This window comes from Pelobates fuscus, chromosome 8 (assembly GCF_036172605.1).
Source record: "Pelobates fuscus isolate aPelFus1 chromosome 8, aPelFus1.pri, whole genome shotgun sequence".
Taxonomy (NCBI): Eukaryota; Metazoa; Chordata; class Amphibia; order Anura; family Pelobatidae; genus Pelobates; species Pelobates fuscus.
Window position 1 is genome coordinate 162,885,655 of NC_086324.1, and position 72,089 is coordinate 162,957,743.

A 72,089-nucleotide genomic window follows, 5' to 3' on the forward strand; every position below is an offset into this window, starting at 1 on the left:
GCGTCTGTATCAAAGTGTCACAACTCTGTAGCCTTTTGAATATTAATAAGCTTTATTGACCATTGTTTTGTAATATATTGTATATTTAAGTTATTTACTTCTTTTTTTTTTTTTTTTTTTTTTTGGGTTGGCTTTTGTTTTCCGCAGAGGCATATGGAGTTATTTAATAAGAATGGATGCTATTTAACTCTTTGCTGTGTTAAGCTTAAAATCTAAATTGTTTTTTTTTTTTTTCGTTTTTTTTTTTTTCAAGTTAAATTTGTAAAAAAAAAAAAAATAATAAAATATTTTTTGTTCCCATCCCCCCACCCCCCCCCACCCAATTTTATTGTGTATTAACACATGTAGACCAAACAGTGCTTCCAGATTTTTGAATAGCACAAGCTTGTATTTATTTAGGTGTTCAAAGTAGATTTAGGCGCAAGTTGAAGGTGTAGAACGGAGTTCAGTGATTTTAAAGAAGAAATCATATCTGGTCAAACGGGAGCCTATGATTTAGTTTTATAAAGCATCAAATGAAATGTAGTTGTACAGTAATTGAGGTAGGTGTCACTACTATTTGGCCACCCTGGAATAAAATATTCCACTGTCAAGACTTCAAAGCAGGGGGTCAGCAACCTATGGTCCCTGCACCGTATAAGGCCCGCCTCATGCAATTTTCTGGCCTACAAATAAATTGTAGGCATCCATCCCTGCAGAGGGCCGGCATAAACTTATGACTTGCTGGGAGCTGGTGTAAATAATGAACTGTGCTCTGGCACAGCAGGTGCCTACAATGCCCAAGTATATAGATCAGGAATGGATACGGTTGGTAAGGGAGCAGTGTGCTTATTGGGCACTTCCTGCACTTTTCTATCATGTGCCTTGTGACATTGCCCTGGCCTTAGCATGACTGCAAAGCATAATGGGAGCTGTGCAGAAAGAGGAAGAGCACCGTGACTCAAGGAAACCCACTGGAATGCAGGAAGAGGATCCACTCCATCCGTCAAAAGCACAGAACCGTACCGGACTTGGAGAATTTATTCCAGCTTGGCTCGTTTTAACCTTCAATTTGAAATTCACGTAGAATTACTGACAATTCTCACAACTTTACTGTGCTTCCTAAACAGTTCAAAATCACAGACTCTATGCTTTAATGGTTTGAAGTGATTTAGGGAAAGGTATTTTCTGGTGACACTTTAAAGAGATTCTCTACTTTTCAGAATCAGAAACCCAGTAACCCCCACAAGTGCTGAATGTTTTGATTGCTTTACATAAGACCAGTTTAATGTGGGCCAGGGGAAAGTCTGTTAACATTTAGAAGTGCAGCAAGATAAAAACATGCAATTGTATTTTCAGTAGTAGATGCTTGTTGTAGATAGGGGGAATTCACAAACACGGAGTGCGTAACGAGTCCTGGCACAAAAGTGCGAATATATTTGTGCAGCGTTTGAAGCAGAAGCACTGCAGATACAGATTCATTTTAAAAGTAGAAATAGTAATGGTGGGTATAGGACCCTGCTCAAGTCCGCTTACAGTTGAAGGGAAGTGTGGTATAATTACAGGAAATTTCTTTGGTTTTTACTTTAAGGTAAAATGTATTTTATACAAAGCACCAAAAAATGGTTGCACGGAGAGTTTACAATAAAATGAGATCTTGAATGTTACATTACGCAGTTGGGGAAGTGGAAGTGAAATTGGTTACTGATGTGTCAGGAGGGATTTTTTTCAGTGATCTCATTTTTGCTTGTTACTAAAGGAATGAAGGCTTTGGTAAAGTCTAGTGTAGGGGGAAACAAAGCTCCAGCCTTAGAAGTCTTAAAGGTGAATGTATGAGGTGCAAATTCAAGCAGAGGACCGACACAGGTCTATTGCACAGCAGGGGGGGCTGGATGGGGCAGGTGCCTCGGAAAAGGAGGCAACAAAAGAGTTCTGGAACAAATAAGACAATCATGAAAGATTAGAGTCGTTTTGACTGACAAAGTGTCAAAAGGAGGAGTTGAAAACAAATAAGTCCATGATCACATTAGTCCGAACTGTTTCAAAAGTATTAAGAGACTAGAAACTAAATGAAATTAGTCAAACTGTTATATCTGCTGTTCACAACCTTTCAAGATACTAGGAGGCGAACAGTTATAGGGAAATGGGGAGTTTGGATCATGTTTGGTGTAACGGATCCCCTGTTCTCCGACTGAGTATATCCGCTGTAGTTCTACTAAATCCCAAGTGAAGCAGTGATAAAAGCTCTGAGCACCCAAACATCGGCCTAGACTTGATGAAGGGTACAACAGGAATTATTTATTCTGGCCAGATGGCCTGCTTTTAAACCCCTTAAGGACCAAACTTCTGAAATAAAAGGGAATAATGACATTTCACACATGTCATGTGTCCTTAAGGGGTTAAACACATCAGGGTTACAGTCAAACATGCCCATGAATTTTTGAGTCAGGATGACTAAGCATAAAACATAAAAATGCCCCAAAACATCATAAAAATATATAATAACCCCTCAAAAATGACAAATAGCCCTAAACTGACTGGCCAAGTTCTCCAAATAGAGCTCAGATCCATGCAGTGTACGGGAAACGCCATTGTGTCAAAATTCTGACCGCACACATGGTCCTATGTCCAAAACAGTTCCAGGGCATTTGGTGCTTTGGCCGGTCAACTTCTGGCAGCTCCTGTGGTCGCAATACAGATAGCATTTGTTCCCCTTAGTTTCAGGCACCTTCCCTCCAAAAAGCGCTGTCCTGGCGTTTTTTTAAAGTTGTTTAAAAACGCAAACCAAGTTGTCCGGGAACCGCACGGTCACCTCATGCCGTAAACAGTTCCATAATATTCGCAGTTAAGTCCCGCTGAGGAGACTGAGAACCCACAAAGTCCTCATGCCGAAATGAGTTCCATAGCGGTCGCGGCTAAGTACCGCTGGGACTATCCATGGGTTTGGTTCACACGAACGGCCGCCAGAGTGCCAGCTTTCGATTCAATTCGCATGAAGGGAAGCCAGGGGGCTCAGAGGGCAAGCTACTAATGGCACTTGGGGAGATTTAACTTCCAAACACGGCCTTTATATATGGCCTATAGTCGGTGGGCAGGAGGCCAGCTTCTACACTCCTCCATGAATTTGTGACAAACGTCCAGGGCAAGGAGCGTTTGTCACAGTTGGGCTTTTTTTTTTTTTTTGTATTGTATTGTACGGATTGATTGGTTGTTCTGTAAAACCATGTGGGCTGTAATATGTTTGTGGATTGGGAATAAAAGAGGCTGTATGTGCCAGTACAGTCAGATTCTACTTAACCCTCAAAACGAAGTGTCGTCTCGTTATTGGGGGAATTGGATTGTAAGCTGACTGTCAGGAGTGTAACCTTTTCGTATGGTTTTCCTGTTCGGCTGTTTCCAGGAGATTTTGCAGTTCGGGAGATTGGTGCTTACAGTTGCTGCCTGTGCATCTGGAAAGGGGAATATCGCCTAAACGGTTTTTAACCTCTGGTGAGCAAAACGGTCCGTTACACTGTCCTGCCTCCTTGCCTATTTCAGCCAATACATAGGATTGGCTAAAAATCTTAAATTTTGACGATGTCAGTAAGAAGGCAGATCAGGGACGGGCCATTGCCGATGGACCCGTGTGGTGCTGGAAATAAGGTTAGTTGTTTATTATTTTATAATGGACCTAAGAGGGGGCAAGCCACCTAAATGGGGGTTTTAAAACTATACGGTGTCAGTTTACTAGTTGATCCAGCACGCAGAACTGTGTCACACCTAGGACTAAAGGTAACGTCTTACCGGGCGTTAGAATGGCCGGACTTAACGTACCATAGAATAGTCAGGATACTTGCCGAGGTCGGGGACACAGAGGAAGACACAACGATGAGGGAAAAGTCGAAGGTCAAGGATACCAGAATACAGCTAAGTCGAAATGAAGCCAAAGTAAAAAAACAGAAATAAACGCTCAGGAACACTCTCTCGTATAACCTACTAAGGGAAACCACGACAGGGCAATGAGGAAAAGGAAAAAGGAGTTTAAATAAGCCTCCCTCAGATCCGATTGGCCGTATCCGGCCTTTGACCCCAGAACGTGCGTGTGCGTCCTTTGCGTGATGTCACGCACATTGATGTCGTCAATACCGTGGGTGGACATGGGGTTACAAATAGGAATGGATCTGCAGTGGCCGGCGTCCTTCAACATGCTGCAGGAGTCAGATACACCGGTACAGGGCTGCAGAGTGGCACCTCCATCCATGCCAGAAAGACATTTGTTATTACAGACACCACGAGGTGAGGATAAACATGTGACATAGGGTCAGGAATACACGTTTGTGTTCCTGCCCCTATAGTGTTCCGTTAATTAACCAGCCCTAACTCTTGTTCTGGTCTGCATATTGTAAACTGCCATAGGTGGAGGTACACCAACGGCGGCAACATGAAATATCGAAGTATGGCCAGCAATTCATACTGAAACTCTGCTTGCACATGGTTCCTACACCATGACCACTTACAAACACAAAAGTGCTTATGGTGCTGGAGTAACCCTTAAAGTCTTATGAGTGCCCACCTCAGTAAATATAGTATAGGGAGATTGACAGCAGGGCAGCACTAGTAAGAATGGGAGATGTGTGAGATTATTTCTTAAATGATCTAGATCTAAAGTGCAAAATTTAGGCTAAACTGCTATTCTGTTGTAGATTTGTTTCCTGATTAACCATTTTGACCTAAATATTGCTAATTGAATTTTAATTTGCTTCAGTGAATAAGCCTGTGTGGAGTATGAAGGCCATGCTGCTTCTTATTAATACATTAATACGTGTTTATTATATTCATTTTTGGTACATAATGGTATATAAAAATTAAGCTTACTTTATACACATATATAAATACACAAAATGCATGCATTAATATGTAAATATGCATATGACTCTGAGAAATCTAAAAAAAATATTAATTACATTTTGAATATTTTTTATAATAAACTTTGTCCCTTTCATTGACCCATATTTGTGCACACATTCACACTGACCCATGCAGCTACACATACTCACTCACACTGACCCATACACACAAACACACTCACAGACACATATACACACACTCAGTGAACACCCCCAAATCCCCTTACAATCAGTGATCTATACACACACTCAGTGACTCACACAGACACGGATGCATGCAGACACTCACACAGTGACCCATACAGAAAGACACACAACCCACTCAGTTACCCATACAGAAACACCCACACACACACTTAGTGAACAAACACATGCACTCAGGATCTATACACATACTGACCAATGAAGGCACTGACACACATTGAACCAAGCTGAAACTTACATACAAACAATTGCAGCATATCCCCTTCACTTTACCAGAGTCTTTCAGATAGCATCGGCCGACAGGATGTTTCTCAGCTCTCTGTAGAGCGAGGAGCAACTATCTGCTCTCAATCCTAGATCCCACTGCGGTTCCATTGCTTTTAAGCAGCCTGCTGGCCGGTTACCTGTTGGACCAGTCGGGCACTGACAGCTAGGGAGATGCTCCATGCAGTCCTTAGCCGTGCACAGTGGCAAAGAGAGGGGCAGTCTGTCAATCTGATGAATAGGCACTGGCTAACAGTGTTGGCCGGTCTGGGCACTCATATCCTTTCCCTGTTGCCCCCAATCTGGATCCTCCACTGCCTCCCAGCAGTGCACAGCGGAGGGACTGATTGGGGAAGGCGAAGACCTTTCTCTTACTGCTGTTAGCTAATGACAGGGGTGGCGAAATTTGGTTTGAATATGCTGTCCTGGATCTCCTTGATGTATACAAACCCTAGGGCACGTATCCACATTAATGGCGTTCTGTCTGAACCCTTCCACATCCGAAATTGTACTTTTCGCAAACTCCCCTTTATACCCGAGTTTGCCACAAGCTCCTGGAGGCGCCTGCTTGCCAGCCTCCTGCCCACAGATTATGGGCCCTGCAGGGAAACCTGTAAAAGACTACCGAACTTGACCGACTGTTAGCACTGATTTCCCTGGAACTGTTTTGGGCATAGGACCATGTACACGGTCGGTCAAAACTATGACTTCCAGGAAATTCCTGAACCGATCTGGAGGATTTTTGGATATGTTGTTCACCCAGATCGGGGCTATCAGGGGATGTAACTATGGGGTTTTATGTGTTTTTAAGGTACTTTTTGGGGTTTCATAAAATTGTATGTTTTTTTTGTGCTTGGAGATAATTGGGTTTAATTAGTACCGTTCCTGATTCAATTATCTCCCATGCAGGAGGGATTCTATTGTTTGTGTATGGGAGTGTCTCACTGTATGACTCTTGTTTTTATTGGTTTGTTCACTTTGTGTCCCTGTGCCCAACAAGATCCACCTGGGTGTCGTCCTTGTTGGGAAACTTGCATAAAAGGCCAGTGTGCCTCCATTAAAATATATTCCAGCTTACACTCCAAATCTGTGTGTCGTCCTGTTGTTGGAGGGAAAGAAGATTTACTCCTGTGTCTGCTGTGTGTATTCCAGCACGAGAAGTGTGGCGCCCTTCCTCCCCAGCGGCAGAGTGTGTTACAGGGAGTGGGGACAACAGGTCTCACTCCCCAGCGACAGTGTGTATTCCAGGGAGAGAAGTGTGTCGTCCAACTCCCCAGCAGCAGGGTGTGTTACTGGGAGTGGAGACAGCCGGTCTCACTCCCCAGCGGTAGTGTATCCTACAGGGAGTGGAGACAATCTGTCTCACTCCTCAGCAGCAGTGTGTATTCCAGTGAGAGAAGTGTGTCACCCTTCCTCCTCAGCGGCAGAGTGTATTATTGGGATAGGAGACGGTCGGTCTCTCTCCCCAGCGGCAGAGTGTTATACAGGGAGCAGAGTGTGTCGTCCTTCCTCCCCAGCGGCAGAGTGCATTATTGGGAGAGGAGACAGTCAGTCTCTCCTCCCAGCGGCAGAGTGTGTTACAGGGAGCGGAGTGTGTCGTCCTTCCTCCCCAGCGGCAGTAGGAGGTCCAGGGAACAGAGACTCGCAGTTTTGTTCCCCAGTGGCAGTGTATTTTACAGGGAGTGGAGACAATCGGTCTCACTCCCCAGCAGAATGTGTTACAGGGAGGGGAGACAACCGGTCTCACTCCCTAGCGGCACTATGCATCACGAGGAGAGGAGCGTATCGTCCTTCCTCCCCAGCAGCAGAGTATATTATTGGGAGAGGAGACGGTCAGTCTTTCTCCCCAGTGGCAGAGTGTGTTGCAGAGAGCGGAGACAGCCGGTCTCACTCCCCAGCGGCAGAGTGTATTATTGGGAGAGGATACGGGCGGTCCCTCTCCCCTGCGAAGGTGTGTGTTACAGGGAGTGGAGACAGTCGGTCTTCCTCCCCAGCGGCCGCCAGAGACACCTTGGGAGGGGACGGTCGATCCCCCTCCCCAGCAGCTGGGGCTGTCATCCAGGAACAAGCCCCATAGCATGGATAGTGCAGATGGGACCGAGGTCTCTGCACCAGCCCTACAGGGATGCTGGGCAGCCTACCCAGATCCCCAACTGCCCATTCCCAACCATGGTCCAGGTGTAGAAGAGGGAACTACGGCCTCTACTGACCTCCTTCCAGCAGCAGAGCTGGCATCAGTGCAGAGCTCAGCTGGCTTCTGCCCTACCTACCCCTTTGTTCTGGGGCCTGACCACCCACCAACCAACCCATCTGAACCACTGGCTACAGGGCAGGGCGCCGCTGGCTTCTGCCCAACAGGCACTGATGAGGGAAACTGCACCTGCCACCCCCAGCGACAACTTTATCTAACCAGGGGGGAGTGCGTCCAGGTTGTTTCCCCGCAGGACACTGGATCTACAAATGGGCACTTGTGGCAGGAGGCCGTCTGGACAACTACGCCTTTTGGGAAAGGCCACCAGACTATCACAGACCCAGACCGATTGGAGGTCTGGGGTCTGGATAGTCTCCCGGGAGGGGGAAGATATGTGGGAAACTCCCCTTTTTACCCGAGTTTACCACGAGCTCCTGGAGAAGCCTGCTTGCCAGCCTCCTGCCCACAGACTATGGGCCCTATCCACTCCTACTCACCCATACATTACCTCATATAATATTCGACTTTTCTGAAATGGAATGCATGGTGGAATGCACACGTCACCATGCAAACATGACAGATACTCGGATGAAGCTGGGACACACATGTGGAACGCATAAACGCTGCTCTGCACGGAACGTGATAACGTAGAACATCTCAAAGCAGGAAGTAATTAAGACCTGATCGCGGCCAGCCGGAACATCACAGACGGAGCCTTTGGAAAGGAATTGTGAACTGATTGTGGGGTGTATTTAGGAGGGAGGGAAGGGAGGGGAGGGATATTTTTTTATGTATTTTGTACCTGTCTTTTAAAGAGAAACAGTCCCTGAGTGGGATGAAACGCGTTGGATTGATTTTACCTGTATTTGATGCAAGCTGTTTTTTTTTTACTTCTGTATAAGTAAATACATTTTTATACTATATATTAGATCTTCAGTTATCTCATTTTGGATGCACTTTATTTTTCATGTTATTGAGACCTGCAATATCAAGAATCAAGAAAGAGATACAACTTAAGATCTCCAAAGATTGCTTTTTTCAGTACAAAGTGTGAGTGACCCATTGGCACAAAATATTATTTTATTTGGGTTCCACAGAGTTGCACTATGTTTTATTCTTATCTCCTCCAGGTGGATTCACCCTATATATTGTATGCATACTAGTTAAAGATTTGAGGAGATCTTCGGGTTATATCCAATACTAGAAGGGAAGTTTAATATATATATTTCTTATATGCACCTTCAACTCACTTAAGCACTTTACAATTTTAATTGGTGCTACCATAAGTAAAAACACTATATTGTATTTAAATTATTTACTGTCTATTTTTGTGATATAGTGAAAGAATCTGCACTTTTTTCTATAAATACAGAAATCGTCTGCATGAAGAGAGCTGCTACATTTGGAGCGGTAAGGTTAATTGAATGGCAGTGGGGTAAAGCAATGAGTGATATTAATTAAATATCAAATTCTAATGAATTAAATCCAAACATCAAAATTGAGGCTTACAATAGCCAAGCCATGAAAAACATGGGATTTTTTTTTTTCAGTGCAAGCATTTTAGCCTAAATGTTCCTATTCAGATTTAATCATCTAAACTTCTGATTTTACTGTATAATCTTGAATGAGTTGAAATTTTGAAAGAGGCGTTTGCGTTCATAAGAATGTGTGGTTATAACGGAAGTACTCGAATAATATACGATGCCAAAGTTGTCGTCGTGATTGTTTTCGAAATCCTAACGTTGAAGGCGTTATATATTCTAGTCAAGGATAAAAGCTTAAAAATATCCCAATACTGTCAGAGACCAAGAAAATAGGAAGAGTGGCTGTGGCGAAACCAACTTCGCCACTGTGAACTGGAGAAGCCTGGTTGCTAGCCTCCTGCCCTGCGACTATGGCCCTGGACATATTGCACTGAAAAAACTATATTTTGGCGTGTAATAGTTTATATTACTGCTACTGGGCCTTTAAGGGCCATCCGTGTACCTATTGGGACTTTTGGGATACTGTACCTTTAAGACTGTGGAGCATATTACAGTAATACTGCCTTTAATCCTTTAATATCATGTATGCATTTAGGTGTTCAGTTAACCTGAGTTATATGTATGCAGCATTCAACTGATTGTTCGGTAGAATCACTCCATTCAGTATATTGAGTGAAACTACCGAACAACCAGACCACCCAGGAATAAGTGTGCCTCCAATTACCGTTTGCAACAATGTTGCAAACGGGTAATTGGCAATCAGTGTAATGTATTCTTTGTCCTCTGGGTGGCCGCCATTCGGGAAACGAACACGTGGCGGCGGCCATCTTAAACTCCCGAATAGCGGTGTTTTGCCGTCGAGTGTCTGGAACTAAAATCGGACACTCGACTAGGCGAACACCCGCCGTTCGGTAGAAAGAACCCCACAAACAAGGGAATTCATTCAAACCCTCTCCAGGCTCTATAACACAGGCAATTCGCCTGTTTTCATTCCCTTGTCTGTGACCGACCGCAGGGCCAAGATGCATGGAACTGTTTTCGGATACTTTACCCATGCGGTCGGTCAAATCTTTGGAACCCTATATCTCCCGAACCGTTTATCCGAATGAACTAATTTTTGGATATGTTGTCCCCCTGAATAAGGGCTATCCAGTGATGCTAGATTTAAAGGTGTACCCCCTGTTTTTGGGGTACATACAGAACTTGGTTAAAAATGTGTACCGTATAATTGGGTTTACTGTTATCTGAGGGGAGGGGATGTGTGGGTTGAACCATGTATGTGATTGGTTATTTTATGCCTCCCCCTGGGTGTGGCCTGTAAGTGTACCAGTGTAATAAAAGCCAGGCTGGATGAGCCAGTCGAGAGTTCCTGCTTAACCCTCAAAATGAAGTGTCATCTCGTTCTTGGGGGGAATTGGATTGTATGCTGACTGCCAGGAGTGTAAGCGGATTGTATGCTTTTCTTGTTCAGCTGTTCCAGTTCGGAGTGTTATCTTGTATCCAGTTCGGTAGTTTGGTGTTCTGCAGTAGCTGTGCCTGTCTCTCAAAAAGGGGATTATCGCCTAAACGGATTTTCCCCCTTTTATGCTGAAACGGTCCGTTACAGTGGCTATCCCATTATTATCTCTTTCACCATGACCTATGATATGAAGGAAAAAATATGTCTGTCACCATGGAAACCAGTTCAGCCAGCAGGCGCCTTGCATTGTTGACTCCACCTATTCTCCATGTTTGTGCCACATCTAAGAACAGACACTTTTTATACTCATAGCAGGTGTCTCAGGTCCTTCCTTAACTATTTGGCTGCTTCAAATTGGCCTCATACCAAAACAGATAGAAACGAATCCCTCAGATTTGCCTTTTGTGAATTTCAGAATCTCAAATCTGGTGGAAATCTCTGAATTTTGCTGATTTGAGCTGTATTCAGACTTTAGTAAATATAAAGGAAAATGTATTCCTACTTACCGTAATTTTCTTTTTCTGGTCATAGGCCATAGCAGCACAACTCCTCCGTATCCCTAATTAGACAATAACCTAATTAAAACAAAAGATATAAGTAACCCCTCCCACCCTCAGTCTTTAGTAACCACAGCCGGTTCTCCTATTTACCACTATAACGTCTTAAAGCATAGAACTTAGCAGCGCTAACCGTACAGATATCTTATTCATAATATTATATAATGGAAACAGAAAAGTGGAAAATTGGCGCTAAAAATCAAATCAAATGTACAATGTAAAAAATCCCAGTACGTCTAAAAACACCCAAGTGTTATGTCACAAAAAACACTTACCGGTATATCAACAAATGAACACAAAGAAAAAGGTAGTTTGCGCACACAATCGTTTATAGTTGCCTCTGGTTTTATATCTTTTTATATTTTTTGTTGTTGTTTTTTTATCCTTGATAGTCAGACTTGTCTTGTTCCAGGTACTTTGATGTTTACTTCATCCATTGTACATAACTGCTGGAAAAGTCTTATTTTAAATGATGATAATAATAATAATAATGAAATTTAGTTGCTGATTTACTTATTTGATATGTCGTACTACACTTTCTGAAGAGAACTTTACCATGCTTTGGACTGTGTCAAACCTTTCTCCCAGCTATACCCTGAACTGGAAGGGAGCAAGGTGACTTCAGACATTTATATTTCACCATGAAGTTGGAAAAATGAAAGTGTCCTTCCACTGCAATCTGAGAAACCTCTGGTCATGTGGGAAATGGGTACATGAAAATAGGCATCTTGTAAATCTATAGACATCATCCAATGTATTAGGGATACTGCCTTTATGATGAATATTCAAGAATCCGGTAACTTACGAAGATCTAGAATGGATCTCCAACCACGTTTTTAAAAAAAACTGATTCTTTGTGTTCTATTTGCAAATGAAACTTCTCACTATAGCTACCTCTAATTGAAGAGAAGTCATTACATTTACAAAGTGTCTCTTTTTCCCTTTCCCTTCCTCTGGCAGAAGAATGGCCACTGATCGAGGTTGAGATGTACCACACTCTCTTCAGGTGTGAAATACCTTGGTCCTGGAAGGAAGGGAATGAGAGCCCCTGGATGGAAGGTTCTCCTCAACCTTACGTCTTGCAGTAGACAAGCTTTCCTGCACTCCATCTATCTCTTGAAACATTCATCAAAGAGGATATGATATTTACGCGCCTATCCAGCCTGCTACCCTTTGGGTCACTGCAGGAAATAGGGTGACGGCATGATCTTGCTAGCCCTAGGGTCACAGCAACTAAACCCCTGGTCACTAGAGGGGTATCTTCAGGGGGTCACCTTTGTGCAGGGTCGTATATTGACTCTTCCCAAGAAAAAGAGGAGGAATTCCCTTGAGGCAGAAGGTAACAACCTTCAAGTAAGCCAAAAATAAAAATACTCGAGTCTTAGAATGACTACGTCTGTCCTCGGGATAGGGCAGGAACAAAAAATACTGAGGGTGAGAGGGGTCGGAGGGGATACTTATACCTTTTGTTTTAATTAGGTTCCTGTCTAATTGGGGATAGCGAGGAGCTACCCATTGTTGTGTTGCCATGGATACCAGGAAATATAAATATCCACATTTTTTTAATTTATTTTTTAATTAAAACATTTATTTTAAGGGAATTGAATTGTACTGAGAAATCCCTTATCCCCAGGAATGGGCTGCTGTGTGAGAGAAAATCCCATGAATGCTGGGGTGGAAGGCATGCCACCATTACATCACCATTTAAAAGTTCAGCAATTTGCATATGTCCTAACGCTAGCCAATCAAATCCAATCGTCAGGGCAAGGGCGTGGACTAATGTGCATTAAACCCGCCCCCTCTCTCATTGTAGCCAATAGAACATGTCGGGTTGGAGGTGACTGACAGCTCTCTGCCAGCCTGTAAGCGGGCGGGATGTGAGAGGCGTCGTTTCTTTGCTCGTGCCGCGCGGTGATTGGCTGAGGAGCCGTGACGGACAGGCGCCGTGGCGAATGGGCGAGCAGCCCGCGCTGCCCCAGTTTTCCCCTGCAGTAAGGCGGACAGGGTTGGCCACACTGTTGTCAGTCGGAGAGAAACAGCCATGACGTCCACACACACCTTTCAAGGGCTGGACAGCGACAACAAGAACAGTTCCCGGTGAGTGAAGGCCTCAGGGGCTCGCTGTGAGGCGGGTTTTATTATTACTCCGGCCCGGCTGTGGCCCCCGAGGGTGAGGGAGGGACCGGCTCCTCAGACAGGAAGCTCTGAGACACAGGGCCCATCCACGCACCGTCCGCACCGGCACTCAGGAGCTCGCTCTGGGCAACACAGCCCTCTGTGGACTACATCTCCCATGAGGCCCAGGTAGCCTCTTGCCTGACTGAGCATCATGGGAGTTGTAGTTCACAGCAGCTGTAACAGGGAAGAGGCACCAGGCAGGCTCTGCTGTCACTCAGAGGGTTAATTTATGATCTCTGTAGTTAATCTATATCAGGGATAGGCAACCTGGCACTCCAGATGTTGTGGACTACATCCCCCATAATGCTCTTACACCCATAATGCTGGCAAAGCTTCATGGGAGGTGTAGTCCAAAACATCTGGAGTGCCAAAGGTTGCCTATGCCTGATCTGTATCACTGTCAGCTTTACAAAGTCCTTCTAATAGGGTTTATTATAGGAAATGTGCAGGGAGATCACACAGCTCTTGCCAGGACTGGGCTTCCCTCAACCCACATCACTTTGATCTGGTGTGTGGTGTCTGGTGAATGAAAAGTGCTGCCCTGCAGTTAGTGGAATGGATTATAGGGCATTATGGGAAATTTAGTTCCTCGCAGGCGTATCCGCAAAATGTGTGAGTTGGTTCAGTCCACCTCAAATTTTTACGCCAAAATAAATTTCCACATGAAAGAAATAACATTCTCCAAGTCGGCTGTGTTCAGTCAGTCATTTTGGCAAAAAATGTAAAATTAAATTTACTTTGAATTCTCAACAATTTACCCTTTCGGGAATTTAACTGATAACCTGATGTCTAGTGATGTCAGCTTGCTTAGGTGTGCAGGGCCAAAAAAATCTCTTGGAGTGTGTTTTCAGGACAGGAGTAGTCATACTGTAGGTACATGGTGGTATCCAGGGCTGTGGATTCAGATTTTCAGACAAGGCCTTCTCACAGAAAATTTGCTTTATATATTTTCAGAAATTTCAAAATGAACAAGGTGTACGTATAAAGACGGCGATTTACATGTAAAACTGTACTGGGAATTATTTCATGTACACCGTATTATACTGCACTGAAAACAATTCCAAAATGTAGGCGGCAACAGACAAGCTGTGACTTTATCTAAATTCTATCACAAGACTTCTTGTGACAAAGGGAGATAAACCGACACAGTAGGTTCTAGGGGCCTGGCCTATGAGCTTACACTTGTCTTATTTAGAAAATACCGTATCACCATGTTTTATCAAGTAGATGTGGTTGCATGTTTCTGCCAAGTGCCTTGTGTACAAAGCATTGTCTTGATGTGGCTTTGCACGGGAGGTAACCTGCTCTCTGTGCTTTGTTCTGCATTCTGGGCAATTGCTTATGTTTCCCCTTTTTTCTTTTTCTTCTTTTTTTTTTTTTTTAACGCTGTTGATGGTTCTTAAATACATTATATGTATTACTTCACCAAGATTAGTGCAGCATGTTAATGTGTGTATTTATTTACAATAAAACATGGCCACACCTAAAATTATAATTCATATATTTGGCTTTTAGAAGAAGATGAGATGGAGTAGAATGTGCTAATAGACCGATGAAAGAGTCTTGTTTGGACACAATAGAAAGATCCTTTTTAGATGTGCTCCATCCGGACATGCAAGTGAAAAGGAAGTATTTAATAGCTTGGAGGAGCTTGACATTAAATGTGACTAACTCATTAATGCAGAACTAATACCAGCAAGCAGACCCCTCCCTGGCTAGATGCATGAAGTGTAGGTTTATGTGAGTCTGGACATGTGCTAAATTCTCTCTTGTAGATGCATGGTATTTGCTTCTAGCCATAACTATCTTCATAAATAAAGACAGTGCTTTATATGCAGGAATAAAGCTTTCGTATTCTCATAAAATGGGCAGAGGACAGGGGTTCCAGACATAATTCTTCTTGTCTGTGGTAATTCTATTTAATTTCGAAGACTGGAACAAACCAATGACTCTCATCACAGACACAAAAGAGGATAGCAAACCAAGTTGGTGGATTTTACATTGTACAATGGTACATATTGATTCCATATGCTGGGATCACAATAATCTAGTCAGACATTGGGTAATCTATGGTTCTCCAGCCCCTATTCTATCAAAATGAATGCTGTCCTTGCATCCTTACAGCAATAAAACATTAAAAGGGGTCCGTCAACCTTGATTTAAATGAGTGCAGTGTTTATGGTTCTGCCTGTTAATGGCACCCCTTTGCAGTATTTGATATGAACATGTGGTATGTATCTTGTCTGTGCACTACACCCATTTTAACATTAAACTGTTCTGGGCAGACTAGATGGGCGGAATGGTTCTTATCTGCAGTCACATTCTATGTTAATCTGTACTGATTAACCCCATAAGGTATTGGTTTCCCATAATATTCTCACAATGGGTTTATTCACCATGTCAGTTATGGTGGGGAATTAACAACGTAGTTGAGAAACATAGGTTGACATAACTGAGCATGAAAACTATGTGGTGGTTTTCCAGGTTGCTTGTTTTGTCATAAAACCTTTCCTTTTGTCAATTCTCAAATTGTTGGTTTAGTGAATTATATCCTAAAGGGACACTATGAGCACCATAACTACTAGCCCTGTTGTTGTTGTAGCCTATCCTTACCTCCCAAGGTTGGACAGATAGTATCTCTTCAGATGACATGTGATATATCAAGGTTATAAGCCGCGCTGTGCCACGTTATGATAAAAGTGTGGCTTGTTTATAAGACAAAGTAGTTTTGATAAGTTGTCTCATAAAGGCTTCTTATTGTATTTGCATTGTAAAAAAGTTCCAATTGGAGCTTTTTGTAAAGTCTGTTTCTTCAATCTCTGAAAGCCTGGTTTCTTCTCCAACAAATGAACCAACTAATGCACGTAACATCTATTACTATGTCCATGTAACACAAGACCGGTCCTTCCTCCACTTTGAGGACACTTGTAACATCTTGCTAGAAAGAATATAATGGATACAAGTAGTCCTGCATGATTGTGCTGGAAGCAGTCATCTGAGACTGACCGTTACCATTGTAGGTGTTCTGTAACTTGACACATTCTATATATCATCTTGGCAAGTTTGTATGGACAGTTAGAGTTACCATCTTTCAAACAAGAGCAGTAGAGTGTTTCATTATTAACAATGGTTTTTATACAGTACAGGGGGGTCTATAATCCCTCTTTGCTACAAATTCCAAATCCAACCAGTTTTGCCTTCTTTAAATTGGTCTTATTTAAACCACTTTAAGCCCTTAAGGACCAAACTTCTGGAATAAAAGGGAATCATGACCTGTCACACATGTCATGTATCCCCTTAAGGAGTTAAAGAGGTTTTTTTTCCACAACTGATGAGCCAACGAAAAGATTTTGGTTGTGATTTTATTTAAAATGTGCTAGTTTAACTTTTTTAAATGCCATTCCAGGCGACCATTTAAATGTAAATTAATTGAACCCTTGCAGCACATGCTTCTGGGCAGAGTTGCAGAAGGAATGCTGGATTGCGCATGGACTCATGGCAATTCTGTATAGCTTACTGATCATGCCGAAGCATCATGGATTGGTGAACTTTTGGAAACTGGAATTACATTTACAGAGGTGCGGAAACAAGAGATTGTCACTTCCAGAGAAATCTTATAAAAATGTCTTGAAGCACACGCTGGCAAACTTTGAGAGACAAAACTCCTCCATTACCCTCAGTATGACAATAAAAACATTGCCATGACATGTGTGGACTTCAGTATTTATTTCATAATGTCTGGAGAAGTGACTGCTCCTCTTTTAATATAAAATATACATAATTTCCTAGAAACTAAGCCACCCCACCCTCTCCCCCGTGTATTAATATCACTGAAATATTCCTTAGTAACATGTTACATTTATGAACTATTGACATCCATGAGATGAATATCCCATAGTCACTATAGTATTTTCCCAATGTTAAAATTGCTGGAGGCCTACCTTAGATTTCAGATTTATACCATGCTCACCCTTCTGGCATATAAAGTTATTTTATTTACATATATTTGAAATTAGTAGAGTGAATTTATTTTTCTGTAACATGGCTGGTTTTGCTAACCTAATGATTTAGAAAATGTCCTTGTGTATTCAAGACTAGGAGAACAATAACTCAAATTTTTTTTTTTTTTTGTCCTTGTCTTTTGACTAATCGCCTCTTTGTGTGTAAAGTAATTTAACACTTCACAAGGCTTGGACATCTCAGCAGGAGGCCCTGGGTGTGCTCAGTCAGTCTGTGCTGACACAATGTAGGCACAACCCTAAAGGGTGGCATTATTGGAGCGTGGTAGTTTTTTATTAATAAAGTGTCAAAATGGAATTTGTACATAAACTCAATTAGCTGAGACCTGCAGTTCTTATTTTAATATTTTTAAAAATAGGATTATGTTGGGATTTTTTTTTTTTTTTTTTTAATGTTGCGTGAATATTTTTCTTCTGCTATAAGGGGTATATTCACTAAATATAGGCTTACAATAGCTAAGCTGTGACTAGTATTAAGTTTTCCATGTTATTATTGAATACATATCGCAGGCTTGTAAATAAACACATTGCTTTGCTTATTTATATAAAGGAAATTACAAATTTACTTTATTTTTAATTTTAGAAGAATACATTAAGATTTCCTATGTTTTCAAGCACATCCTGGAGTAGATGACCGTTGTGTATTTAGCAACGTACAACAAATAAGGATAGCTGATTTAGGCTGGAGATGTTGTACTCTTGGGGTCCCTAGGTCCTGACCTAATACAAGATAGTTAATTTTACTGGAAAACCTTGTAAATAGCATTGCATGAACAAAATCCATTTAGTATATGAGGCAACCTTGTTTTTTTTTTTTTTTTTTTAAATGTTAAAGTCTTTGTGATTAGATGCTTTCAATTTAGCCACATCTGTGGTTCTCCTGAAGCTTTATTTATTAATGGCTGTTGTGTACCCTGGTGAGGCCTAAATATTTAATTATATTAAACGTTTAAGGGCTGTAATTGGTATTCATGCTGTTACAAACCACAGTGTTTAGAAAAGGGTCTTTTAAAAAAGTATGGGGTCTATTCCCTAAATATTGAAAACTACGGGGACAACCTAGTACCACCCCAAAAAACGTTTTTCAAAAATCACTATTTAGTACATATGCCCCAATTAAAATCCCAGACTTTCTGTGGCTGTCCAATAACAGACTTCCCAATGCAGCTCAATAAGTCTTTGCAAGGCAGGTGTTCTGGGCAATTGCTGCCTCTTGAGTTTAGTTTCACTGAACAGAACATACCAGAAAGTAGAGCCGATGCTGGTATTTGGTTTTATAGTTTTGAAAAAAGAAACACAATTTCTACACAAATCTGCCATTAACTGAACATATTTATTACTTAAAGGAGCACTATAGTGCCAGGAAAACAAACTTGTTTTCCTGGTACTTTAGGGTTATTAGGTCCTCCCCCTCCCGCTGGGATGAAGGGGTTAAAACCCCTTCAGCCAATTACCTTAATCCAGCGCTGGGCTCCCTTGGCACTGGTGACCTCTTCTCCCCCTGCCGACTTCCGCTCCAAATGCGCATGCGCGGCCAGAGCCGCGCGCGTATTCAAACCGCCCAAAGGAAAACATTACTCAATGCTTTCCTATGGACGTCAGCGTGTCTCAATGCGATTTTCGCATTGAGGATCGCGGAAGCGGCTGTCAGGGAGACAGCCACTAGAGGCTAGATTAATCCTTAAAGGACCACTCTAGTGCCAGGAAAACATACTAGTTTTCCTGGCACTAGAGTGCCCTGAGGGTGCCCCCACCCTCAGGGTCCCCCTCCCGCCCGGCTCTGGAAAGGGGAAAAGGGGTAAAACGTACCTTTTTCCAGCGCTGGGCGGGGAGCTCTCCTTCTCTCCGCCCCGTCGGCTGAATGTGCACGCGAGGCAAGAGCTGCGCGCATTCAGCCGGTCGCATAGGAAAGCCTATGGACGCTTGCGTGCTCTCACTTTGATTTTCACAGTGAGAATCACGCAAGCACCTCTAGTGGCTGTCAATGAGACAGCCACTAGAGGATTTGGGGGAAGGCTTAACCAATTTATAAACATAGCAGTTTCTCTGAAACTGCTATGTTTATAAAAAATTGGGTTAACCCTAGCTGGACCTGGCACCCAGACCACTTCATTAAGCTGAAGTGGTCTGGGTGCCTAGAGTGGTCCTTTAATGTAAACATAGCAGTTTCTATGAAACTGCTATGTTTACAGCTGCAGGGTTAAAACTAGGGGGACCTGGCAGCCAGACCACTTCATTGAGCTGAAGTGGTCTGGGTGCCTTTAGTGGTCCTTTAATGGTTTGTGGGCATTTTGTTTTGTTTTTTGTAAATCTTTCTTTCATTGAGTGGTAAGTGCATAAAATATACATGCCAGTCAGATGTTTAATATTATCAAGAATATTTCTGTGTCTAGTGAACAGATTGTTCAGATTCTCTTATTGTTCAATTAAATTTTCTGGTGGTCCAGTAACTTGGTGCACGCTGCCAGGAGCTTGTATATTGAAGAGGGGGCAGATGAGACCCAGCACATGCTATCTTCTGTTTCCAGCAGCTCCTCTTTACAACTTTCGCAAGCTTGGTATGTCACGCAGAGAGTTGCCTTGGAAACCACAGCAACGCTTTATTTTTAAGCAATGCAAAAGAATCATAAGTGAGCACCATGTTTGACAAAATCTCATGCAACAAGGAAGTGACTAAGCCAGAGATTTGGTGAGGTCATTGCAGATCTTGCCCAGGGCTTTGCAGGATATACAGGAACTTCAAATATGATTTATGTTTTACTTTATCCATTACATTTGCAATTTTCTTTTATGTACCGTCTATATAGGAGTAAAATCCAAAGTGGGGTGTTCCTTTAACAAACGGTATTCACTTACAAAATCCGTAGGATTGAATGTCCCTAAGCATGCTTGGTTGGAGAGATTGCCTTGATTCTATTTCCAGTATGTGCATGACGATGTATTTAGCAGTCTCACCAGATTCCAGATGTTCTACTGCAAATGTAGTAATGTGTATTGGAACTGTAACTGTGTATCAGGAGTTTAACACAAGTGAAATCATTCATTAAAGGGACACTAAATTCACCAGAACCATTTCAACTTAATGTAGTGGTTTTGGTGCCTGTAGCCTATCCCTGCAGTCTTGGCTCAGTTAACACTACATTTTTATTGAAAATATAGTGTTTTTAGATTGCTGGCTAGTAACACCTCTAGTGGCAGTCACTCATATAGCCACTAGAGCTGCTTCCTAGCCCAGTGCTGCACAGTGTGCACCTACATTTAATGTCTCCACACTCTGCATGAAGGTGCTGAACGCTCCCCATAGAGGTGCATTGATTCAATGCATTTTTGAGGAAATGCTGATTTGGCGCATGCTCAATAGCCTCCCAATGCTTTTCTATAGGGAAAGCATTATATTGCCTGAGATCATCAAGATTAGTGATCTCCACCATGGAGGCCAGCCGCAGCAGTGGAGAAGGGGGCTGGGGACCTAAATATGTATTCAAGCACTATAGAGTTATGAATGCATATTTAATCTGCATCTTTTCATGGCCACTAATACGCTAATATTTTAGGGTCTAATCAAAACCTTTATATGAAATTCACCATCCCCTCCCAATTGTAGTAATGAAATTTCATCTGGGTTTCAAAGGGCAATGCCAGCATGCAATGTAAAAAAAAAAAATCCTTTCTGCCCTTTAATTGTAGTGTACGCTTATGTCCTTCAGCGTGTAGATTGATACAAAAAATTCATATTATCAAGGTTTTATTGTTTTTGTAACAATTAAATCTATTTTTCAGCTTGTGAAATGTATCTGCTGCCATTTCTTCAGTCTTTGTTATGCAGCTCTTCTTCTCTTACTCCGAAGATGTTGGTAATTATGGAGGGCCTTTTGTGTTTTTTGTTTTTTTTATATCCGAGGAAGCCCATATATCCAATATGTTTCCTGTTCATGGGTCACATCTGCCTTATAAATGCTTCTGTGTTTGCTTCACTCCAGAGAAAAAGTTGGACAAACACATACGAATGACGGTACAAGACTTTCTTTATTGTGAACTTTGCTTGTGCAAATAACTGTCAGAGAAGGTCAAATCTCAGGGGCCGGATTGTGATTGGCCTGGATTTTCACGTTAAATTCCACCTTTCCTCACATCATAACACTTTTGACATTTTCTAATGGTTTGTGAGCTATAATTTTAGGCACCCAAGCCATATTATGCATACATTTAAAGTTTTATTTATGCATCCCAAGCTATCTGTAACCATAATTTTCTAGTCAACTCTCTCGTGTTAAGAAACAAACTGGTGATATTAAACCATATTTTCCCATGTGCTAGTTTTATAAAGTATATTCCTATGAATAATGCACATTTAATGCAGATTTCTTTAGTTATACAGGTATGTCTTCAGGTGCGTGCTCAGTACATCTTGCTATGACATCCAATGTTATTGATTTTCAATGGTGCCATTTGACCCATTACATCCTTACTGTACATGGCTAAAGAGCACACCAACAAAGAGGGTGTGGTTAAATTGGTTGTCCATCAAACCAGGCCCGTGGTGAATTGTCATGGACTGTATAAATTGGCTCTTGATTTGATAATCCAAGTCACCTAGGGGCACTGAGCTTTATCAAAAATTATTTTCCATATCGAATTCCACACCCGGTTCATGTTTATGGCTTGTAGAATGCCAGTATCTTGTTTCATTAATCAATTTGGCTATTAGCCCTGCTGAGGTCAAATGTCGTCCCCCCCCCCCCCCCAATATATTGGCAAAAACAAAACTGGCCACCCACCAATCAAATACTGTGCATTTATATAGGACATATTTAATATAAAAAAAATAGCGTTTTGTTTTGCGGTAGAACAGCGGAGTAGAACAGCGGAGTGCTATACTGTGAGCCAAGCCCACTATTGCAAATTGCTGTTTGGCCATATATGACCCACCTATCTGAATGTAGGTGAAGTATTATTAGTGCACTTGCTGTGAACTTGCCAACGATGTAGAGTAGAATTGTGCTCCTATCAATGAGTTATTGCACAAATCCTCAGTGTTTGGCATCCAGGTACTATGTGCATCCGTCCGCTTCCTACAGGTGTCCAGGTACAAATACACAGCATGACAAATAGAGTGCATTTTCTTTTTAGAAAGTCACGTGGTCAGACCAGACGTATTTATCCAATTGCTCGCTGGATATATGCCTTTTGTACCTGGTATAAGTGTGTGTGTGTGTGTGTGTGTGTATATATATATATATATATATATATATATATATATATATATATATATATATATATATAAATTACTGATTTTGTTTTTAGTTACACTCTTTGCATAAACTTGCAAGCGATGGTATTTCTGTGCATTTTGGTTCAAGGCTAAAGGAAAAAGAAAACTGACCCAAAATTACATCTGTATTCTCGCTGGCTAAGTGGAACTAATCAGCCAATCGGAATACAACTGGGATTCATATCTTATTTAGTGACCAGAAAAATCCACAGATGTGGATAAACAAATGACTGCTCCTCCTCTGCTTGCTGTAAATTGCAAGCTCCAGGGACTAGAGTGGTAAAGATGTGCATGATGTGGAAATTTTGTTTTAGGGTGGGGGTTAAGGCACTTGGTTACACATGCCTCTGGAATGTATGGTCTTATTGTCCTGTAATTATGGGGGACTCCCTCCCCCACTTAGAGTAATTTTCATTACACTATTTCTGTAGTGTAATGTTGTCTTCCACTGAGTCTTCATCTGTTTATAAAGCGTTTCCTTTTGTTAAGAATTCTCTATAATCCTGTTAAACAGTACTTATTCTTGTTTTGTTTCTTGTGCAGCTAGTTCTCTCTAGGTTCTCGACACTTTTGTATCTAAAACTTTTATAACCGTAAGGAATTGGGAGGAACCTTGAATTTCAGCATTACTGTTGAATGGTGCTCTGAAGCCCAGCCGCTAGAGGCTTATGGCTGTAGGCCTATCTTCGACTTGTCCTGTAACAGGGACACGCTTATCTCTTTTTCCAGTCAGCAAGTAAAAATAAACACTTTTGTAACACTGGGTTTTAAAACATGAATTCCATAGAGATAAACGTGTCCCAAGTTGCAGATGTCATATTTAAAACCATGTATTCTGTAATTGCAGCAGACTTGGTGTCTTGTCTGCTGCTGAGAAATCTAGTCACCTGGGTGCGAAAAGTCCCATAAGAGAGATGGCATACAGCAATAACTGGCATTGTTAACCTATTCATGGCCTTAATAGTGGCAGACCATTACCTAGCATACTGTAGCTACGCCACGCTTAAAAGAAGAATGGTATGAACCTTTTTAAGATGCTGATTAAGACCTTGTGACTGAGTCATTGGTAAAATATTTATGTACCACACAGTGCAATGTCAAAATCTCATCACATTTGTTCCTTTAAACTGGTGCTATTGTGATATGTTCTGCTAATCAGTAGTTTTAAGTAGACCTGTCACTCACAAAAGGTGTGAATGAAACGTTCACTAAATTCATCTGTCTGTGTCGAGATGTCAAAATTACTATCACACCTGTACCTTTATAGGAGACACTTCTTGTATAGAAAAAAACAAAATAGAAAGCACTACCTGTGCTTGCTTTTAGTAATATTGGTGATAATTTTAAGTTATAAAAAATAATTGCTAATACAATTATTTGTTAGTGCCACTGTCTGTAGTTGCACAATGCTAGACTAGAGTGCTTTTTTTTTTTTTTTAATTCTTTATTTTTCTTTTCAATGCCGCAACGGCAAAATAGAAAGATATGAACACATTAGATGAACATTGATGGCATAAGAGTATCGGCACATTTTTACATTTTATGTTAGAAGCAAGCTATTCTAAAAGATAAAACAGGCTAGTAACATGTTAGTTTTTAAACATACTGAGTACAGACTAGTTTTGCTTGTCTAGTGTGTGGGTCACGGTAGGGTCATCCTGCTTGTTACGCTAAACATGCTATGGTTCCAACATATATAGTATTTACTAGAGACGTCTAAACATTGCTTAACTGGCTGAAAATATTATCGCGTTGTCTACAAGCATAGCATTAAACCAGTGGCATAATGTACTTTGCTGGGCTAGCAATATGTACAGGCTTATTTAGTTACTTTACTGGGCCAACTACTTGCATTATGTGTTATTGCAGGCTATGGGCAGCTCAGTTAGTCACCGCCAGCAAGTTAGGTACTATAATGCCTGTCCGATAGGAACGTGTCAAGATTGCAGCTTGAGTATGGTCCCGGATTTTAACAGTCTGTTCAGCCGATGCCCTGCAGGGGCCAAGCAGGTTGAGACCCTTTGATTCCGGTCAGGTTTGGCTTTGCTTTCTGGGTAAGTCCCTTGGGCAGTGCCCTGTTAGGCATTGGTGCAGCATGCCTCTGTTCACGGTAGGTGCCGTTGGGAGCAAGGCTGAGATCGGAGCAGGCGGCTCGTTGGGAACAGGGTAAGTCCACCCTCCTGCCCCAGGCCAATAGCGAAGCTGCCATCTTGAGTCCACAGCCCCGGCTTGCACGAGGGGCCGGGTCTCTCTCTCCTTTTGAGAGTGGTGGGGGTACCTGGTGGTCGGCCACTGGGTACGGCGGCGAGCCCTCCTCCAGCGTGTGCGATGTCTTGGGGTTGCGCCCCAGTTGGCCTTCGGCACCGGTAGGCCACTAGTGGGAAGAACAAGCTTTTGTAAGGTCGCTGGGCCCGAGGGGGTCCTCCGGCTCTCACCTCTCCAGGCTGCCCTCCGAGGTTGCGCCAGTTTGATTGCGCTACTAGGCTGCTGGGCTTCCCTGCGCTGTGGTGATGCCTGTGGGTATGTTTTGCTTAGTAGTAGCTGCCAAAATGCTTGAAAGTGGCTGTCTATTTGGGTGAGGATGTTGCTGGAGCCCTGTGGATCGCAGGGTTGAGTTGCATGCTTCCGCCATTCTAGAGGCCCCCACCCCCGTATTGCTTGAGGAGGCTGCAGGCTTATTAAGGGGATGCGGGTGCGGGTTTCTCCAGCTGGCGGAGACCGGGATGTCCCCCATTGGTCCATGGGGGTGGGGGGGAGGGGGTGGGAGAGCGTGGTCCCAGCTTACTGTTGGGTGTGTGTGTGTGTGTGTGTGTGTGTCTGTCGGGAAAGCTTCCGCCTTTCTCCTCTGCCTCCCTTGGTAGGCCTCAGTCTTCTTATGCGGGGCACGGTTGTCCCGGACATCGGGTTTCGTGTCTCTGGGTTCAGGTCTGCCTCTCCAGTCGGGTGAGCGCATTTTTTCTCGCTTTATCAGTCTTTTTGTGCTGGTTGTTAAGGAGCTGTTGCAGAGCACGTCTGCTCTGCTTGCTTGTCAGGCTCCGCCCCCGGGGGGTGGGTTATTTTTAATTGGCTTTGAAGGTAGGCTTGCAAAGACTTGACTGCCTTGATGTTGGCTGACTCTTCCTGTATAAAAGCCATATAATGGGTATATTCGCCACAATGTTGTTTTTTTTTTTTTTTTTTTTTTTGGCCAGTCAGACTTACTCTGCCTTGCCATGTTCCATGTGGGATATCTCCCATCCCCAATGGAATTAGCTGAACTGCTTCAGCTGACAGCTATCCAATATAGCAGCTTGCTTTTAATATCGAATGGTACTTTTAGATCATGACCTAACTGCCAACACATCATTCTGCAGTCACATTGAAAACACATGTTCTCTGCAGCAAACCCTTAATGCCTTTGCTTCCTATGTAAACTCTAAACATTCCTGAAATAAAACATGCAGATTAATTCAGAAATTAAGTTAAAATTAGAACTTGTTTAAGAGCTTTCAAAAATAGGGTTAAATGATATTTATATACATATGCTAAGTTTACTTGAAAACCTGGGATTTTTGTGCAGGGTGTTTTATTTATTTATTTTTTGTTTAATGTGCCATCTTGTCTGAATAAAAATTCTAATCTGGAAGTCACTGGATGGAAGATCTAGATTTTTGGGCATCAAAATAATCCTATTTTTAAGTACTGACCAGACTGCAAATCGCATGTATCCTGGAAAGATTTCCCTACGTCAAAAGGTCGGTAACACTAATAACCTTGTTCTTCCTCCCCTTTACTAGGGTATTGAAGCCACCCGGAGGAGGATCAAGTTGCATTTTTGGAAGCCCTGATGATGCCCCCGCTCCAACAAGGTCACACAAAATGTCTTCCAACATCTTTGGGTCACAAGCAGAGCCTGAAAATGTACCAAAAAGGTCCAACCCTCCAGGTTAGTTAAACAGCTGTATAATGGAAAATTAACTCGTACTTGCCATTAACCCCTTAAGGACCAAACTTCTGGAATAAAAGGGAATCATGACGTGTCAGGCACGTCATGTGTCCTTAAGGGGTTAATTTTATTTTTCGGTAATTGGCTACTGCAGCACTAACAGAGGTGGCTCCTCCCACCACTCACAATCGACTAAAATAAGCAATTAAACATTTTTTTTTTGTCAATCTTTATTTTATTGAGGCATATATGGAGGGTACAGAAGAGAAAAAGGGAAATGCAAGGGTATTCCGCACAAGATAAGGGTTATTACAGCTGTAACAATGCTATTTACATTTCCGAAATAAAACGTGCCTCATTTTTTATTTTTATAGGTCTTTTAACATAAGCATATATCAAGCAGGTTATGTTAAGATGTGATCTAAAACAATGGTTACGTGAATCATGTTAAATAGGCTAAACATCGCTAACGGTACAGTCGTGCCATTTAAATTTAGGATTAGGTTACATGCTGGGAGCTAGAACTGAATAGGTTAATTCAAAGTAAAAGGTACGAGTTTAAACTATAGGTACAGATGCTTAAGGGAAACAGGCTTAATCTAGTAGTGAGGTTCATGCTTTAGAGATACATTTTAGTACAAGCTTAAGTTGTTGGGCATGTTCCTTTAACACATTAGTTATTTATATGGTAGCTTGGTCTAACCAGTGTGTGTCTGCACAAGGACTATAGGTAAGCATCATTGCATGGTATTACAACTGGTATAAGTATAGGGTTGCAAAGTCAAGTTAAATCAGTAGTCAAGTCATGCAGGTAACAGCACCAATAGTTAGATCGTTTAGGCATTAACATTGACATTGCGTTGAGACTAGAAACAGGCTTGGTGATAGGAAATGCTGTGTCTGCTGGTGTGGCATACATTGGTTTTCGATATAGTAAAACAAAAGAGCACTAGAAGTGCAGGCTGGGGTGTTTTAATGTGGTTACTGGCGGTGTGTGAAGCGGAAGTCGGGAAGTTATTGCGGGTACCACTGTATATTATTGCTTAGGGGTTGGGGTGTTACATGCCATGTAGGTCTGGGTTGTTACCTGCTCTGATTAGTCGCCTGAGTGGGCCTCCTCTTTTGAGGCAGCTGGGCAGGCGGTCAAGCCAAGCAGGCACTCAACTTTGTCCGTTCTGTTTGTCAGGGTACTCGTTATTAATGTGAGTCAGTAGCAAAACATAAGTAAAACAATATAACATATTAGGGAACAAAAGAGGAAAAAAAAAAAAAAATTGGGAAAAGCGCACGAGAGACAGTGTCAACGGACAGTTTGGATTACTCTCTCTGCGTTTGAATGTTCTCAGCCGTAGGGTGGCGGGCTATGTTGTTGCCCGGTAAAAGGGGAGTTCGGGGAAACGTCCCGGTAGGCCCTGTTGACGTGGCACAAAGATCGGTGCTCCTGCTGCATTCTTCCCCAGGCTGCTTGTGCTGCTGACCGGTAGAATTGTGGCAGTCATTGCCCGCTGTGGTGGTCTCAGGTTCTCCAGTGTCCTTGTGGCCTCCTGCAGGTTCCGCACCACCAGAGGGCCGCTTGCGCCTTCTATATGTAGGGCGCGGCCTGGGCCCCAACGGTACCTGGTTTTTTGTTGCAACAAGAAGGTCGTGAGCTGCGAGAGATCTTCTCCAGTTCAGTGTGCCACTTGACAGGTCCGCATAAAAGGACAGTCATGTCCTCAAACAAGTAAGTTGTTAGGCCTTTGGTGGCGTCAAGAACGGCCCTCTTGTCCCTCATGTTTTGAAAACGGAGGATTATGTCCCCTGTGGCTGCTGGAGGTGCAGTAGTTGGCCGCGGCAAGCGGAAGATGCCGTCTAATATTATGGATTTGGCCACCTTCGGGGTCAGGAGAGCGGTTAGCAACCGTCTGATATAGTGTGGAAGTTCAGCCTCCGGTACAGAGTCAGCGACCCCCCTGAGCTTCAGATTAGTTTGGCGGCGTTTGTCTTCTTGAGTAGCCAGTTGCTGTTCATGCAGTGAGGTTAGTTGTTTTAGGTCGTGGACTGCCGCTTTTAGCTCCTCTATCTGGCGTGCGTGTCCGGTAGAGGTGCATTCTACCGTCCCGAGCCGTGCTGAGAGGCCTTTCAGGTCATCCCTTATCGTGGCCACTTCTGCAGAGATTTTGCTATGGTGGGCGGCCATGAGCTCTTTGATTGCCTCCATGGTCACCGGTGTGGTAGCTGGTGCGGGCACCCGCGGCCTGTCTGGTGGTGGTGGGGCTCTTGCCGGTGTGTAGCCCCCGTCCCCCTCATCGGACGAGCCGTCTGTAAAGTCGGAGCATCCCCCATGCAGAGACGCAATTGTTGCTCCGGCTGTCTCCTGGGCCTGCTTCCACATGTCCCCGATGTTCATGCCCAGACGGGGCTTGTCGGGTTTTTGTTTTTTCATTTTCCTGCCCATGTGGATCAGGTAAGTAGTGGGGCACTTTGGAGAGCGTTTGGGTCGCAGGTGGGTCCTGTGTGTCTGTTTAACACGCTTGGAGTCAGGAGCTCCGCGGCCATGCGACTGTCTCCGTCCGTTGCTAGACCGGAAGCCAGCAATTAAACATTTAAGTAGATACTAGACGTTTTAACCATGTGACCCTCAGTTCATTATAAAGCCACCCACATAAGAAAATATCATCAGTACAAGTTAATTTTACGTTTTCCTGGCCATGGCCACGGTAGCACCTAACAGGGCAATGCCCAAGCATAAAAATAAGGTTGGGGGGAGATAAAAATATAACACATAAGTACTAATAGAAACGTATAAATATATTAAACAGAAATAAACAAAACTGAGGCCTGAAGGGCCGCTTTGCCAAAGGAGGCTTCCTCTGCCAACCTCACATCCATTTGATAATGCTTAATGTAGGTATTAGCTGAGGACCATGCAGAAAAAAATCTCTTCTTTTAGTCTGATAAGAAATAAATATTGGTTGTGCTAACAAATGTATAGATTGACGCTTTTGCTCTACATCTATATGATATTAGCATAGTGTTCTACTTCCCATACATGCACAAAATACTGTGAGAAACTGCATAGTTTTCCTCAACATCTTGTGAAATTTCACCTGTCTATACTTCTATTTATTTTCCCATTATCAGGTGGAAAACCTAGCGGCATCTTTGCTGGTCCTGCACCAGCGCCAGTCTCTCAACGAGCGCACCCTCAATCAGGTGGGAAAAGCAACGTTATGTTTGGAGAAGGACCCATCCCAACAAGCCCCAAAGCACATCCCAACAAACCAAAGGTACCAGATCATGATTTGTAGACATCTTAAACAATTTATACTTAAGGCTCAGACTGTCAAATCATAACCTACTAACCAGGTCTAAAAAGGTACCTGACTACATAAATGCTAGTAAATGGTTTCTGATCTAAATTTTGTGCTCAAAGTGTGGAAAGTCCATGTGTATGGAATGTGATGAATTGGCCCCGATGGGTAGAAATTTACCCCCAGTGAGTCTGACATGGACAATCATGGCTTGCAGTAGTGAATAATTTATGGTCTCATTAGGTGTAAAGTATTTTCTATTTCAGGGCTTGACAAATTTGCTTGGAATCTAGGAGCCGGCAAATAAAGTTAGGAGCCAGGCTTTTCAATGTAAAACATGCAATTCTTAAAGGGACGCTATAGTCACCAGAACCACTATAGCTTAATGTATAGTATACAGCTTAATGTAGTTGTACTTGTTTATAACATGTCCCTGCACACTTTTCAATGTAAACCCTGCCTTTTTAGGGGAAATGCAGTATTTACGTTGTTGCTTAGTAACACTTCTAGTGACATTCTAGTGACATTCGGCCTCTAGAGTGCATCCCGGGTAAGTGCTGTACAGTGCGCAGCACCTACATTTAGCGAGGCGCTGAACGTTCCCCATAGAAATGCATTGATTCAATTCATCTCTGAGGAGATGCTGATTGGCGCAGGGTGGCGTTTTGCCACACATGCGCAATAGCCTTTCCTGTTGGGAAGCATTGGATTGGCTGAGATCATAAAGATTGATAATCAGTCATGGAGGCAGGGCCAGGTGCTGCGAGACCAGCACAGCGTGGGGGAAAAAGGTGAGCAAAAAACCCTTTCCTTTGCGATTGTAGTGGTACTGGTCACCTACAGACAGACATTATTGTGACCACCCAGCCTCCCTACCTTTTGGGAGCGTTTGAGTGGTTCAGCTTTCCCTGTGGTCCAGTGGGGCTTAAGTCATTAACCTGCTCTGCTCCATAAAACGCTGTTTACTGATGCCGGGGCCGGAATGATGTCATATTCCGGCTCCCGACATCACTAGGGGGCGCGCAAGGGAGGTTACAGCTTTGGCTCAATCTTCCAGGAGCCTCAGTCTGTGCGCACGCCCACCCACCCTCTCTCTCAGCTGGCTGACTGCACGGCAATGCTCTCACTCAGCAGGCTGACAGACTGCATGTCCATGCTTTTCCTGAGCTGGCCGGCCGACAGCAAGTAAACCCATGCTCTTTATGAGCCGGCCGCCTGCACTCATAGGCAGCCGACCATCTCGGGGGCTAAATGGGCCAGCAAATTCCAGGCACCAGGACAAAAATCCTTGTAGCCATGGTGCCTGGGATTTGTCGAGCCCTGTTCTATTTTACTAGTGTGGCTGAAGATGGGGCTACTGTACTGGGTAGAGTCCCAGTTTCAAAGTGCTCCAAAATGGCCTTAAGATTGACAAACAAGGAGTGGTGCCTAAACACTATTTAACGCTAACACCCCATAACACCTTCTTCAGCTTATTGAAGTTGTTAGTCTGGACACCGTCTTAGCTTTCAAGGTTAAACCAGTTAGCAGAGGTTGTCTAGTGGCTGTGATGTAAAGTGTCCTTTTAAGGCTTCTTGTTTGATGCCTTTTAAAATAAAAATCAGAATTTTTTTTTTTTTAGCAGTTTGGATGCCTGGAATCACTACTGTGCAGTCTTAAAAATATTATTAAATCAACCAAAACTAGCATTTTCACTGAACAGAATGACAACATCCCTTGTTCTTCAATGTTAAAGGTGCAGTGTAAATAATAGAAAATACAATTACTACATTTAAGAAATTACATTGATATTTGAAAATATAATCTCTTAAGTTGCTTTTTGTGTTTTTTTTTAATTTTTTTTTTCCTTTCAGGACAATATTACTTTAAAAGAACCGGAAGTTAAAGCACAAAGTACCCCAGGTGTGTTGCTCAGATTTTAATTTTCTTACATTCACCTTAAGTAAATGGTTAAAAAAACCAATCCATGGTCCTCCACTCGTGTAATGTAGATGGAGGGAAGAGAGTAACTACAGTTGGAGCTCTTTGTCTACATGTTAGGATTCCAGGGGGTGTAGAAGACTATGGGAATTTTATTCATCAGCAGTTGATTTGCTGGTTTATTACCTTTGCTACGTATTGTAATTTCCTCTGCTGTATAGCCCTTTTTATTGTATTTTCAGCCTATTCACCCACCATCTATAATATTTTATTTTTTTGTGCAATTATAAGTGCTGTGACCATTTCAATACAGTGCTTCATGGTGCATGGTTGTTGCAGGAGCTGGCCATGGGTTTTGTGTCAAACAGTTGAGTGGTATAACACAGAGGGTCTCCTAGATGATGATGGTGGTCGGGCCACTTGCTCTCAAAGTTACAAGTATATATCTCTTTGGGGAGCTTTGAGTGATTGAGTTTTGTGTTTACAACATTGGCATCTTTACGATTCTCAATATGCTCACACCCTGATCACGCTTTGCCAAGAGGAGGAATAAAAACTGATCTCAAATAGGAATCTGCTCATTGTTTTTGTAGAATCCCAGCTGCTGTTGCTGAAGTGGTGGTGGGTTTGGTGCAACCTTGGCAAAGATTCGTTCTGGGAGTAGACTTTAGTTTCATTCCCACTATTTAATGGTTATTCACCTGGCTGACCCTGCATAGTCTTTGCACATCGGGTACATAGGTCTGGTGGGTCTGTTTTTGTGGCTTCTTTGGTTTGTGGTTAGTTTTGATCTATCAGAGCATTATTCCCGTAGTGGCAAGGCATGTCCCCTTATTAACTCTTCAGTCTGTCTTTGCAGTGAAAGCCGTTCCTAAAGCTGCTCCATCAATTGAAGAAAAACCACCAACCCCAAAGGAGGTGCGACCTGCTGAGCCAGACCCAGCAATGGCTGCATATGAGCCCCACCTTGGTCCAAGGCCACGGTCTCACAACAGAGTCCTGAATCCACCAGGAGGCAAATCTAGCGTCACCTTCTACTAATGGCTGTAGTTACGAGGGTGATACCATATTATTTCACTGTATGCAAACAAAGCAGAAATGAATTTGAGATGGGGGGTGGGGGTTGGTTATGAATGCTTGGTCATAAAGTTCTCTTGATCTTCTGAAACATTTACAAGGGCTCCCAATTCGTGTTTTAAAGTCACACACAGGTTCAGGTACAACTAAAATCTGAGCAGCCAGTGCCAAATTACTTAATTCACCACAGTTTGAATTGGAATTCACTACCTTGTCCTGTTCATGATAACCAATCCGAAGCAATAGAACATGTGAAGGACTATATTCATTTAGAGACTATTTTTAAATTGCTATTTAAATGTATCCTGATTGGCAGGCCTTTCCCCATGTCTATAAAAACAGAATAACTCGGGAAGGGTTCATCTTCGGAATTGTAAGGGAAAACTATATTAAATTGCATGTTTGGTTCAAAGTCTATGTTCCTACTTTAGATTTCACTTGGTCAACCCCTTAAGGATCAATGATATGCTGTGTCATCAATGTGCTTCATTACGACCCTGTGCCAGTATGAAACCGGCTTGGTACACCCCCTGCTGTCACTATTGGAGTATGGCATCTGATTTTAATATGGAATCCTTTAAGACTACATGGTTACAATAGACTTCTGTCACTGGTCCTTAAGGAATTAGGCATTTGCACGCCAGAATGTTTTGAGCCAGAGGGGTAGAAAACCACATTTGCCTTCAAACCATACGACAAGATGCTGCCTTTGTTTTGAGTGTTTAATCCTTAATCCTGCTAGACACTGGTACTAGTCTTCTGTACTCTGCATGGTACAATCATCCGCTTGATTTCCAAAAGGCTGTTGTGTGCTTTCAATTTGTTGTTGGATCTATGCTAGTGCAGGCTGTTCTCTGGTGTCTTGTCTGACACTCTTCTTTAAAGTTTGATCTAATTCTGTTACCTTGTTTCACTTTATTCGGTTGTTTGTATCAGGCACTAGAACCCCCGCCCTATCCAGTCATCTTCCAACTTTTTAGCCTGTGTTGCCTTACACCCTAGTGGCATCTCTTATAGTTTTTTTTTTGTTTAACACTTACCTTCTCTAGTGTCTCCATGTGGTGGGAGACATCAGGCAAATGTTTAGAACAATCATCCTGTATATAAATACTTTGAGCGTTGCTAATAGATCCCTTTCCTTGTAGCTTGTGGTTTATATGGATGTTCTCTGTACTGTGCTCTTTGAATACATTAACCATATGAATAGCAGTAAGTCGGCAGTTTCCCCTTCGAGCGTTAGTCCCAAACAAAAGGAATTGGAAATTGCAGACAGTGGTAAATTTCGTAATGTTACTCTTTTTTAGCTTATGTTGCCTCTTCATTCCTAAAATGATCCAAAGACACCATTTTCTGTTATAAAGGAATAGTGTGGTGTTCACATCTATACAGAGACCCCAGCTTGTTGAGCTAAATTTTAGATTTGTTTTCAAGTTGGAAATGGTTCCAAAAAAGTGTTCCAAAAACATTTAATTTCCCAGATGTATTGCAGTAGGACTGGCATTAGGTTGAGCAAGGTGCTATAAATCATTTAAACAGTGCAGAAAAGTCAAATATGACGTTGTAGAGCAGAAAGTACTGGTTTTAGTTATAGCATCTGCTGATTCTGATTTTGGGTATATCCCCCTGTAAGCGAAAAATGGATTGCATCACTTGCGTATATGGGAGTTAACCCCCACCTCTCTCAATGCTCATTTTAAATCCTTCACAATGTATTGCTAATCTGTACATCCTTCAAAATTGAATATTAATAAGACATTGGAGGAGCAAGTCTGCTTCAGATATAAAATGTACCCTTTCATTGTGCTAGCAAATTGTAGTCCCTCGTGAGGGTTTGTATTCTTCTTGTGGTAGATTAGTACATGCTCTTGTTCAGTATGCAGAGGTTTTAGATTTAAAATGAGTACCGGAGGGTGTGCTAAGCTATTTCTCAGTGTATAGAGATTACAGCCAGGATAGCTAGATTAGGACTCCGCTGGGCTAGTATTGAAGAGCTGCCATCACACAGCCCTGCTTTAGAGCTCAGACGCTCCTAGGCTAGTGTGTCTAGGTACCAACTCATCAGGCTGTTCTTTCTCAGAACCAGAAGTGGCCTTGTTTAATTTCTCACCCAATGCAGCTAGCCTTTTCTACACTACGTAGATAATCCCTAGTGATGCCAAATAAAGCCCTTGCATATATGTTCTGTGTTTCAATGAGCAGGACTTCTGTTATTGTTTTTGCGACTGCAGTACAGATCATGTAACAGGTTCATGCCGAATATTACCAAATCATGTACCCTATAAAACAAAGATGGCTCAATGATTTTATAATAAATCAAATCAGCCAATCATGCCAGACTCCTCTTAGAATGTATATATTGTTTGAGCAGTGAATTCTGTTCCTTATACAAAGTATAGGTGCATGACCTTATCATATCGCTGGACTATGTGCTGGACCTGGTCATGTTAACCAAACAGAAGCCAGTGCTGCCATTTTCTGTTCAATTTTGAGGCCTTAAACTAATCCTCTTTACATGTACAATGCTCTTTGTGGGTTTGTTTGTTCTTTTTCTATACTGAATGTACAGGTTGTGGGCTCTTGTTATGTAGCGGCTGGCATCATCCTCCTATTACATTTCTCAAACTGATGCCATTTATACTGTTACCATAATGCGCCTCAATAAACTATGTATTTTGTTAATGAACTGGTGTCTGTTTATTTACTAGCAGTAGGATTGTGTTTTACTTAGACATTCTAATCACAATAACCACTTCATCTATTGAAACAGTCCCATTCCACTTGTCAGTGTTTATCCAGGTTAATACTGAAAGAGGCACCCTGCTGCGCAAGCGAATTGTTCTGGCGATAGGCTGAGAGCGTCAGCTAAACACCCTAAGGTTAATACTTCTGCCCATTCCTGGTCTGGCTGAGGCAGGGACACATTCCACCTTACAGATTATCGGGTTATTTACTAAAGTGAGAATTTCAAATCTAAGGCCAAAAAAGCCAAACTGGAAAAATTCAGGTATGCTTCTAGTTCGACTATTTTGGCCTAAAATGTGAAATTTACTTTGAATTCTCACTTTAGTGAATAATGCTGTATGTAAATAACTTTCCATACACTGCATAGTAAGGATCGACTGATATTTTTCCAGAGCCGATACTGATACCAATTATCTGTCATCTTTTGGGTTGATTGCCGATAACTGGTGACTATGTTCTGTACATTTAAGTTTTTTTGAAAAAGTAATGCAATTTCCACACAAGTCTGGCATAAACTGAACATGTTGACAGCAATCACACAGCTATCACTCTGTCAGACAGCCCAGTACATTACAGTAGATTCACTGTCTCCCCTCCCCCTGCCTTCAGATGAGCTCCATAATAGTCTTACAGAAAGGGGTAATGTGAGGTCACGACGTGGTGCGTCATTGGCTGGCGGCTACAGTTTCCGGAGAGTTAAGTAAGTTATTGGTAATATCTGTAAATTACAAGGCTGATACAGATTATTGGTATAATGCTGCAGATCTGGTCTAATAATCGACGGAACTGATAATCTGTCTTTCCTAGCCATATCCAAGGCAACACAAGTACCTCCTGCTTACCCCTAATTAGACAGGAACCTATTTAAAAATGTGTTTGACTAGAGTTTATTTCTTTTGGCTTTACTGAACGTTGCTACCTTCTGCCCCAAGGGAGTTCAGCCTCTCTTCCTTGGAAAGCTTCAGTATACAGCCCTGTGCAAAGGTGCCCTCCTGAAGATACTCCTTTAGTGACCAGGGGTTTTACTTGCTGTGACGCTAGCGGTAACAAGATTATGCCATCACCCTTCTTTTTGTAGGGACTCAATGAGTAGCTGGCTGGGCAGGCACATACAGAGCATAGAGTTATAATTAATAAAAAATGTTTATTGTTGTGGGCCTTATATGCGACCATGTAAAAAATGTATCTGTGCAGACTGTCTGATATCGTGTAATATGACACGGGCAGATGGGCCTGTTGCCACTCTCAAACTGGCGTTATCCGAAGGCATCAAAGAAGCTGTTAAAGCTCAGCTCCTCTGGACAATTTGTACAATGAGTTCCTCCTTCATGTCCAGTGCTACATCCAAATCCTCCTTTGTTTTTAGTGAAGGTAGGGTTTCTCGGCTGCAGTAATTACCTCTACCTTTAGAGTTTGGGATACAGATAATCATTCAGAATCCCTCTACCAAAGAGGTTCTAGAGTTCTTCAATTAAGGACTAAGCTACATCACCTCAGAAGTATGTCTCCGTGCAAAGGATTTGATATAGAGGAATCTAGATTTGTCAGCTGTATTATATGATGCCTCCAGTTAACCGTTGTCCAATATGGGATCCTTCCCTGGTTTTAAGAGCTATGAAGTCTTCACCCCTTTTAACCATTAGAGTGGCACTGTTAAGCCAAACAAATTGGTTTCTCCTTTGGTCAGTGAATGTCATGCATAGGAAATACGTAAGACAAAGTGGTTCCTACTTCTGTTTTAAAGACAACTACAAAGATAATAACATTGAGAGAGGAAACCATAGGAGACAGGTTTAGCCTGACAGTGCTGCTCCACCGTGAGTCAGAAGGGTATCAAATCTGTAAGCACAATCTTGCATAGAACCCTGTACTCTTTTTCATAAAATCCTCGAAACTGTTACTGAATTTAGTCATAAAGTCACTTATTTTCTCTATGCGGAATTTATTCTTACAGCTCTAAGGCTTGTCGATCAGAATTAAGACTCCGATATGAAGCTTTCTCCTCTTGTCCTAGTTAATGTCTTGGGATCTATGTCTATAGATTTACTATCTGGTGTTCTTCTGATATTCTGTTATCTTAATGGACCAGAAGAGATCTGCCTCTACAGAAGCCATCAGCAGATGGATAGTCTCAGTTTTATCCAGGCTGCTAGGCCTCAGGGGTTACAGTGCCTTTAAGATCTTTCCATTAGAGCCCTTTCTCCCTCTCGAGCGGCAGTGGCCAAAGTCTCCCTGGAACTTATATGTAAAATAACTTCTGGGTCCTCAGTCTATACTTTCATCAGGCTTTTTTTTTTTAATTTGTCCTTATGTGTGTTGTCATTTTTGAATTGATAATTTGGAAGTTTTGTGTATTTCATTGCCTCCTTTGGTTATTGCCCATTGTTGTGCTGCTATGGAGATGGCCAGAAAAAAGGAAAATGTGTTCCTACTTACAGTAGTTTTCTTTCTCTGGTCCCTGGCGATGACCGCACTAAGATCCCGCCATAGGATGTTAGAAATAAGACCGATGGTTGGAGGGGTTACGTATACCTTTTTTTTGTTTTAATTAGGTTTAGGGATCGGCCGATATTGGGTTTTTTTGAGCCGATACCGATATTCTGTGAACTTTCAGGCCGATAGCCGATATAATTTGCCGATATTCTGTACATTTACCATTTTGGAAAATAAACAATTTCTAAAGGTAAATGCACAAAATATACATGCCACGTGTAGTGGATGCAGTGTGGTTGTGTATTGTGGATGCAGTGTGTTTGTCTAGTGTGGATGCAGTGTGCGTAAAGTGAATGCTGTATATACTAAATGCAAAGTGTGTTTGTGTAGTGTGTGTTTGTGTAGTTTGCATTATATAAACACACTACACAAACACACTGTGTATATAATGCAGTGTGTACACAAACACACACTGAATTATATACACACTACACAAACACACTGAATTATATAGTGTGTGTGTATAATGCAGTGTGTTTATATAATGCAGTGTTTGTATAGTGTGTGTTTATATAATGCAGTGTTTGTGTAGTGTGTTTATATAATGCAGTGTGTTTGTATAGTGTGCATTATATTATATACACAGTGTGTTTGTGTATATAATGGAGTGTGTGTGAGGGGGCATTTATTAAAAAAATATTAAAATTATTTTTTATATTTAATTATTTTTTGTTTCCTCCCCCCTCCCTGTTTTATACTTGGCCAGGAAGGGGGATATAGCAGTCCCTGGTGGTCCAGTGGCATTGGCTGAGCTGTGAGGGGGTGCGGTCAGCAAGCGTTTACTCACACTGGGGAGCTGGATGAGCTGCTGGGAGGTAAGTCTCGCGGCCAGCGTGCCGTGCGGAGCGTTGCCACGGTAACCCATAGCAACGCTCTGACGGCTGCGGGTCTCGCAAGATTTATTCTGGGGAGCTGGAGGGAGGTGAGTAAACGCTTGCTGCCTGCCCCCCCTCGCCCCCCCTCTCCCCCCCCCCCCCCCCCCCCAGGTCTGCCGGGCTTGTAATGAGCCTGGCGGTTCTAGGAGGCATTATCGGCAATATCGGTATCTATATTGGCCGATAACGATATTGACGAAAATACTGAATATCGGCCGATAATATCGGTAAAACCGATAATCGGTCGATCCCTAATTAGGTTCCTGTCTAATTAGGGATAGGGAGGAGCTACCTACTGTTGTGCTGCCATGGCCTATGACCAGGAAAAGAATTACAGTAAGTAGGGATACATTTTCCTATAGCCACACTTCAGCACCCAGATTAAACTACCGTTATCAATCAGACACCTTTATGTATCCAAGTTCTACACAGAGCCAAATATTGTAGTAAAATGCAGATCATTTATTTTCCTCATTAGATTTCTTTTAACATCTATTAAAGTCCAGATTAGACTGTGTTACAATACAGTTATGACCACTTGTCCTTTGCGTAGTTATTTGGCACTTGTGTATAAAAGTAGTGGATTATGGTTTATTTAAACAAAGTTCTAGTAGCCAAATAATTCTGTTACATCATGACTTGTAAATCAACTACTCTTTACATACAACATAAAGGTCAGTTAGCTTATTCTGACAAAAATCCCTTTAAACTGAAGTGTAATTATACCCTGGAATATATTATAGAAACACATAGATAATCTTTTCCCTTTAAACTAGTGGATTAAAACCGAGCACTCATGGTTTTCCAACCAGCCGTTTAAGAATCAAATATTAAACTGTTTGCACAGCTTTTACGTAAGAAAAATACTGTAATGTGTAAAACCAAAGTAATCAATTCAGAGTGAATATTGCGAGGTGTGTTGGTAACACAATTTGCATCCCATAATGAGTAGTGTCAATCTGTCTCAGAGTGCATTTGCTGGCTGCAACGCATCACCAGCTGGTAGAGAGTTTGACTCCAGCAGCCGAAACAAACTTGCTGTGCAGTTACTGTCGAAGTATTGTACCCCCTAGTCCAAATGCCTGTCATCTTCCGCGTTTAGGATTGGTGTGCGATCGGATTCATCACCGGACTCTGACTCTGCCCGTTTTGACATCTTGTTTAGTGTTCCACCCTGTGGTCAAGGAGAAGGCAAACAGTTTCTGTTAAAACCATTGAGATAAGACATTCACATGCAACCCAGACTCAGCAATGAAGAAAATAGATCCCAGGCAATTTCCTCTAAAGGTTAAATATCACGCCAGCTTTACTTTCCTCCTTGATGGATTGAACAGATTCAAGTATTTTAGATGCGAAGTGCATTATATACAAATAAACAGATTTAATTTTCAGTTTAGTATCAAATCATCTGTGTGATGTGAGACAGGTCTGATCCTTTTCTCTCACCATCAGTGTGATTTTGCCATTTTCTTGAGAAGTGGTCTCTCAATTTACTTACAGTAGCCCACTCTTATTTGTAACAGAATCTGACTGCATCGAACATTCTTTGTTTAGGTCCCAGCAGGCACAGCCCAGGCCATGTTTCCCTCCCCAATTACCTGTTTCTTGTCCACTATATTCAGGATGACAGAGGTTGCTATACACGCTATGGTATTTGCCAGCATGAATATCATCATCTGCTGCCAACGCCACAGTGGGATCTTTCTTTCACTGTTTAGAGAAAAACATAAAATGTATCATTAAATGTGTCAAGTTAAAAGGTAAACTTTTAACTGCTACTATGACAAGCAGAGCCAAGTTCTAAGGAGCTCGATACTCCAAACAGAGCATGTAAATAAAACCTGACCCACTTCAACAACTAAAAAGCCTGCCAGGACATACGTTGAACATATTCATCTTTCTACTTTAGCATGTATTTTCTTTTATCTTCAATAATAATGTAATTTTAAAATGTAATTAAAAACAACAACAACCAAAAAAAAAACACTTTGGCTCAAGGTAGCTTGGGAAGACAGACAATCCTACAACACCTAGATGTCTTCTGTTATAACATAGAAAGTGGTTTACTAAATGTGCATGTTGTGATTGCTAGTCTCTCTCTTCCTCTTTATGCCAAAATGTATCCCCTGTCAAAGCAAAAAGAATAAAAAAAAAAAAAATTAGGAGAAGTTAAATCAGCACCGATCGGCTTTCAATCTCCAGGAAAGTGAGAGGTCAGCCCAAGATGTGAGTGTATAACTTGATACCTGGGTGCCTAAAGGGCTGGCTTTGAGTGGTGTGATTTATACAAATCAATTCAGTTCTAGGCCACAATGAGCCGAGAATTAATGCAAGCCTCCATCACAGTGTCAGTGTTCAGATGGACCCGTTAAACACAAAAAAGCACCATAAAAAGTGAATGTAGTAACGGTGCAATTAACATTTAGGTGTCACTAGAGCCCCATTTAAGGGTGTTCCCCAAACCACCCCAATAATGCAGCAGTTTCACTTATCAATTTTCTGATCAATGCTGTCCAACTTTGGGCAGCAATGCAAGGATGTGTGAGCAGGTCTAAAGATCCTCCAGTCCATTCATCATAATCACTAAAATAAGCTGTGTGTATTTTAGAATTACCTGGATTTAGTACCAAGGATTTTGCCTACAATCAGGTTTGACAGACCAATTCCAATCATTTGTACAGAGGTGGCGAGCCCCATGGCCGTTCCCAGGGTAGCTTGTGGGACCACGAGGGGTATTGAAGGCCACATACTTGCCTGTAAAACAGAATGAATGCAAAAGTTGCTTAATGTGACTGTTCAAGGTCACATCCACAAAAAACAGGGCTTAGACTACAGAAACATCTATATACGTTACCGCTGCAAATGAATATGTAACTCCAAGCCACAAAGTGGATACCAGTGGTGGAACAAATGTAAAAGCCAGGAGAGCAAAGACCGGAAGTGTCAGAATAGCACAAAGGGCAGCCAGTACGCCTCTCATTCCTACGTAGTCCTGGGGAAGGGGGGAAATGGACATTATGTAGAAGCAGATTGTCCATCGTTATATTAATCTAAAATAGACATTAGATACTTGTGTACAATTTGAGCAGGAGGAATTCTGCTTCCAATAGTTTGTCTCTGAATTGCACCATACTCAGTTTGGTCTTTATAGTCCAACAATAAATGGAACTTCCCCATGCTCTCACGTACGGCAAGTTCAACGTTCAAGCAATATCCTATTTTAGTTTATAAATCAAGAACACTGGGATATTTAGAATCGCTATTTATTTGACATTACTCACAATTAATATTCCAACGGCTGCTGACAGTACCAAGGAGCTGTCATAAACTGCCCCAGCGACGTAGGCTGCTGTCTTCTGGTCATAGCCCTCATATTTATCCTGGATGAACTTACTAAAGGAGAAAAAAGTGGTAAAGTTGGTTACAGACTCAAATTCATCAGATTTGAAACGGACACTTTACGCATAACCACAACCTTAACCCTCTATAACTCGAAGTTTTAACCCTAACCCCAATTCAAAACCTTACCCCTGCCTATGAATCACTTTTTTTGCAGTTTTACATCCCCAAGAATGTGTTTTAAAAAAATGTTGTTTTACATCCACAAGTTGTCTTAAAAAAAATGCAGATTGAGGGACACTGTATAAAATAAATATTTACCTTGCATCTGCTACAAATGGGAATACGCCGTTGTAGAAGAACATGATGGTAAGAACTAGCAGCCAATAGCGTAATGGTAAGTGTCGAACATCCTGCACTCGCTACAGCAAACAAAAAACAGTAGTTTGGAATAAGGTCATAATATTAAGAATGGAGGATTCACAACAACAATTTAAGCTCTGTGCAACAATGTAATTAATTACTACACAAAGTATTTTTTTGTTTATTACAAGTACACGCATAGTTGGTTGGGACATTTTGGGAACATTGTGTACAGAATGCTATTCAAGAACATTCAGCAATCCTTTGCAAAAATAAATGTTAAAAAAAAAAATGGATGAGTTTGCAAAATTTTAGAAATTATATGGTTATCCCTGTTTGTTTGTTTTTTTGTAAAAGATTGTAAAAATGTTAGCTTACAAGGACATATAAATATTTTGGTGCACACAGGTAATGAACCAACATGAATATAGAAATGGTAATATAACCAGTTTATTGCCATTTCTTCTGCTGGCAATTTGAGAAATGCAGATTCTCAATACTAGCAGAATTAAAAAGTTTACCTATATGTAGTCCTAATAGCCTGATATAGAATTACATGGTGAAACCAGAAATATGCAACATTCCAGTGTAGCGTAACCAGCTTACCACTTTCTTTGATTCTTCCTGCATGGCTCCATCTAATCCCAATTGCTTCATGCCGACTTTATCCAGTATACTAACTGTGATTGCTGCCAGAAAGCCCAGTACGCAAAGGATGGTTCCTAAAACAAGAATAGAAATCCTGGACACATTCTATTTAAGAGGTTCAAGCCTACAGTCTTCTCAAGCTGACAAAGTTCCAAGATTGCTGGCCAGGCTATAGCGGATTTCCATTTTAGATTGGATTGCAGAGTAATGGATTAATTTTTCTCAGGGTTCTCACATACATGACAGATAATCTTTCTGGACAACTATAGACCGTGGAGACTTACCTCCCCAGAGAGTCCACTGGATGCCATAGTGACTCTCAAACTGTTGAGTGAAGAAGAAATTCAAGACACTTCCGAGCCGCGAGAAAGAGAGAGTCAGACCAAACGCCAAAGCCAGTTCTTTCCCTTTGAACCAAAAGGCTGTAACTCTGTTCTGAACAACTACAGAGGAGAGATGGAAAAACATGAACAAATCAACACAGCAACGGGAGTTAAAAAAAAAAAAATAAATTGTATTTGGTTTTATGAGGGCAATCTGCAACATACCTCTTTCAGCCCAAGTGACTAACTTATGAAACTAAGAGAGCTGCATTCACCAGAACATGCATATATTATAATGATGCTGCTGGGGCCAAGTAATGCTGTTCATTCGATGCTAATTAGTGCATGGGCAATAGGCTCCCAATGCTTTCCTATAATAATAATTTTTTTTAAATTTTTTTTTAAAGCATTGTTTTGGCTGAGATCATCAAGACTGATTATCTCAGCCATAGAGGCAGGGCCAGCCACTGCAAGACCGGCACAGCATGTACAAAAAGATTATTAAAATCAAATTTCCCATGCAATCAGAGGAGGACCAGTCACAAACAGACACGCACTGATGGACACAGTGTGAAGGACAAGCTACTTGAGCGGTTATCCGTTCTCAGTACTCTCTTGCACCCTATTTTTTTGCTCACCAAAGTTTAAAGGATAATCCAGGCATGGATTCCTTGCTCACGGTGCCTAGAGAGGTATCGACTATAACTCACTGACGAGGCCTAACAAGGTCAAAACGATCGTGTGGGTTTGCTTTATCTCGTGAAGAAAGAGATCTGGACCGCCCCTTTGGATGAGATCAGTCTGATATGCAAATGTACTTGGTGTCACGGGGTCATACTAAAAATTACAGAAATGGCGAAGCCCACAAACAGAGGCACTAGATACTCTTATTACCAGGCCTTAGAGTGGCCGGACTTAATGTAAGACACAAAGACAAATTTAATAATAGCCGAGGTCAGGAATATAGAAATATGAATAAGCTGAATAACAAGCTGCTTGGGTCAGGATACCAGAAATACACGTAGTCAAATATAAGCCAAGGTCAATATCAAGAGAGACTTACTATAAGCACTAACGTGTATCAAAGTAGAAACCAAGATAAGGCAATGAACAAGGGCCCAAACTAGCATCATATAGGCTAACATTTGTTCTGGTTGGTCCACTTCATCTCTGTGACTCCAAAATGACTGACAATGGGGTCGCCTGGGTGACATGGTCACCACCTTTGAATTGATAAAAGACGCGCCAATAAAGCGGGCAGCATCTAGTATTTTGCAGGAAAGTAGACAGCTGTGTAGATTTCGGCCTGAGAACCAGAAGAGGGTGCTGTTCGTGTAGTATTTGGCTCATGCTGTCCAACGAAAGAGAGAGTGTTGCAGACTCGAGGATAGGGTACGTTTGCTATACCTTTTTGTAACGGCTCAAGACCCAAAACAAGCTTGAGATCTGAGTGGGAACCAACCAAAGGAATGTCTACTTGAGCTGTTGTCCATTCTCAGTATTCTCTTGCTCTCCTCAATTTAAAGGGTATATCAGACGTGAATTCATTGCTCACAGTGCCCATAGGGGTATCCCTGATGACTTACTTGTCAGTGAACCATTTCCAGAACCAAACAACAGCCGCCCGGTTAGCATTAGAGGTAGCAGGTATGGCGTTCCTTTGAAGTGGGAACCAAGTGCAAATATGGCCGAGCCCAGAACAGTCAAAAATGAAAAAAGGAACAGTCCAACTAAAAAAGAGAAAAACAAAAATAGCATTAAACACCGAATATACAATAGCTGAAAGTATATTTTAGGCACTTATGTTTACTTCCATTTGTACTATGTGTATCCTGTAGTAAGAGACTCTTATTAATAAAACAAAAATGTAAGTTAAATGGCTGGAATCTACAGACCATCAGTGGACATTACACATTACTAAGCGAGGTATCAAATGTTCACAATGAGTGGTGTGGGCACATTTTTATGAATGTTGAAGGAAAAAGGGGTTCTAAATAAATTAATCTACAAAAAAACATCAACTTTATTTCAATCATCTTCAATTAACTTACATCGGTTTCCGAGTTTATCGATGAGGTAGCCAGCCATTATCACCACTAGGGCATTGCTGTCGAAATAAATTAAAAATCGTAATCTAGTCATTATCAATTTCAAGAAAGTGGACAAATAAATACATCATTAACCTTATGCTACAAATCACAATAACCTCACTCAACCACAAACAGGAAACGTTCTGTTAAAGCGAAACAAATGCATGAAACCGCAAATATGCTGAAAAGCACCAACCCCAATAATAAAAATGCAAATGAGGCAATGGAAAAAGTGCTCTACAATTCTGCCCTTACAAAAAAACTCTTCTAACAAGTGATGGTAGAAACTGCAAGCGTATTCACTAAGGTGTACTGCTGGGAATTCAAAGTGAATTATACATTTTAGACCAGAGCAGCCCAAACGGAAGCCATTCTTGTTTTGGAGAAGGTTTGACTGTTCCATTTTGGCTATTTTTACCTAAAATTTGAAAACCAGAAATTCAAACTTTAGTAAATAACTAAGAGGGGTAAAAAAAAAAATATTCTGAGGTTATTTTGATGTAGTTCCCACTAGTTGAGTTTAGTTCTTCCATGAGCAGTGTCGTCAGTACTTACGTCCACGCGTAGATGGCGTAGAGTAAATTATACTCTTCAGGGCTCATCCCCAGACCATCCACGCAGCCCCCACTGTGGTTAGTGGAAGTCCCATTTTGAAAGGTTATGTTCTGCAGACATAATAAAAGCTCAAATCAGTCTTCACCGACAAACTGAACACATTTAAAAAACAAACAGGCACTACGCAATGTGGCATATATGTTAAGAATTAGTTAGGGGTAGACGCACACAAGCAGAGTTAATTACTAAAGTGGGAATTCAAAGTGAATTTGAAATGTTTGGCCAAAGTTTCCAGACTGGGAGCATTGCGTAATTCGAGAACTTTTTTCAATTTGACTATTTTGACTTAAAATTTGAAATCACTTTAGAGAATAACCCTGAAGGTTATTCGTTAACCAGGATTGACCAGGAATTGCAATTTCTAGGCCAAATAGAGCTGCAAAATATCCGTGTTCGAGAGGTTTTACAGTTTTGGCTCTTCTCGAGTAACATTTGCAATTCTCTGGTTTGCTCTCAAGTTGGGCAATATCTGATTATATATATATAAAATCAAAGAGGGAGACTTTATTCATTTGTTGGTATTTGTTGGCCCTGATTTTCAGAAGATTTAGTCTTGTATTTATTTACATAATTAGGAAATAAAATAATCTAATACAAATATTGCCGTAATGTTTTAAATTCTAGTGAAACATTCCAGCAGCTTTCATTGTTTATCAGGTTTTCAGAGATGTGTTTGTAGAAGATGTATGGGTCAAGAAAGCAATTTAAAGACTGCCAAGGGAAGGGTTTGGGAAATAATTTGGAAAAGTAAAGCGATGGGGAGTGTAGACGGGGGATACCTGCCTTCAGGTGTAAACCAGGATGTTAGTGAGAAGCAGCAGGCAGTGTGATTAAAAAAGTGTGATTTGTTCAGGATTCAAAGTGGATTCCAAATTCTATGGTAAAATGGTCATAAAATATCAATGTTTACGTCAAAGTAGCTGAAGACATAATTGACCTGGAGAATATTTCCAAATTTGTTATTTTAACTTAAAATCTGAAATTTACTTTAAATTCCTAACAATTGAATTTTTAATGAATGGTCCATAGATAGTTATTCTGCAGCCTCTTCCTATCATACACAATAGACATTATCTATTCTGCCTCCATATTTCACTTTGTATACACATATCTTTCTAGATTTGGCTACGATCGAAGATTCATAAGAAAGAAATACATTACTAAACATTTTGTTTACACAATATTAAGCGGTCAGTGCGGTCTTGTTAAGAGATAGACTCGCTAGATACTCACCCCCTGAAACTGATCCTGAAGCACACTCGGGATATCAAAACAGAAATAAGAGCCAAACGTGAGCAGGCAGGTGAAGAAAAGAACCAGAAACCGATAATATGCTGAAGAAACAAGAAGAAACATACGTTAATACATGCATGGCCAAAAATGTACACCAATTAAAGGGCTCTGGATTCTGTCCTTAATTGGTTATTCCAAGTACCACCTGTTTTTGCTCTCCATAAGTTTAAAGGGTAATCCAGACGTGGACCCCTTGCTCACAGTGCATAGGGAGATATCAGGTATGCCTCACTGATGATGCCTAACAAGGCTGAAACGATTGTCTGGGGTTGCTGTGTCTCTCGTGCAGAGGGAACTTGCTGGCATTTCGGATTACAGAGATGTTCCCTCTGTAATGGCACAAGATGAGCTAAAGCCAGCTTGAGAACTGAGCAGGGACCCACCGAAGGGCAGGCTATTTTCAGCTGCTGCCCATTCTCAGTATTCTCTTGTGACCTGTTTTTTTGCTCTCTATTCCAAGTGCCATGACCACTTGGTGCCTGGAGTCTGTATATTCAGCATTTCGCTATGAAACGCGGCACATACAGTCTAACCCCGTGGTTCCCAAACCAGTACTCACGTCCCCCTACCAGGATTTAGGGATTACCCAGTTGAGTCTCCGGTGTTTTTTGGTTTGTTTTTCTGAAAACACCCCCCTCAAAAAATTTAAAAAAAAAATAAAGTGCCTATTACCATGCCAAGAAACACGTTCTGTGATTAGGATTCAATTTGATTTATTTTTTTAACCTCATACTCACTTTCTGAGCTTTGAATTAAAATAAAGGAAAAATGCAGAGATGGACAAAAATCGTATTCACCCATGCCCTAGCAGATTAACCACATCACTACACAGCAAAATGCACAGGAAAAGACTAAGCATGTTACAGTCGCAGTGTGTTCCAAAGTCCTTCCTTAATTTGACATCTTGTCGTGACCAAATTCAGAAGAATCACAGCTGGCAAACTGCTGACGACCTGCATCACATTGTGGGTTAGAGGGGACCTTTTGGATATGGGTAATGAATAGTTTCAGTCATTAACCATGGCATGATAAAGTAGGCACCCCACATAAGTGTTTGTCAACCTTTTCAATAAAAGGTACAAATGAATGTCTAACAAAAATTAAATCCTAATTACCCACTAGGGCTGGTGGCAGTATTTTTACTCCAGTTTGCTGCCCTCTTGTATTCCACATCACCCTTCAGTCTATTTACTTTCATGTCAAACTATCTTCATTCTTTCTCACAGTCTTTTCCCCCAGTGTATTTTACTGAGAAAACCATTTGTAATAAAGGGAATGTATGGGGTAAGTTACAGTAAGTTGTTCTGGGTTTGTTTGTATTGGTTAATAAATGAATTGTCAGGTATTCAAATTAAATATCACATTTTATGGTCAGTAAAAGTATAACAGACTGGGACCTTTAAAAACATGAATTTACTTTGTGATTTGTTTTGTAGTCTGTCACTGTTTGTCCTATTTAAACACTGGACAATAATATGACTCTTTATAAAAACCATCACTACTAAAAATAACAATATATCTAATGTCATTAGTATAATCATTTAGCAGGTATTGAATTAAAACTCCCTGCTCTAATGAAAGAGTTAACTCCCAGTGAAAAACCCGGAAAAATACGGGATCACGTGCTTCCGGGGGACATTTAAATAACATCACATGACTTTCCACCACGTGATCAAAAAACAAAAAAGCAATTAAGAAATCACACACACACAAAAAAACAAACAAAAAAAAGCAAGGAATGCAAAAGGATACTTACTTTTTTCAGCTGTGACTGCCATTGCTCTTTTTGTGTACGTGTGTCTGCAAAAATATGTTATATTAATATGTTATATTAAAGAAGCATGCAATCAATTCCATGAACACACAATGATTTCTCAATCCCAGGGATACAATCATTGAGTCACTCAGTCCTAGGAATACAATCATTGTAATAAACCAGGAGTGGCAAAAAGGGGCCCGGTTGTAAAAACTACAACTCCCATGATGCAGCTGGGAGCTCCCCTTTGAACCACCCTGTACTGAATCTCAGCTGTATCACAACTACACAAAGGCGAAGGTAACATCACTTAAACGGCTATACCACAATCTACACAATGATTCCACTGTACAATAATCAACAGATGTATTGCAAACACACAGCAATGAGTTCAATCACTATGTGTCACACAAAGCCCAAAAATAAAGTATCTGTATGTAGCTGGATCACAGGCACCAAGGAGGCTATTAAATAGTTAATAAACACTTTCATTCATCAATATAAAAATACCACATTTATACAGGAGGATAAATAGCAATAATACTGCACAAACAGATTCAAAGTAACAAGGAGTGTGATAGATACAGTATTACTATAGTTATAATGTATCATTGTGTGTGTGATAGATACAGGAATACTGTAATGATAGTGTGTGTTACTGCAGAGATACAATCTCAGAAACCATGCTAAATCCCTTTACTTACATCACTGCATGTGTCTGTCTTCTCACCAGATCTCCAGAGTGAATCCCTCACCAGCTACCAGCAATCCCCTGTATACACAGACCTGCCTACAACTACTTACAGCGCCGCCTAGTGGACATTACAGCAATAATTAGTAATGGGAATCCATGCAATGTGGTTCACTGGTTCCACCCTCAGACAGTTTTTCCTGTTAGTTTTCCCAAGTCTCTCCACTTTCCTCCATAAATAAGCAGGGCTTGTCCTGTTAAAGATCTATATCAGGAGGGCCAGATCCCCAGGTATTGTGGAACTACAACTCCCATGTTGCCTTGGCAGCTTTAAATGGATCCTATAGTGCCAGGAAAACTTACACATTTTTGCATTCCTTTATAAATACTAGCAATAGTCAAGGGAAAATAAGACATTCAATTTTTTTATATGAAGAAGTTTATTTACTCATGTTGACCAATTGTTTCCCCTTTCTTTTCCTATCCCCTTTCCTTTTATGTGGACTTGCCCTCACTTCATCCCTTCTCCAAAATGGCGAACACGGGCTCCCCTGAGCCGGATTGAGGCAGTGGAGGCTCCAAGATGATGCTGTACGTCATGGGGGCGGGACAACGTAGTACATGAACCATGGCGGGCGGGTCACACACGCATTTCTGCCAACCAACTCTGACCACCAATGACATTGAGGCAAAAATGGTGCCAAAAATTCGGCCTATTACATACTAAATTACCCCATTTGTACCCAATAAGAAAATTAGAGAGATCTCTAAAAGACTTTAACATTGGACAATGCGAAGCAAAGGGAAAAACTGCAAAGCATTTAAAAATGAAGGATTCACAAGACCACACTCACAGCTGACTGAAGAAGCGTGAAATGCGTTTCGGCCATATTCAGGACTTTTACATTGCTATATATTTTATTTTACATGTTATATGTTTATATTGTACAAATACATTTAATTATTTTAATAAGTCCCCTGGAGCCTACAGCATCTTCATAGGGGTAGTGCCATTCTCACAAAATTGGCACAATACTATTACACCTCAGAGCCGGGATTGCCAGGCTCTGAATAAGGTGAGAACCAAAACAAATATGTGGGATACAGCTGGACAAATCTAAAAAAGGAACATAAAGAAAATATAGTGTAATACAGTAAATGCAGTCAGTTATGCGCCACACATAAGTGCACTCACAAGATTACGGTGAATAATGTGCTCACAAGGTGCCTCCCCCGAGCTTGTGGGGGGCTATTTGTCCCACTCTCCACTCCAAGGTAGCAGATGTTACACAGGACTCCAATAGATGAGGGGAATTGTAATTTTAGCCCTTGTTTGGCTACAGCGACTACTGCATCTGGAGTCTCTTGGGAATCTCTCTCTATTTACAAATTGCTTTTTAAATGTGTCTTGATGCTGAGGCCTTTTACCAAAACAGAATAACTTGGGAAGGGTTCATTTTTGGAATTGTAGGGGAAATTAGATATTTAATGGTATGTTTGGTTCTATGAACTTTAGATTTCACTTGGTCAATCCCTTAACCTCTTAAGGTCCAAACTTCTGGAATAAAAGGGAATAATGACATGTCACACATGTCTTGTGCCCTTAAGGGGTTACGGACCAAGGATATGAAGTGTCATCAATGTGCTCCATCACGACCCTGTGCCGGTATGAAGCCTGCTCAATACACCCCCTGCTGCCACTAAGTGAGTATGGCATCCCATTTATCTGGTGCCTTGTCTCTGACTCTTGTTTGTAGTTTTATGTAATTCTGTTCTCTTGTTTGACTTTATTTGAATGTTTGTATCGAGAGCAGACCCCCCTTATCCCCCCATCTAATCATCTCCCAACATGACCTTTGAGCCAGTGTTGCCTAAATGGCATCTGTTATCATTGCTTTGTTTGACACTTTCCTTCTCTAGTGTCTACATGTGGGGGGAGACTTCAGGCAAATGTTTCTCTTTTATTAGAACAATCATCCTGTATATAAATACTTTGAGCATTGCTGATAGATCCTTTTCCTTTTAGCTTGTGGTTTCTATGGATGTTCTCTGTACTGTGCTCTTTGAATACATTAACCGTATGAATAGCAGTAAGTCGGCAGTTTCCCAAACAAAAGGAATCGGAATTTGCAAAAAGTGGTAAATCTCATAATGTAACTTTTTTTTTTAGCTGATGCAGCTCCTTCATTCCTACAATGATCAAAAGACACCATCATACTCTGTTACACAGGAATAGTGTGGTGTTCATATCTATACAGACCCTCAGCTTGTTGAGCTGGTTTTAGATTTATTTTCAAGTTGGAAATGGTCAAACAAAACAAAAAGGACATTTAATTTCCCAGATGTATTGCAGTAGGACTGGCATTAGATAGGTTGGTCAAGGTTCTATAAATCCTTTAAACAGTGCAGAAAAGTCAAATATGGTGTTATAGAGCAGAAAGCACTGGTTTTAGTTATAGTGTCTGCTGATTCTGATTTGGGGTATATTATCATTATTATTATTCATAAAGCACCAACAAACTCCACAGCGCTGTACTATGTCACCTGTTATTGGTGAAAACATGGATTGCATCACTTGCGCATATAGGAGTTAACCCCCACCTCTCTCAATGTTCAGTTACATCCTTCACAATGCATTCCTCGTCTGTGTCACCTTTAAAATGGAATAATAATAAGCAAATCTGCTTCAGATAGGAAATCTACCCTCTCATTGTCCTAGCAAATTGTAGTCCTTCGTGAAGGTTTGTTTTCCTCTTGTGGTAGATTAGCAAATGCTCATGTTCAGTATGCAGACAGTCATTTAAGGTAAAACTATAACCTACAACAAGGAGCGGACTGACCACTCGGGCAGATCGGCTTATGGAGGGAGGGCTGGAGGCAGTCAGGGGCCTGCCTGAACTGCTCCCAATCCAGCCTCTATGCCATCCTGCACCCAATACAGCCCCTATCCCTCCCTTGCTCCTATTACAGCCCCTATCCCTCCCTTGCTCCTATTACAGCCCCTATCCCTCCCTTGCTCCTATTACAGCCCCTATCCCTCCCTTGCTCCTATTACAGCCCCTATCCCTCCCTTGCTCCTATTACAGCCCCTATCCCTCCCTTGCTCCTATTACAGCCCCTATCCCTCCCTTGCTCCTATTACAGCCCCTATCCCTCCCTTGCTCCTATTACAGCCCCTATCCCTCCCTTGCTCCTATTACAGCCCCTATCTCTAACTGCACATACTACAGCCCATATGCCCCGTGCTCCCAATCCAGCCTCTATGCCATCCTGCACCCAATACAGCCCCTATCCCTCCCTTGCCCCTATTACAGCCCCTATCTCTAACTGCACATACTACAGCCCATATGCCCCGTGCTCCCAATCCAACCTCTATGCCATCCTGCACCCAATACAGCCCCTATCCCTCCCTTGCCCCTATTACAGCCCCTATCTCTAACTGCACATACTACAGCCCATATGCCCCGTGCTCCCAATCCAGCCTCTATGCCATCCTGCACCCAATACAGCCCCTACCCCCCCTTGCTCCTATTACAGCCCCTATCTCTAACTGCACATACTACAGCCCATATGCCCCGTGCTCCCAATCCAGCCTCTATGCCATCCTGCACCCAATACAGCCCCTACCCCCCCTTGCTCCTATTACAGCCCCTATCTCTAGCTGCACTTACTAGAGCCCATATGCCCCGTGCTCCCAATCCAGCCTCTATGCCATCCTGCACCCAATACAGCCCCTATCCCTCCGTTGCCCCTATTACAGCCCCTATCTCTAACTGCACTTACTACAGCCCATATGCCCCGTGCTCCCAATCCAGCCTCTATGCCTTCCTGCACCCAGTACAGATCTTATCAACCTCCTGCAGCCACTACAGCTCGTATCATCCCTGCACCTGTTACGGCCCCTCTCCCTCCTGCACCTCCAGCAGCCCCTAACCTTTCTCAGACACACACACTGCAGACTACATGACTTCCTTCCAGTTAGAAAACCTATCTGGTCCGGGTGAATGACCAAAGACAGAATCTTTATAAGATCGAAGCATACATTTTCATATCTAAATTAAAGGAACACTATAGTGTCAGGAAAACAAACTTGTTTTCTTGACACTATCTAATCCCTAGGTCCCCCCTCCCTCAGGGTCCCCCTCCCGCTGGGCTGAAGGGGTTAACACCCCTTTAGCAACTTACCTTTATCCAGCGCTGGGCTCCCTCAGTGCTAGTGACCCCTCCTCCTCCGACTTCAGCTCCCGAGTGGAGCCGAATGCGCATGCGCGGCCAGAGCCGCGCGCGCATTAAAAACGCCCATTGTAAAGCATTTCTCAATGCTTTCCTATGGACACTCTGCGTGCTCAATGCGATTTTCGCATTGAGCGTTCCAGAAGCGCCTCTAGCGGCTGTCAGGAAGACAGCCACTGGATGCTGGATTAACCCTGCAGTGTAAACATAGCACAGTATATCCGTCTGGGCCCGGAGCTTTACTATATTCAAATTCGCCAATTGCGTGCTGGACCTCTGTCTGGTCAGTCTGCTGAATCAAGATCTTTAGCTGTTTCGGTAATATTGTCGGGATATTTAAATTGTTTAGATAATTATCTATTTGTAGAGATGTTGAATTATCCTCCAAATTATAGAGACTTTCATAAAAACTTTTAAACACAGTACCAATTTCTTCTGGTTTTAAATATGTCCTACCATCTTTTATTATTTTATAAATGTTATTGTCTATTTTTGTTTTCTTTAACTTATTAGTTAACAGCTCATCTACTCTATTATTTCTATAGTAGAATTTGGTTTTTAGTCTACTTAAATTGGATTCTATTCTTTCAGATATTTTTATATTTATCTTTTCTCTATATATTTTAATTTTCTTTTCTTAATGTATTGTAAAATTATCTTTATTTTGGCCAGTAAGATTGTAAAATTCAATGTATAAATCTGATAGTCCGCAGTTCTTTCTTTTTTGACTTGCTATTTTAATCCAATAACCCCTTATTACTGTTTACAAGGTGCTCCAAAGACATTCAAAAGAAATCTCTTCTGATTTTCTTAAAAAAATATTTAGAAATTTTATTAATGCAGTGGTACCTCGGTTTACGAATTCAATGCGTTCTCCTGGACGTTTGGTATTGCAAAAAATTTGTAAACCGAAATGTGGTTTCCCATAGGAATGCGTTGAAAAACAATTAATCCGTTCCGGAGGTCAGAAAAATGTCAAAATGAGCCGGCATGGAAACCAACCCACAGTAAAAGGCATGCAAACGACGAAGCTCAGCTCCCTACCTTTCCACTGCTTGAGAAATGCACTAAAAAAGTCCCAAAACCGCTGCAAAATATTTCCAGAATAGCTCCAAAACTCGATGCAAAAACTGCTCCAACACCTCCACACTTGACGCCACATGCTACCCACAGACTCCCACATGCACGGAGGGGCGCTATATACCTCCTGGGGAAACTTGCTTCATATTGCGAAAAAAAATCGTAAACCGAGGCATTATTTTCAATGGATTTTCATTTGTAAACCAAAAATGATGTTAACCGAGGCATTTGTAAACCGAGGCACCACTGTATAGTCTATGTTTTGTTTAGATTTTAATAAAATATTACTCAGTCTCCATGGGGGAGGGGTTCTCTGGTACTTATCCTTTATATCCACTATCACCATATCATGGTCCGACCACGTATTATTTCTTATAATAATTGATTTTATATTCTTTACTAGCTGGGTATCCCCCAAAATCATATAAATTCTAGCGGCAGAACTATGTGGTGCTGATCTGTGTGTATAGTTTCGATCTGCTGGGTGGAACTATCTCCAGCAGTCAAATAAATCAAACTTTTTTTTAAGTCCAGGAAGAGAAGCGTGTCGCCCTTCTTACCCAGCAGCAGAGTGTGTTACAGGAAGTGGAGACAACTGGGCTCACTCTCTAGCGACAGTGTATAGTCCAGGGAGAGAAGCGTTTAGCCCTTCCTCCCCAGCGGCAGAGTGTGTTACCAGGAGCAACCCCAGCGGAAGAGCTGGCATCAGAGCAGAGCGCAGCTGGCCTCTGCCCTACTTGTCCCGTTATTCCAGAACCTGCCTCCCCACCAGCTATAGCAGTCGGAGACCTAATAGACTGGTCCTGGAAGGACATCAAGTTGCCAGGTGTAGTGGATGGGACTGCGGTCTCCACTGACTCCCTCCCAGCCGAAGAGCTGACATCTTTTCCTTCTTCTTGAGCCTGACCACGAACAGGCTAACCCAGCTGAAGTGTTGGCTATGGGGCAGAGCGCCGCTGGCCTCTGCCCACCAAGCACGGATGGCTCCATAAGTGAGGTCCAGGGAACAGACACAACCGGTCTCGTTCCCCAGCAGCAGTGTATCATGCAGTGAGAGGGGACAACTGGTCTCTCTCCTCAGTGGCAGCCAGAGTTACTGTAACGAACCGTTTCACTTACAAGAGGATAAAACCCGTTTAGGCGATAATCCCTTTTAGATACACCAGCAGCTACCATAAGCACCAACTTCCCGAACTCCCAAACTGCACAAATTCACCAACTCTCGAACAGCAGACACACTAACCCTGGAAGCAGCCGAACAGGAAAAGCAATATGAACAGCTTACACTCCTGGCAGTCGGCATACAGTCCCCTTTCCCCCCAAGAAAGAGACACACTCCAGCTGCAGGGTTAAACAGCAACAACACTGATTTATTCACACACAGGCTTATATGAGATTCTCCCATGGGTTTACAGTACACCAATCCAGTTTAAGGTACAACCCACACATCTCCTCCCTCCAACATATCTGTTAACACAATTAACAGGGACATAGTTTTACCCAAGTTTTGGATGTACCCTAAATACTTGGGGTACATCCACAAATCCAATATCTCCAGATAGCCCGTCTGGAGGAACAACATATGTTAAAATCAGCCCATTCGGATAAACGGTTCGGGAGTTATGGGACTTTAAAGTATTGACCGACCGCATGGGTAAAGTATCCGAAAACAGTTCCATGCATTTTGGCCCTGCGGTCGGTCACAAACAGGTGAATGAAACATACGAATTACTGGTGTTATGGAGACTAAGGGGAGTTCGTATGAATCCCCTAGTTCGTACGTTTCTTTCTACCGAACGGCGGGCCGTTCGGTAGTTTCCCCACGAAATCCTGGAAGTCTGGAGGTCTCAGCGGTGTTTGCCTAGTCGAGAGTCCGATTTCAGTTCCAGACACTCGACGGCAAAACACCGCTGTTCGGTAGTTAAAGATGGCCGCCGCCACGTGTTAGTTTCCTGAATGGCGGCCACCCAGGGGACAAAGACCACACTGCACTGATTGCCAATTACCCGTTTGCAACATTGTTGCAAACGGTAATTGGAGGCACACTTAGTCCTGGGTGGTCTGGTTGTTCGGTAGTTTCCTCAATACAAGGAATGGAGTGATTCTACCGAACAATCAGATGAAGGCTGCATATATATATAACCCAGGTTAACTGCATACATAAATACATATACAATATACAGGCAGTACAATAGAACATGCTTCACAGTCTTAAAGGGACAGTAGTCCCAAAATGTCCATCGCTGATTTTAAAGGGCCAGTAGCAGCAATATAAATTATACATGCCCAAATATAGTCTTTAAAGTGTAATATGTCCAGGGGCCATAGTCAGCGGGCAGGAGGCTAGCAACCAGGCTTCTCCAGTTCACAGTGGCGAAGTTGGTTTCGCCACAGTTACAGGGAGAGTTACAGGGAGAGGAGCTTGTCGGTCCCTCATCCCAGCAGCAGCAAGCATCCCTGGGAGTGGAGATAGTCGAGATTGCTGCCCCAGAGTCAATCATGGAGTGTCTTTATTAAAACCGCTTACTTGCAATCGATACACCACACGGTTGGTTCCTTCTCTCACTCTCATTGTTGCAGGCTGGGAGGAGTATGAGGTCTGTTCCACACTGGACTCCAAGGTTTCTAGGGGTGTTTTGTTTTATTTGGTGCATTGGAAAGGTTATGGATCTGAGGAGCGTGTTTGGATCGCTGCTGATAGAGTCCATGTTCCTTGTTTTGTCCGGTCACTCCACAACCGGTTTCCTAACAAGCCGGGAGCCGAACCTTTGGGGCGTCCAACCCCTTCACATTAAGGATCCAAAATGGCGCTGACCGCGAGGTCTCATCCATTTGTAGCCCCGCCGCCAAATATTATGCAACGTCAACGCACACGCACGTTCTGGGGTCCGAGGCCAAGCTATGACCAATCACAGCCCAATGAGGAGTATTTAAACCCCAGAATACGTTAGTTCATTGCCCTGTCGTAGTTTCCGTTCCTGGTATCCAAGAATGCGTTTTCCTGATCTTGTTATTAATATTCCTGTTTTTTGACTTCAGCTTCCTGACTATTCTAATTTCTGGTTTCCCTGACTTGGCTTTATTATTGATCTTGTCTATTTCCGGCTCCCTTGACCTCGGCTTTCCCTTAACTATTCTCTATTCTTCAACTTATTAACCCGGCCATTCTTAGGACCTGTTTACGTTCTGTCTGTTTTTCTATTCTATGTAGATTTTACATAGTTCTGTGTGTTGGATCATATAGTTGTCATGACACAGTATGGTTCTTTTAGCCCCAGAAGGTGCACATTTGTTAGCGCTAAAACATGCGTCAGGTTCTCTGTAGTTTTTCATTATCTACACAGTGGGAATATTACTTTATATTTTCTTTTGGTGAAGGTTCTTTTTTGTTTTATAGTGACTGTTATCAAGGCTTTAGACCACAAGGGGTATATATAGTTAACTATGGCCCTTGCTGAGTCTGGACCTTCCTAGCTATAGAGACAGCTTCATAGGATTGGTTTCATAGTATATAGGATAGTAAGTTTAAAAGTAGTTACTGTTGGGTAATTTTTGGTTAGCCTTCAGATCTAGATCTATCCTATCTCAAGTGACACTGTATCAGAGGAAGACTCATTTATGTATACACTGTATCTTGGTACAAAGTTGCTAACTGGATTTATTGGAGATTCCCGGTGGGAACATAACTCCAGGCGGCACTTTCATATCGGAGGCATTTAGTATCTTTTTCAACTGTCCCTGTACCTCAAATCAGTCTGGGTCTGTGTTAGTCTAGTGACCTTTCCCAAAAGATGCAGTTGTCCTGAAGGCCGCCTGCCACAAGTTCTCATTTGTACATCCAGGGACCTGCTGGGAAATAACCCGGCTGCACTCTCCACTGTGTGGACCAAGTTGTCGTTGGGGACGGAGGGCCCAATTCCCTGCTCTAGGGGGTAACTCCTTCTGCTGGGGAGAGAGACCGGTTGTCTCTTCTCTCTTTCTTGCAGTAAGTGACACACGAGTGGTTAAAACCCTGTTTATGTGTGGGCCCTGTATTAAAAGGGGACAAAATCTCTCAACTATCTGTTTGACCTATCCGCAACCTGAATCTTATGTGGCAATGCACTGGATGTGATTTAAAGATTTTTTAATCATCTTGTTCTTTCTTAACAGGGTATCTCTCTACCGGGAGTGCCTTCTCCTTGAAATCATGAATGGAAGAGTGATTCCTCCTTAGCCTCTCAAGAGACAAGGTAAGGTAGCTATGTTATTATGCATGTTATTAGTCACAGTAGGCACTAATAGAGAGAGTGCAATCCAGAAAATTCAGCATAGGGCCCCCTATATCCTGTGTGAACTTAAAATTTCAATTACAATTAAGATGATCCACAAATTGGGGAAAAAAAGTTCCTTAGTACTTTTCCAGATGACCAGAACATCATCTATGTAACGTTTCCAAAGCACTATGTAGTTTGTATACATAGACATAGACTAAGAAAATCAACATTTTCCTCCCACCACCCAAGGTGTAGATTGACATTCGAAGGGGCACGAGGTGTCCCCATTACAATGCCCCTCTGTTGGTGGTAGAAGGAATTATTAAACAGAAAGAATATATGAGTCAAGATGAACTTCAATACTTTCAGAACAAATTCCATGTGTCTTGAGTGTTGTGGACCCCTAGTGCAGGGGTCCTCAATCTCCGGCCCCCCAGATGTTGCTTAACTACAACTCCCTTGATTCTCTGGCAGTCTATGCAATTCAAAGAATCATGGGAGTTGTAGTTTAGCAACATCTGGAGGGCTGGAGTTTGAGGACCCCTGCCCTAGTGAACAAAAAGGATGCTCCCTCTTGTGGTAAGTATTGTTTTTCTATTCTATGTAGATTTTACATAGTTCTGTGTGTTGGAACATATAGTTGTCATGACACAGTATGGTTCTTTTAGCCCCAGAAGGTGCACTTTTGTTAGCGCTAAAACATGCGTCAGGTTCTCTGTAGTTTTTCATTATCTACACAGTGGGAATATTACTTTATATTTTCTTTTGGTGAAGGTTCTTTTTTGTTTTATAGTGACTGTTATCAAGGCTTTAGACCACAAGGGGTATATATAGTTAACTATGGCCCTTGCTGAGTCTGGACCTTCCTAGCTATAGAGACAGCTTCATAGGATTGGTTTCATAGTATATAGGATAGTAAGTTTAAAAGTAGTTACTGTTGGGTAATTTTTGGTTAGCCTTCAGATCTAGATCTATCCTATCTCAAGTGACACTGTATCAGAGGAAGACTCATTTATGTATACACTGTATCTTGGTACAAAGTTGCTAACTGGATTTATTGGAGATTCCCGGTGGGAACATAACTCCAGGCGGCACTTTCATATCGGAGGCATTTAGTATCTTTTTCAACTGTCCCTGTACCTCAAATCAGTCTGGGTCTGTGTTAGTCTAGTGACCTTTCCCAAAAGATGCAGTTGTCCTGAAGGCCGCCTGCCACAAGTTCTCATTTGTACATCCAGGGACCTGCTGGGAAATAACCCGGCTGCACTCTCCACTGTGTGGACCAAGTTGTCGTTGGGGACGGAGGGCCCAATTCCCTGCTCTAGGGGGTAACTCCTTCTGCTGGGGAGAGAGACCGGTTGTCTCTTCTCTCTTTCTTGCAGTAAGTGACACACGAGTGGTTAAAACCCTGTTTATGTGTGGGCCCTGTATTAAAAGGGGACAAAATCTCTCAACTATCTGTTTGACCTATCCGCAACCTGAATCTTATGTGGCAATGCACTGGATGTGATTTAAAGATTTTTTAATCATCTTGTTCTTTCTTAACAGGGTATCTCTCTACCGGGAGTGCCTTCTCCTTGAAATCATGAATGGAAGAGTGATTCCTCCTTAGCCTCTCAAGAGACAAGGTAAGGTAGCTATGTTATTATGCATGTTATTAGTCACAGTAGGCACTAATAGAGAGAGTGCAATCCAGAAAATTCAGCATAGGGCCCCCTATATCCTGTGTGAACTTAAAATTTCAATTACAATTAAGATGATCCACAAATTGGGGAAAAAAAGTTCCTTAGTACTTTTCCAGATGACCAGAACATCATCTATGTAACGTTTCCAAAGCACTATGTAGTTTGTATACATAGACATAGACTAAGAAAATCAACATTTTCCTCCCACCACCCAAGGTGTAGATTGACATTCGAAGGGGCACGAGGTGTCCCCATTACAATGCCCCTCTGTTGGTGGTAGAAGGAATTATTAAACAGAAAGAATATATGAGTCAAGATGAACTTCAATACTTTCAGAACAAATTCCATGTGTCTTGAGTGTTGTGGACCCCTAGTGCAGGGGTCCTCAATCTCCGGCCCCCCAGATGTTGCTTAACTACAACTCCCTTGATTCTCTGGCAGTCTATGCAATTCAAAGAATCATGGGAGTTGTAGTTTAGCAATATCTGGAGGGCTGGAGTTTGAGGACCCCTGCCCTAGTGAACAAAAAGGATGCTCCCTCTTGTGGTAAGTATTGTTTTTCTCTCTTTTTGGAGTTGTGACGGTCACCCCGAGTGAGGAGCGGTATCTACCGCTAGAGATGTCCTTTTCCCCTAGTCTGAGTAGCGCTGCAGTGTTCTCCAATTGATATCCCAGCAGACCAAGAATCCAATATAGCTGTAGAGCTCTTACAAGAGCTAGTGGTTATAGCAGTATAGTGGTTCCCTACAATTACGAGATGAGGCTGCGTGTTGAGGGTGAACTAGTTTAATGGTAGCCACACTGGCCTTTTATGCAAGTCCCCATGCAAGGGGCACTCCCACATGGACCTTGTGGGGACTACAATACAGAATTATCAACCAATAATAACAGGGTTGTAACGGACCACCTGGCACCCCGACTGGGTACCTCTGTTACTGGATGCTCCTAGCACTACCCGAGGGCTCCAAGCACTCCGCCAGACACCACAACCACCGCAGCTTGTTTGGGGTCTCGCTGTCTCCTACCCACCCTGGACCTATGACAAGGCTCCAGGTTCCAGTGGGTGAACCTCTCTTCCAAGAGAGTGAAGCAGGAACAAGCTCTTAAAAGAGCTTAGTAGTGATTATCCAAGGGAGTATGCAGAGCATAGCAATCCCTTGTAGTGATATAGCAATTCCCCCAATAAGAGACAAGACTCTAGATTGAGGGTTTAAGCAGGAACTCAATGCACAGAGGTTTTATTGCTCTTATATACACATTTCTCCACAAGGTTACCACCCACTTGGGCCTTGTGGAACAGCCAATCAACAATGTACAGTACAGTCAGACACTCCCATTCATAATAGCAAAATCTTCCCCTCTGCCTGTGATATAATTACTAAACACAATGGGCTAACGTAATTATCACAGGCAGGAAATTATACAGTTTTATACAATATTCATAACTTCCAAACTATACATACAATTCACATAAAAGTAACATATTCTGAACCAGCAAAAGCAGTATACAAACATGTCAAAATCATACAAATTTGTCCAGTGGTTCAAAATTTAGGTGGAAGTCCTATTTGACCGACTGCATGGCTTTCCATGGCTTTCCTGCCCAAAACAGTTCCACAGATTTAGGCTGTGCAGCCGGTCTATCTTCTCCTCTATCCTGGAGAAAATTGGCTTAAGTGGGTGTGGTAACTTAATTATCTCCATGTACAGGGAATATCTCCATTTACAACAACAGTAAAAATACATAATAATACATAATTCCTATTATACTGAACAGAAACCCCACATTCAACCTATTCCCAGATAGCTTGGATCTGAGCGCTCAATATATCCGAACAGCGCTCAGATACCACGAACATTGCCATGGGGTTAAAGTTTAGCAAGGGCTGATGAGAGATTGAGGAGGGACAAAGCAGCCAGTTTAAACTGGTCTGACAGTGTCCCTGGGACAACGCCCTGCTGGAGAAACAATAGACAGAAAAAAGGGGGAGGGGAAGAGGCACATTTTCTCATGGAATTAAAGGGGCAGAAAGTCTTTTAAAATCCAATCTGCTAAAATAGAGTTTTTAACAGGCAATATATCCCAGGGGCCATAGTCACAAGGCAGGAGGCTGGCAATTAGTCCTCTCCAGGCACAAGTGGTGAAGGGCACTACATCACAAGGGTTATACAGTGTGACACTGCCACACATAGCATACAATCCCTCCCCTATGCCTGGGAGATAATTGAGTCAATTACTGTATCAACTCAATTATCTCCAGGCAGAAAACACATATTTTTACAAAACCCCAAAAGTACCCCAAAACACATAAAAATGTTACAATGTTACAATGTTACATCCCCTGATAGCCCTGATCTGATTGATCAACATATCCAAAATCACCCAGATCAGTTCAGGGGTTCATTAATTTTATGGAAGTCACATTTTCACCGACCACACGCATGGTCTCATGGCCAATACAGTTCCAGAGAATAAGGCTGTGCGGGGATTCGAAGTAACGTTTGAAATACTGAATGTAGAGAATTCGAATGGCACTTAGTTTATGTCTCTGGTCCGGGAGCTTATTCCCACCGAACGTCGTTCGACTCCAGTTCGAATAGCCAAACTTACATGGAAGGTAAGAGTTTTAAAGGTGTTCGCACCGTCGAGTGTCCGATTTGAGTTCCATGAATTCGACAACCAAACACTGTTCATTGTACTTGCGGCTTAAAATGGCCCCTGCCACGTGTTCGAATGCTGCTTTGAATGGCCTCGAGAGATTGGGAGTTCGATGTGCCGCTTCGAACCGCTTCGGGAGTTCGAAGTGTTACTGTCCAAGTTTAAAAAGGCACAAACAGTGTCTTTAACCACAGTTTATTCCAGGGGCCATAGTCCTAGGGCAAATCTGTTCGCATACTGATCCAGGCAAACCAAAATTACTCCTGAAACAGGGTATCTGTTACAGGAGTATATTGTACAGGTCAGTTAGCTTAATCTGACAAAAGTAATCAATTCACAGTGAATATTGTGAGGTGTGCAGGTAACACAAGGAGTATCCCATCATAAGTAGTGTCAATCTGTCTCAGAAGGGTGCATTTGCCGTCTGCAACGGATCACCAGCTGTTAGCGCTTGACTCTAGTAGCTGAAACAAACTTGCTGTGCAGTTACCCAGTCTGGCAAAGGATCGTAGCCGCTAGCCCTGATATTTGCCATTCTTCATGTTTAGGATTGGGATGCAATCTGATTCATCCTTGGAATCTGCCCGTTTTGACATCTTGTTTAGTTTTCCACCCTGTGGTCAAGGAGAAGGCAAACAGTTTCTGTTAAAACCACTGAGATAAGACATTCACATGCAACCCAGCCCAAGCAATAAAGAAAATATATCCTCTAAGGGTTAACTAAACATTACACCAGCTTTCCTTTCCTCCTAGATGGATTGAACAGATGATATGCTAAGTGCATAATATAAAAATAGATCCATTTAATTGTCAGTTTAGTATCAAATTAATTGCATCTGTGTGATGCTAGACAGGCTGATCTGTTTCTCTGTCACCCATAGTTTGATTTTTTTTAGTTTTTTGGAGTTGGATTAATTTTCCCTTTTCTCAATATTACAGTAGCCCACTCTTATTTGCACCAGTAACAGAATCTGACTGCATTGAACATTCTTTGTTTAGGTCCCGGCAGGCACAGCCCAGGCCATGTTCCCCTCCCCAATTACCTGTTTCTTGTCCACTATATTCAGGGCGACAGAGGTTCCTATGCACGCTATGGTATTTGCCAGCATGAATATCATCATCTGCTGCCAACGCCACAGTGGGATCTTCGCTTCACTGTTTAGGGAAAAACATAAGATGTCTCAGTAAATGTGTCTAGTGAAAAGGAAAACTGTAGTGTAAACATCACCCCTAATCAAAAATACATATTGAATTTAATCTGAAAATCTGGGGAGACGCACTGTTTAGTGAGACAGCTAAATGTGTACCAATCAGCTTTCTCTCTCCAGGGATGCAAGAGGTCAGCCCAACATGTGAGTGTATAACTTGATACCCGGGTGCCTAATGGGCAGGCTTTAAGTGGTGTGATATTTATAAATTGCTTTAGTAAAAAAACACTCTGAACTGAGAGTGAGTGCAATCTTCCATCAAGGTGATCATGTTTAGAGTGACCCTTTAAACAGAGACTAAAAGAACAAAACGTATAGTATTTCTAGTGCAATTAATGTTTGTGTCACCCCCCGATTTTAGCATTTTGACACTTTTAATTGCGTCTCCCAAACCACCTCAATAATTCAGAAGTTTCACTTTTCAGTTTTCTGTTCAAAGCTGTCCATGTTTGGGTGGCAAGGATGTGTGCGCTGTTCTAAACAGCCTCCATCACATCGAGTCCATTCACCATAATCACTAAAATAAGCTGCAACTTCATGTATTTTAAAATTACCTGAATTTAGTACCAAGGATTTTGCCTACAATCAGGTTACACAGACCAATTCCAAGCATTTGCACAGAGGTGGCGAGCCCCATGGCCGTTCCCAGGATAGCTTGTGGGACCACGAGGGGTATTGAAGGCCACATGCTTGCCTGTAAAACAGAATAAAAGCAGAGGTTACTTTGTAACGGGAGTATTCAAAAACACATCCACAGAGAACAGAGCTTAGGCTACAGAAACATCAATATACTTTACCGCAAGAAAGGAATATGTAACTCCAAGCCACAACGTGGATACCAGTGGTGGAACAAAGGTAAAAGCCAGAAGAGCAAATACTGGAATTGTCAGAACAGCACAAAGGACAGCCAGCACCCCCCTCATTCCTACGTAGTCCTGGGAAAACAATGGAGATATTATAGAAGCAGATATTCCACAGTTATCGTAATATAAAATCTACAAAGAAACAAAAAAGAGTTATTCCAACCAAGAACCAGTGTTTCCATAAAACACTGGCTTCGGTTAGAGTAACCCTTTCTGAAATCTCCCCTCCCCCCCCCCAATAATTTGTTTAAATCTTATTTTTATTTAGATATTTTCATTTAAATAAACAGAAAAAAAAAAAAAATAAAAGTCAACGTCAACGTATGACTCCTGAATTGGGGGATAACCCCTACAATATTAATTTTAAAAAAAAAGCCAAGTTGACTATGTCAGGAGTGACATGAGTAAATACAAGGTATAATCCATAGAGTGGAACCCAAGTAATCACTAAATCAATACATAAAACTTAACTTTTAATAGAATTTAAGATAAAAAAAAAAGTAAAAATGAATGATTCCACCACCTTTGAGAAACAATATTGTGCCCGGAAAACATACTCGTTTTCCTGGCACTATAGTGCCCTGAGGGTGCCCCCACCCTCATGGCCCCCCTCCCACCGGGCTGGATGGAGAAAAAGGGGTTAAACACTTACCTTGCCGGGCTCCCTCGGTGCTGGAGACTCTTCTCCTCCTTTCCCAGTCATCGGCTGAATGCGCATGCGCGTCAAGATCCGCGCGCGCATTCAGCCAGTCTCATAGGAAAGAATTCTCAATGCTTTGCTATGGACGCTGGCGTCTTCTCACTGTGAAAATCACAGTAAGAAGCGCAGAAGCTCCTCGAGCGGCTGTGAATGAGACAGCCACTAGAGGCTGGATTAACCCTAAACAAATTTGATGGTATAAGGAAGAGGTCAGGTTCCCTCTTAGAAGAAGCCTCTGCAAAATTATAGTAGACACAAAGTTACCTTGTATTTACCCATATCACTCCTGACATAGTCAGCTTTCCCTGCCGTGAATATTTAATATTGAAATTGCAGAGGTTTTGAATGACCTACGTAAATATTTTCTCCAATTTTTTTGTGTAGAAGGAAAGGTCTTGAAACCGACGTAGATCTTTGAATTTAAGATCTGTTGGAGGGGGTCTCTCGTATGGCTTTAAACAATCTTTCCTTAGTTTGAAAAGATAATAACATCTCTAGGTTGAGAGTCTGGGATATTCCAAGGTTTATATGCACGACGGTATCTCTCTAGTAATAATTCATGTTCATTGAAGTCTGGCAGTACGTGTGTGAAGAATTCTAGAAGGAAAACCGGTAGATCATTACGAGTGACTGATTCTGGAATATTACATATGCGCGTGTTTGATCTTCTGGAGCGGTCTTCTAAATCATTTATTAATCATGACCTAGCACATTTTCTCTATTTTCTGTGCTAGGTCATGAGTTGTAGTTTTGTGAGAACAGCTTTGTTGTTCGAGATTTTTTAATTTGGTTTCTAGAATCTCCAGCTTTTCTGACACACCTTTAATATCTTGTTTAATGTCTGCAGTGCTGCTTGCAATATCTTTTCGTAAGATTTTTAGGTGCCCCTCTAGACACTTTGTTAAGAGGTCTTGGGTTAAGATGAGGTGTTCTGTAGGTTCCATTGAGTCAATCGATTGTTCCATTTTAGATTGGGTCGGAGAGAAGAAGTCCGATGCTATTTTGTCTGATTTCTGATCTTTCTTATCTCTTTTTTTTGTCTTGTCCTTTTTTGAGACCATTGTCTTAATTTCTGTTTGCTCTTAAATGTGCCTCCTTCTTTGCACTCTTGTATTTAGTTTTGATTTACAAAGACTTGTGTGGCATAGTTTCCTATTCTTTGTATTTCTTATGTTTGAAATCCAATAGCATTCCACAAATGGGAATAAAGAGAGAAAAAACAAAAACAAAAAGCTAGGTGGCTCTTGAAATTTAAAGTATGTTATTATTATCATTATTACTGGTATTTATGTAGCGCCAGCATATTCCGTAGCGCTTTACAATATTATCAAAGGGGGAGATTAAACAATAAATGAGACAATTACAAAAACTTACAGGAACAATAGGTTGAAGAGGGCCCTGCTCAAACCAGTTTACAATCTATAGTATGTTAAATCCTAATACAGATAATTCCTGTTAGTCTTAGAATGCAATACGTTGTAATATGTATTTTCTCGAGTCAACAGCCAGGTATGATTATTGGTTATTACTTACTTTAGTCGGGAAGGACAAAAACAACGAAAATAATGAATAAATAAATAAATAAAGAATCTGTATTTCTCTTCTTAGCTATATGACACAAACATTTGCAGAGAAAAGGAATGCTCATAAATGTCAAATTTCAAGTTTTACCTTAGTTTTCCCCACATACAGTCTATAGACCTCTTTTTGTTATAGTTACTATGTATTTTCCACAACCCCTTTAAATTAGTGCTTTTATTAACTAAATTCGCTTTCAGGACTAGTGCCTCTGGTTATTGATCCCTTAATGTTCGGCCACAGGTCTCTCTTAGTCTTCAAGCAATGTGATTCCTTAATTGTAGGTGTGAGAGCACACAACTCTTATTGCGGGATTAGACAAAATTAGCAGCTACCAGTTTGTATCTGAGCGACCAGGGAAAATTTCCAGACACTTTCTCCAGTTATTTTGTATACTTGTATCTTTTCTCTTTTTCTCTCTTTTCTTCTCTCCCCCTCTCATTGTCTTTTCCTTTCCAGACAGTTAATAGACGTTAGCACAAAAAAGCAGGATTTTTTATTTTTACTTATATTGTTAGGCAGGTCTCTCAGGTTCCACCACTCTCGTTTGTCAGGTTCCCCAGCTCAAGGCATCATCTTGGAGCCACTTTTTAGACACATGTTGGCATGTTTAATTGCAGTTTCCCCTTAGGAACGTATCTGAATTTTCCGAGACCTATCATAGCACAGCAGGGGGAATCTTACTGTTTACAAGCTGCTCCTTAATGGACTACGAGGCAGTGTGCAGCGTTTGACAGTAGTTGTTCTCCCATGAGTCAATTCCACGCTACCTCCCACTTACCAGCAAGAGCCGAGCCCCTCCCCTTTTGATGTGACCGCGCAGTTACGTCACGTCTTCACCGCTCGACCCGAAAAAAAAAGGTAAAGCACACCTCCATGGATAGAGGGCAAGGAGACAGGAGATAATGCAACCTTTGGCATGATGTATGTGCTAGTGACAGATGGCAGCTGTGTGCTGGTGACAGATGGCAGCTTTGCACAGAATTGACATTAGCCAGCCTGGAACTTTGTAAAAACGCTGCAGACATACAGACTCCATCACTGAAATGGTCATGGTGCTTTCTTTACGTTACTCACAATTATCATTCCAGCAGCCGCTGACAGAACCAAAGCGATGTCATAAACTGCCCCAGCGACATAGGCTGCTGTCCTCTGGTCATAGCCCTCGTATTTATCCTGGATGAACTTACTAAAGGAGAACACAGTAACAGAGTTGACTATATACTCAAATTCATCAGGATCAACTTTTTCAAGATCGCTGCTGCTGATTATATTAGATTTAAAAAAGTAAGACTTTTTAGTGAAGTCCAGGCAGGCATGGTGCAAAATTTACATATTATTTTATTATTTATATAGAGCCAGCAAATTCCGCAGCGCTGTACAATGGGATCTGAAATTAACGATTATTTTGAGAAATAAATATTTGAAACTGATACTTTGAGCATAACCACAACCCTAGCCCTCTATAGTTCTAATTTTAACCCTAACTCTTATCAATAACCTCTGAACCCCAATCCAAAACTTGACCCCTGATCTTTGAATCACTTTTTGCGGTAATTTTGTTGGCAAAGTATCTACTGCTTTTTATCCCCATTTTAAGAAAAGTGCAGAATATGATGGACACTATATAAAAATGTATTAAATTAAATATTCAAAGTATTTACCTTGCATCTGCCACAAATGGGAATACGCCATTGTAGAAGAACATGATGGTAAGAACCAGCAGCCAATAGCGTAATGGTAAGTGTAGAATATCCTGCATTTGCTTCAGCAACAGAAAAACAGCAGTTAGAAATTAAGTCATAATATCATAAGGAAAGGTGTATTCACAATATCAATCTAAGCTCTGTACAAACTAGTTAAAGAACAGAGAGTCTTGGTTTATTTTCCAACAATGTAATTAAGCCCTTTATTACACAAAGCATTTTTTTTCTTAAAAGTACATGTGTAGTTTGCAGGGAAGTTTTGTTTATAGAATTCTGTTCAGTGACACTCAAAATAACTTGAAGAAACATACACTATTTTTCTATTTGCTTTCATCCTATTCAAAAAAACAAAAACAAAGGGTGTTTGTAACATTTTAGAAAATATAGTCTATTCCTCATCTTTCTACACTGTTAAAAAAAAGTTAGCTTTTTTGTGCACACTGGTAATGAACCAACATGTATATAGAAATGGTAACATAACCTGCTTATTGCTATTCATTAACAATCTGCTGGCATTTTGAGAAATGCAGATTCCGATAATGTTAGCAGGATTTAAAAGTTTGACTGTATATAATTGCATGGTAAAATCAGATTTCCTTCCAGTCTAGTCTAGCCAGCTCACCATTTTCTTGGATTCTTCCTGCATGGTTCCATCCAATCCCAATTGCTTCATGCCAATGTTATCCAGTATACTAACTGTGATAGCTGCCAGAAAGCCCAGTATACAAAGGATGGTTCCTAAAACATCAATAAAAATCCTGTAAGCTCACGGACATGTTCCATGCAAGAGGTCCAAGTCTACAGCCTCAAGCTGACAGACAAGTTCCAAGACAGCGGTAGCCATGATATTAAACACATTATTGTCCAATCATTGATCAATAGTAACTACTCTTACACATGGTCATTCAACCCTAAGTCTTCCAAGATAAATTAATCATGCAGTATTACCCTATAATCACTACAGCAAACTTTAACGAGAGTGTGCCTTAGAAGTTATGTTTTTGTAATTTGATACTCCATTTGCAACCAACCAATCTGTTCTTCAGTCATCCTGGGGCCTGAGCCACTTTTACATTTTTCTGGTTTGACTTGATAAAGACGGAAAATAGGTCCATCTGATTGGCTCAAGAGACACTAGTGAGCCAAGGAGGGTATAATAATATAGTTTGAAAAGTGATTGCTGACCTGGTTGTCACTGGTTTCTGATTTATATTGCATTGCAGATTCAGGGATTTATTTTTCTCAGGGTTCTCATATACATGACAGATAATCTTTCTGGACAACTATACACCGTGGAGATTTACCTCCCCAGAGAGTCCACTGGACGCCATAGTGACTTTCAAACGGTTGAGTGAAGAAGAAATTCAAGACACTTCCGAGCCGCGAGAAAGAGAGAATCAGACCAAACGCCAAAGCCAGTTCTTTCCCTTTGAACCAAAAGGCTGTAAGTCTGCTCTGAACAACTACAGAGGAGAGATATAAACATGTGAAGAAATAAACACAGCAACGGGAGTTAAAAACCAAATACAATTTTTTTTTTTATAAAGGTCATCTGCAACTTACCTTTTGCAGTCCAGTTGACTTACCTATGAAATCAAGAGGGCTCCAGTCACCTAAACATGCTACATTATAAGGGGTCCAATTGAAACAACATAGTAGATCCAGTGCACTCAGTCACTAAACACCAACTTCATAGCTCATAAAAATATAATAGATACATTTTAAAAGGAGTGAGTGTGTTGTATTAATTGGCCCCAGCAGCACCCTAATAATGTATGCATGTTCAGAGTGCAACCCTCTTGGTTTCATATGTAAATATATTGGGGGTCCAGGCCAACTCTCTGGTTCTGCACCCTTCCCTGTCACAGGTGCCTCATTGCAGGATCCAATTGAACCTCACTCTGCAGAGAGTCCCAGGAGGAGAACAAATGAATCTCATTAGAGCAGGCATTAGCTTGCTAGGATAGGACCTGCCCAGAATGGGGTACATTGGCGTTGTGGCAGGCTTATGCAATATATGACCATATACTGTAACTAAATCCCCATTATTTTTGCCCAAGTCAGATGACTTACTTGTGATTGAACCATTTCCAGCACCAAACAACAGCCGCCCGGTTAGCATTAGAGGTAGCAGGTATGGCGTTCCTTTGAAGTGGGAACCAAGTGCAAAAATGGCTGAGCCCAG

The 72,089-nt window shown here is 41.8% G+C and overlaps 3 protein-coding genes across 3 annotated transcripts in view; 1 reads left to right on the top strand and 2 right to left on the bottom strand.

The window, feature by feature from the left end:
• Positions 1–12,966: 12,966 nt before the first annotated feature.
• JPT2 (Jupiter microtubule associated homolog 2) lies at positions 12,967–35,391 on the top strand. Its single transcript, XM_063430606.1, has 5 exons — positions 12,967–13,121; positions 26,270–26,418; positions 29,542–29,687; positions 31,565–31,613; positions 32,491–35,391. Exons 1-5 carry the CDS (start codon positions 13,066–13,068, stop codon positions 32,670–32,672), a joined length of 582 nt encoding a protein of 193 aa, XP_063286676.1. The 5' UTR covers positions 12,967–13,065; the 3' UTR covers positions 32,673–35,391.
• A 3,888-nt stretch (positions 35,392–39,279) lies between these two features.
• Positions 39,280–50,031, bottom strand: LOC134571917 (major facilitator superfamily domain-containing protein 1-like). The gene is made up of 14 exons (XM_063430607.1): positions 49,950–50,031; positions 49,246–49,289; positions 47,430–47,530; positions 46,137–46,246; positions 45,543–45,598; positions 45,078–45,221; positions 43,453–43,611; positions 43,127–43,242; positions 42,479–42,579; positions 42,100–42,211; positions 41,673–41,810; positions 41,433–41,572; positions 40,417–40,528; positions 39,280–39,992 (listed from the first exon to the last, which is right to left on the bottom strand). The coding sequence occupies exons 2-14, from the start codon at positions 49,265–49,267 to the stop codon at positions 39,888–39,890; spliced, it is 1,416 nt and encodes a 471-aa protein (XP_063286677.1). The 5' UTR covers positions 49,268–49,289; positions 49,950–50,031; the 3' UTR covers positions 39,280–39,887.
• Positions 50,032–64,206: 14,175 nt separating this feature from the next.
• The window catches only part of LOC134571918 (major facilitator superfamily domain-containing protein 1-like), a 21,090-nt gene continuing 13,207 nt past the window's right edge, over positions 64,207–72,089 (bottom strand). Inside the window, exons 5-13 of the mRNA XM_063430608.1 lie at positions 71,978–72,089; positions 71,209–71,367; positions 70,527–70,642; positions 69,863–69,963; positions 69,276–69,387; positions 65,855–65,992; positions 65,612–65,751; positions 64,893–65,004; positions 64,207–64,463 (exon numbers count right to left, since the gene is read on the bottom strand). The exon at positions 71,978–72,089 is cut by the window's right edge and continues 32 nt beyond it. Of these exons, the coding sequence (XP_063286678.1) occupies positions 64,365–64,463; positions 64,893–65,004; positions 65,612–65,751; positions 65,855–65,992; positions 69,276–69,387; positions 69,863–69,963; positions 70,527–70,642; positions 71,209–71,367; positions 71,978–72,089 (1,089 nt within the window). The 3' untranslated portion in view covers positions 64,207–64,364. The remainder of the gene's footprint in view (positions 64,464–64,892; positions 65,005–65,611; positions 65,752–65,854; positions 65,993–69,275; positions 69,388–69,862; positions 69,964–70,526; positions 70,643–71,208; positions 71,368–71,977) is intronic.

Excerpts from the sequence above, each read along its gene's own strand:
- JPT2 (XM_063430606.1), top strand. The coding sequence starts at position 13,066 with ATGACGTCCACACACACCTTTCAAGGGCTGGACAGCGACAACAAGAAC. Across the intron at positions 13,122-26,269 it reads GACAACAAGAACAGTTCCCG|GGTATTGAAGCCACCCGGAG; the intron begins GTGAGTGAAGGC and ends CCCCTTTACTAG. Across the intron at positions 29,688-31,564 it reads CACATCCCAACAAACCAAAG|GACAATATTACTTTAAAAGA; the intron begins GTACCAGATCAT and ends TTTTCCTTTCAG.
- LOC134571917 (XM_063430607.1), bottom strand. The coding sequence starts at position 49,267 with ATGGCAGTCACAGCTGAAAAAA. Across the intron at positions 43,243-43,452 it reads CCAGTGGACTCTCTGGGGAG|GAACCATCCTTTGCGTACTG; the intron begins GTAAGTCTCCAC and ends TTCTTGTTTTAG. Across the intron at positions 42,212-42,478 it reads CCATTTGTAGCAGATGCAAG|TAAGTTCATCCAGGATAAAT; the intron begins GTAAATATTTAT and ends TTTCTCCTTTAG.